The 71,244-nt window shown below is 45.3% G+C and overlaps 3 protein-coding genes across 3 annotated transcripts; all 3 read right to left on the reverse strand.

Moving 5' to 3' along the window:
* Window positions 1–11,339: 11,339 nt before the first annotated feature.
* LOC112236894 (lipocalin) lies at window positions 11,340–13,164 on the reverse strand. The gene is made up of 6 exons (XM_024405512.2): window positions 13,005–13,164; window positions 12,626–12,765; window positions 12,447–12,526; window positions 12,260–12,373; window positions 11,710–11,811; window positions 11,340–11,584 (listed from the first exon to the last, which is right to left on the reverse strand). The coding sequence occupies exons 1-6, from the start codon at window positions 13,092–13,094 to the stop codon at window positions 11,565–11,567; spliced, it is 546 nt and encodes a 181-aa protein (XP_024261280.1). The 5' UTR covers window positions 13,095–13,164; the 3' UTR covers window positions 11,340–11,564.
* An 801-nt stretch (window positions 13,165–13,965) lies between these two features.
* c8g (complement component 8, gamma polypeptide) lies at window positions 13,966–55,397 on the reverse strand. Its single transcript, XM_042298908.1, has 7 exons — window positions 54,961–55,397; window positions 54,613–54,758; window positions 17,746–17,816; window positions 16,450–16,557; window positions 16,085–16,189; window positions 15,945–15,980; window positions 13,966–14,053 (listed from the first exon to the last, which is right to left on the reverse strand). Exons 1-7 carry the CDS (start codon window positions 55,138–55,140, stop codon window positions 14,034–14,036), a joined length of 666 nt encoding a protein of 221 aa, XP_042154842.1. The 5' UTR covers window positions 55,141–55,397; the 3' UTR covers window positions 13,966–14,033.
* A 2,074-nt stretch (window positions 55,398–57,471) lies between these two features.
* Window positions 57,472–60,011, reverse strand: msrb2 (methionine sulfoxide reductase B2). The gene is made up of 5 exons (XM_024409478.2): window positions 59,678–60,011; window positions 59,120–59,217; window positions 58,761–58,837; window positions 58,405–58,552; window positions 57,472–58,280 (listed from the first exon to the last, which is right to left on the reverse strand). Exons 1-5 carry the CDS (start codon window positions 59,793–59,795, stop codon window positions 58,164–58,166), a joined length of 558 nt encoding a protein of 185 aa, XP_024265246.1. The 5' UTR covers window positions 59,796–60,011; the 3' UTR covers window positions 57,472–58,163.
* Window positions 60,012–71,244: the final 11,233 nt, after the last annotated feature.

The raw sequence follows: 71,244 nt of genomic DNA on the forward strand, positions 1-71,244 counted from the left end.
GCGACCAGAGAGACGACTGCGATGGGCCAGTCAGTCCGCCAGATGGGAGGAATGGAGAGAGAGCAACCTACTGTAGCGTAGAACTGTGACGCTCAGACAGAGAGAGAGGGGCGAGACAGCACAGCACCACGCACAGTGCAGGAGGACTGCACACAAATTATGTGTGGTCCCCCGCCCCATTCCCTCGTTTGACGTGTTCAAAACAACTGGGCAATCGGAATAAAATACGAGATCAAATCATGACGTCAGTGATCTTCAGGTCGGAAAGTCGGAGCTCCAGTATGAGACCCGAGTGCCCAAAATGGAATTCCGAGTTGGATGACCATTCAAATCGATTTTCCCCAATCGGAGCTCGTTTTTTCCGAGTTCCCAGTTGTTTTGAACGCACTGAAGTCGGGGATTTCCGAGTTACCAGTTGTTTTGAACGCGGCATCTCTCTCTCCACCCATCTTTCTCTTTGGTGGATACACATTTCTCCTTGTTTCTGAATAGAGGCAACAAAAAAACGTATATTCTGTCTAGATCTTACTACAAGGTCTAGGATCTTTTGGCGATTCCAACAGGTCAGTAATCTGAACATCGTAGAACGATGGAACATAATTTGCCCTGGCAGGCTTCGCGCTGCATAGGATTCCATTCCACTGTCTACAAGCCGTGGTTTCCACTAGTTATCACATCCACAATGTAAAAATGGCCTTATCATACAAATTCATGAAAACAAAAATGTATTTAAGGTTAGGGTCAGTGGCGATTTAAGCATGTAAGTCTTGGTGGGGGAAAACAAAAGTGTGATGCATACCAGCAAAGCCACAACACAACCCTAAACAATACATTAATTGCAGTATACCACTGCTACACCTGGCTATCAGCGGAGCCTTGTCTGGCAGCGAAACAGTTCATTCAGTCTCATTTACTGCCTTTAAAAAAACATAGCTGATATGGCTGACTTGCTTTAAGAAATGTGGTTTCTACTGACAATGGAGATGTACAAACTATGGTATAATGGGACAACATGCAGATAAGAGGCAATCCGTAATTTCGATTAAGACATTAATGAGCGAGCTAGGACGGACGTACTGTAGTCAATACAACCATTTGTTCAGCACTTTTGAAATGTACGGCGGCATAATTCAGAATATGGGCCGTTCTTACAGTGTTCTACCTGTACACCAAGTCAGAACCGTAGAATAAATAAATCGAACATATAAGCAGACAATGAACGCTCTCACAATATTCAATGATTCAAATCCTCAAAAACAGGTTATTGGCTACATGTGCACCACCAAGTCAGATCAGTAGGCGCAATTAAGAGGGGAAAATAGACCAAATTATTAGGGTGAGGCACATGGGCTTATTAACAGCTTACTACACAACATACACTTAGAATTACTTTCTAAGCTACAGTATACATATCTCCCAGACATATTACATCATTTATGCAGCAGCAGCATACAATACATTTTTGGACTCACCTTGTTGTGTTGTGCTCACTTGAACAGGAAGGTGGCGCAGTGGTCCTTCTTGGACAGATTTTGTCATCAAACTTTGTCATCAAAGTCTGGCATTCTCTGGATTTATGGTGCTTTCAAGACAACTGGAAACTCAAAAAATGGTTGAATCATGATGACGTCAGCAATCTTCAGGTCGTAGCTCTAGAAAGAGGCCAGAGTTCCCGATTTACAATTCCGAGTTGGATGAAAGTTCAAAAGGTATTTTTCCAGCCGTAGCTTGTTTTCCCCGAGTTCCCAATTGTCTTGAACTCACTAAAGTCAGATTTTGCAGTTCTGAGTTAAGTTGTTTTGAGCACGGCACAAATCCTGCTTCATTGACAGCATGTCCAATGTTGAATATTTATAATTTTAAACTAGGAAAAGAGACCCTTAATCTTAGACTTGGGACCACACAGCCACAAACACTCCACTGAATATCAGGCTAATTATCAAATAAAATAAAATAAAATTGTATTTGTGACATGCGCAGAATACAACAGGTGTAGACCTTACAGTGAAATGCTTATTTACAAGGCCTTAACCAACAATGCTTTAAGAAGTTAAGAAGAACAACATGTTAACTTAAAAATAGATAAGTAAACATTTTTTTTAAGTAACAAATAATTAAACAGCAGCAGTAAAATAACAATAGCAATAGTGAGACTATATACAAGGGGTACCAGAACAATGTGCGGGGGGCACCGGTTAGTTGAGGTGATTGCTTTGCAATGCTTGCAGTAAGCCACTGATTCCTTCCAAACCACTCATTGTTGAATTTGCGATTTCCAACTTGTTATGTAATATTTATGTCCAATGGCTGATGAGCACCGATATATTTTATTTATAATTTCTCTTCATTATTTCTCTTCATATGACAATGATTAAAAAGGATTTGCCAGTATATTGTCAACTTGACTCATAAAACTGCTAGCTAAGATTTTGATCTTGATCAGTCCAATCAAAGCTACTGTAGATATAACGTGATTTGACGTCATTTTATCTGTGGCCAATGACCTTGAGCCTTAATGGATGGGCACTTCTAATGTAACTCTATGGCAGCACCCAAGGGGCTAGAATTTTAGAGCTCTACCCTTAGACTTGGTGGTGACGTAGTGTCCCCATGAGTGACAGAACACTGCACCAATCACGGCGCAGTGTTCCATACTTTCTGCTGGCTTGCCCCACCACCACAGAAAACACTGAGCTAGGCTGAAACACCTGCATTTTGGAGCTGCCTTACTCAAAAAAACAAAGAAACAGACCATGTTTGTATGCAACTTTATTAACTCAATGATATATTTAAAAAATTACATTGTTTGCAAACTGATATGTGATATGTATTAATGCCAAAATAACATGCAAAACAGGCCAACAACAACAACAAAAAACGCTACAAATGTGGGCTCTGCCCCACCTGCCCTGAATGACAGGTCGCCACTGTCCTGGAGGCAGAACTGAATGATTTCAGCTATATTGGCCAAAATTTGTTATATTGTACAAATTTATGAAAAAATAAATGCTTTTTGGTTTTTATTTAAGGTTAGGCATTAGGATTAGTAGTGTGGTTAAAGTTTGGGTTAGGTTTAAAATCAGATTTTATGACTTTGTGGTACTAACCTGTTCCTATTGAGAGGAATGTAATTTAAATTAATCAGATTTCCTTACTGAGTTTAAGGGTAATCCAAAATGTATGTTACCTATTACAAGTTTGGACATGTAACTAGTAACTAACGGATTACATCTAGAAAGTAACCTACCCAACACAGCGTGCACAAATAGGGCTCTACCGGTGAAGAGCACTTGCCCCTTGCCCCTTGCAGTCTCCAAAGTGCCCTTTTCGGTGGTCATATAATTTCCCCCAAAATTTGTATAGATTTTTGGTCGTTATTCTAAATCCTTATCATATGTCTTTGAGAACAAAAAAAGTTGTGCGTCTTGATTTTTGACCAATGACCCAGTCATCAGCATTGGCACGCAAAAGCGGGCACGCATGACCAGAAAGAACTTGGCAAAAACATAGTAGGTCTACGTTTATCATCCATATTAAAAATACAGTTTAGCAATCTACTACTGACTCATATTTGCGAGAATAATAGGCTACCTGGCGATTTGATTGATACTTTTTAATATTTAAGATAAACCTAGTTTGGGTTGAATCAAAGTTGCTTCCATGTGATTTCAATTAAATTACGTTGAACCAACGTGGAATAGGCCCAGCGGCTGTTGAATTGGAGTGGGTGGCTTCTGGCTATATGTCTAAAAATCAGCAGTTGTAACATCGCACCGCCTTCGATATTATGGGATGAAGATGTAACATATTATGGCGAATTTATTATGGTATTTGTGAGGAAATACAGGTCTACCCGCCTGGCAACGAGGTGCTGCATTCCAAAATTATGTCGCGGTGGAGACAGAACATCCATCCGCCCCTGCTTGCTCTGGACTCCAGAGAAGAGACATGATATATCCCTAGATGGTATTGGCAGCTATCATGAATGACTTTCAGCTCGAAATGCAGGTGTAAAACGATGTTTATTTCTGTATCTTATTTTACGTTTTGAAAACGCAACATCGTTTATGGCAGTATGGCAGGCTACATTTGCGCAGCAATTGTGCGCACATGTTGACGTGTGTACTCGTGCATGTGCGTGCGATGGGGTCTCAAGTTTTGTACCACACCTTTTTTTGCAATAGCAAGTCAAAAAATTTGAAAGCCATTGGGATACATGATATTGGCAACAAATTGACTTGGGTCGTATTTCTTACAAACTTCTATTTTGACTGGAATTGTGTTGGTCATTGTTAATTGTGAATCGCTCTAAAAATGATATACACAAGTGTTTTGTATTTTGAAAATACAAGTTACAGCTCTTGAAAGTATCTTGTTACAAAATACATTAGGGTTAGACATCATGTTAGCAGTGTGGTTAAGGTTAGGTCTTAATTTAAAGTTAGGGTTTAGGCATGAGTGTCACAGTCGGGTCCTCTCCTTGTTCGGTTGGCGGTCGACGTCGCCAGTCTTCTAGCCATCATCGATCCACTTTTCATTTTTCATGTGTTTTGTCTTATTTTTCCTCACATCTGGTTTCAATTCCCTCAATCATTTGTTGTGTATTTAACCCTCTGTTCCCCCCATGTCTTTGTGTGGGATTGTTTATTGTAAGTGCTTGTGCACGACGGGTTTTTGTACCCAATTATTCTTGTTATTTTTCTGTCGTGGGTTTTCTATTAAACGGCTCCGGCTATTACCAAGTTCTGCTCTCCTTCGTCTGAATTCCCTGCCACCGATTACGCACCCCCTTTACAATGAGGTTAGCAGTGCGATAAAGGTTAGGGTTAGGTTTAAAATCACATTTTAAGAAGATAAATTGTAGAAATAGGCGGGGTGTATGTGGCTGTGTAAGTACTGATGATCACAAGCGTGCGCCAGGTGAAGGCAGACAAGCCAGAGGTGCGTTCCACTGCAACCAGCACCGCATAACAAATAATTATAGGCCCATAATAGCCACATGATCTGACGATTTGATTGCAGACCAGAGAACGATGACACAACCGAATCTATGACTGACAAGTTGAGATGAGGTGCAGGATAACCTAAGGAATTTATTTGGAATCCTTTGACCTATATTTTTGTTTTCTTTTACTTGGTAAAATGGCCACTGCAAGGGTCATCAAGAAGCCTGTTGTTGAAACTTGTGATAGGAGAGCGAGATCAACCTCCATTGTTTCGATACTATTCAACCCTGGTCCTGGAGAGCTACTGGGTGTGCATGTTTATAGGCTACTCCAGGCTCCAGCCCTACTCCGACACACTAGATTCCCTTTGATTAGCTGCCCCTACAGCAGGGTTGGAATTAAAGCCTGCACACCCAGGCACTCTCCATGAGGGTTGGCCACCCATGTCCTATTATATAACTCCGATACCTCAGTACTCCAGCCCTATATGAATAGTTATTTGCAGATGTAGGGCTACAGCTGGTGGCTGGGAATAGCTCAGTCTTCAGCTCCAAGCCATCTGAAGCCCGTTGTATAATCCTAGCTACCAACTGCAGGCACACAGGTGTTATGTCAAACTGTTCCCTCACCAGAAAATTCCAATTCGTACATGCTTATTAATACACACTTGTGTAAAATAGGACAAATAGAAGCACCCACCAAATTATATATTATTATTAGTACATGTTACAAATTGTCCTTTAGACAATTGTCATTGGAATTTCAGAGTAGTGTAGCCAAAAGCCTATAAAACATGATGATTTACTGGCATGTAGCCAAGGCAGCCTATAGTGGACGCTAAATCTGCACTATCATCTCAGATTGATGTGCATTCCCTATAATACACTCATGTCCCCCGTTGACCTGCTCGTACATAAAGCATAATCCATTCAGGCTGCAAAGGCATCATTTTACTCCTTAACTAACTTTTTGGGGTGAGCCGGCAGATTTAATTATTGAAAAAAATTAAACAAACATTTTCACCACCATTTTCAGATTATTTTTTTTACAAATTTGGATGTTGCACACAGCGTTCAGCCAAGGGTGTGCAATTTCCTAAATTATCTGAAAATCCCAAAATGGTGTTGGAAAATTGTGATTAATACTACGCATATTTCCATTTGTTTTCACCAGTGGCCAGCTCAACCTGGTCTCAGAGCATTTGGTATTATTCTGTACGTAAAGCAGCGTCACTTCATTTAGTGTGATATGTTGTTACGTTTTGTATGTATTAATTTGTGGATGTCCATCCTCCATTTCCTATGAAAAATGTACTGTTGGCCACCTAGCTAATGTTAGCCACAACAAATTGCAATTCTTATGATATGTTAGGAATTTGCTAAATGTAAAATATGTTCCGAATTTGTGTGGCCAAAATCAACTACTTCTGTTGGAAGTATTTGAAAGTATTTATTTTTCGTGGTATCCAATTGGTAGTTACAGTCTTGTCTCATTGCTGCAACTCCCGTACTGACTCGTGAGAGGCAAACGTTGAGAGCTGTGTGTCCTCCAAAACACAATCCAACCAAGCCCCTCTGCTTCTTGACACAATGCCCATTTCACCCGGAAGCCAGCCGCACCAATGTGTCGGAGGAAACACCATACACCTGGCGACTGTGTCAGCGTGCACTGCTCCCGGCCCACCACAGGAGTCGCTAGAGCGAGATGGGACAAGAACATCCCTGTCGGCCAAACCCTCCCCTAACCCGGACGATGCTGGGCCAATTGCCGTGGGTCTCCTGGTCGTGGCCGGCTGCAACAGAGCCTGGACTCGAACCAGGATCTCTAGTGGCACAGCTATCACTGCGATGCAGTGCCTTAGAGATCCTGGCTCGAGAGATGGCGCACTGAGCCACTCTGGAGGCCTGTATTTTCAAACAACTTCTATAAATAACCTACTATTTGAAAATATTTTCAAATACTTATTTCCAAATACCTTACCTTCAAATACTCCTAGGACATGGGTTCAAATGGATGGGAGTATTTGTATTTAAAAATAGTCTGTGGATTTGAGTATTTTCAAAGACATTGCCAATACTTTCCAGGTGTATTTCCAAAAACATTCCAATATTCAACTACTTTATTTCCCCAAAATATATATCTAAATAATTACTTAATTCATATATGTGAAAGTAATTGAATTAGTATTTGAACCCAAATCTGTGGGAGTAGTATGCTTCATCGCAACCATCATGCTCTTCCTCGGTGGAGCACTGTCTGGAGACAGTACTGTGTCTGTCTGTCAGTAGATGTATCTGCTATAGTTCTGTTTATAGCCACAAGGGTGCACCATGGTACAACTAATTGTTATAGCTTACATGAGACTGAGGTGGATTTCATAAAATAGTGTGTGTGTGTGTGTTTAGTATGTGTCTGAGTCTGGAGGAGGTGAGGCTTAAGCAAAAGCAGGAGCTGCAGACCAGATGGAGCTTGAGACGGGTGAGAGACACACACACACCATCATACCTGCTGTAGTGAGAGATGTTGCACACTATTTTCACACTATTTAACCAGGTAGGCCAGTTGAGAACAAGTTCTCATTTACAACTGCGACCTGGCCAAGATAAAGCAAAGCATTCCGACAAAAACAACAACACAGAGTTACACATAATCAAACATACAGCCAATAACACAAAATAAAATAAAAATAGAAAAATCTATGTACAGTGTGTGCAAATGTAGAAGAGTAGGGAGGAAGGCAATAAAATAGGTCCTAGAGGTGAAAATATTTACAATTTAGCATTAATACTGGAGTGATAGATGTGCAGATGATGATGTGCAAGTAGAGATACTGGTTGCAAAAGAGCAAGAGGGTAAGTAATAATATTGGGATGAGGTGTGTGTGCTATTTACAGATTGGCTGTGTACAGGTACAGTGATCGGTAAGCTGCTCAGACAGCTGATGCTTAAAGTTAGAGAGGGAGATATAAGACTCCAGCTTCAGTGATTTTTGCAATTTGTTCCAGTCATTGGCAGCAAAGAACTGGAAGGAAAGGCGGCCAAAGGAAGTGTTGGCTTTGGGGGTGACCAGTGAAATATACCTGCTGGAGCAGTGCTACGGGTGGGTGTTGCTATGGTGACCAGTGAGCTGAGATAAGGCGGGGCTTCACCTAGCAAATACTTATAGATGACCTGGAGCCAGTGGGCTTGGCGACGGATATGTATTGAGGGCCAGCCAACGAGAGCATACATGTCGCAGTGATGGGTAGTCCATATATCGTTTGTATATTGTTTCAGATGAAGAAGTATATGTTGGACACAACACCAGTTGTGCTGGGATGAGGACTGGGGCACAAAGAGCTGAAGCTATCATTCATGTGCAGACTTATATGGTGTTCATGTGGATGATGGTTATTGCCCACATTGGGATCACACATTGTCTACGATGTCTGTCACTCTGCGTTATTATTAACGTGACATGTCAATTTGGAGTCGTATTCTTTTATTCAAGACTGATGGTTTATCTGGAATCATTTATCCAAGGCAGTCCACTTTTTCTTCTAATAACATCAAAAACGGCAATTATGTTATATTTATATTTATTTTGAGGAGTAAAACGCATCCTATTCGAAAATGTCAATTAGTGAAAGACAATGATCATAGAGGTTTACAGGCTATTGATTTTGAGTCATTAGTAGGTATTTTAACATTTAATGGTTGACATTATGTCTGTCTAATCCTACCTCTATTTGGTATCATATCCCTAACAATCTGTTTCATAAACTTGGTGGACTTGAATTCCTAATGAAATTTGTTATTCAACACTGGGGAGTTTCTGTCATTTGATGAGTTCAATGGTAAATTTCAAGTTAATATTGACCAGAGAGAATATATGAAGGTTTGCAAAGCAATTCCACTTCCTTTACTTGGACTTATTTAAGAAAACTTTGTTATATTATGAGGTTGTTCTCACTTTTCCAAGTTGACCAATTAATTACTTTTGGATAAAAATTTCAACAATAAGTGGATAGGATTGACAGTTAATGAAGTCATATTTTGCTATGGAAGTGATCAACCCATACTATGGTCAAAAGCGACTCCCTTTTACCTTAATTGTCCAGTTATCCCAAAAGTTAAAGAAACACTTTTTAAAGAATTATTATTATTTTTACCCCTTTTCTCCCCAATTTCGTGGTATCCAATTGTTTTAGTAGCTACTATCTTGTCTCATCGCTACAACTCCCGTATGGGCTCGGGAGAAATGAAGGTTGAAAGTCATGCGTCCTCCGATACACAACCCAACCAAGCCGCACTGCTTCTTAACATAGCGCGCATCCAACCAGGAAGCCAGCCGCACCAATGTGTCGGAGGAAACACCGTGCACCTGGCAACCTTGGTTAGCACGCACTGCGCCCGGCCTGCCACAGGAGTCGCTGGTACGCGATGGGACAAGGACATCCCTACCGGTCAAGCCCTCCCTAACCCGGAAGACGCTAGGCCAATTGTGCATCGCCCCACGGACCTCCCGGTCGCGGCCGGTTACGACAGAGCCTGGGCGCGAACCCAGAGTCTCTGATGGCACAGCTGAAGAAACACATTTTTTTTCAAATATTTTCTTCCATCTACCCTGTTAATGATTTATTGCACAAAAGGTTCAATTTTGACAAAACTCCTTGTGTTTTTGCTCATTCAGAATCTATAGAGCATTTATTTATTTTTAATGTCGCCATTCTAGTAAACTATGGCTTGAAATTCAGTATTGGTCGTGTATAAAATCTCCTAAATGACCTATGTTTACCTTTGATGATGTTAAATGGCATTATGCTTATCCTTGTAATTCTGATCATAACTATTTATTAACATTACTATTCTCCAAATATTATATCCACAAATGTAAATGGGGTGGGAAAATTCCTTATTTTGTTTATTTTTTTCATTGAACAGTTACAATTTTATAAATCCCTCAAACTTGTGAAACTTAAAAAGTTGGAATTATTAGAAGTCATGTCTGGATGTCTGTTAATGTCTCATTGCCTTGTCCTGAATTTTTCATATTTTTGGGTGGGCGTTCGGGAGGGGTTCGCCTGCTGTTTTGTACATTTATTTTTTCATTGTATACACAGGAATGTCCCTGTATTGATGTGTAATATTGGTATTATTGTTGCAATAAAAAATACATTATTTCATATTTTTCTTTAACACATTTTTATTTACTCTGTGGAAGTTTTATTTAGAGGCCAGAAACAGAAATCTGCCAATTTTTCTTAACTTCTTAAAGCATTGTTGGTTAAGGGCTTGTAAGTAAGCATTTCACTGTAAGGTGAAACACCTGTTGTATTCTGCGCATGTGACAACTAAAATGTGATTTCATTGGTACTTAGGACAGTAGGAGGCTGTTCCTTCTCTTGCTGAAACAAAATGCATACATGCTGTGTACAGACCTGGTACTGACAAACCCGCTATAATCCATCCCCTTTTCATCAATAAAGCTGCATCATAAATATTTTTTCCAGTGCAAGTATTTATATCTAGCTAAGAAGTGTTGTGCTTGAAGGATTTTTTGGATAGGTTGGATAATGTGCACTAGCTCATTTGTTAGCTAGCTGACGTTAGCTTGCTAACTGAGCCAGGCCGTCACACACACTTATGAATCGAGTGGGGTGGTAAATGCAACACAATGCACAACACTAAAGTTGAAGACCATTTAATTCACTCTCCATTATTCTATACTGCCAGTGTGCTTGCTAGTTAATGTTAGCATCACCATTTGCCAGTAGGACAAATTACTCTCTGCAGCTTACATGCAGCTTCTTCATTAAAAAAATGAGTCGATTGTGATTTAATTATCATGTTGCTAGCTAGTTAACTAACACTAGCAACAACATTAGTGCATCTTGCTAGCTATCTACAGCAGGCACAAGACAAACAATCTACTACCACCTTATGGTCTGGAATATTTTGACTATTGGATTGGTGGTGGATATTTGCTATGGGAACAACAGAGTTAATCGCCAACACTGGGAAGAGGTGCTAAGTACCTTTCACCAGTCAGTATCCTTGGTGGTCCTTATTATTATTACTTTGAATGACAAAATTGAAGAGTACAACAGAAAGCTCAGCCATACAATCAACTTTTAGTTCTAGCCTCTGCTTTACCGAATGTCACACGGAACTGTACAGCTGCTGTCATTCTGAGATCCTGAATGGCTACAGAACAGCTATTGTTTAACTTTTAAAATACATTTTCTTTATCCTCATCATTCTAACCTTGTATATTTATGAAGTGCCATTTGTGATTAAAAACCTGGGACTCTCCTCTGGAATGGCTTCTAAAATGTACTTTAACATAATGTAGTGCAGGTAGGTTTATGTAATTGTAACCTACGTATTGTTTACATTAACTTTTAGACTTGAGTTGTTACACATTCTTTATTTCAGCACAAGAAAATCAAAACAACAGATATCAGCAGTAAAAAACATGTAGAAAAGGGATGAAGAGTGGTGCATCGGGGGGTGGGGTTTCTTGTTTCAGTCTTCTCCCAGGAGAAGAGTTTGGATGTGAAATGGAGAGACAAAGGAGAGGTGGAACCGTGGAGGAGGATTCGACGAGGGGAGGGGGGGGATCAGTGAAGAAACACTTTATGCCTCGGTACATTCACCTTCAATACAGAGGGAGAAAAGAGTGAGCAGATTATTTCTACTGAAGCACACGCGATTGTCGTAATATTGTGCATACAGTAAGTAGATGTGTGTGATCTTGCATGTATGCTGTGTAATGTCACACCATTCTTGGGCAGGATAGCGATGTTGTCGGAGATGATTCCTGTATCCAGAGAGAACTGCATGAACTTCTGCTGCAGTGCTGTGCTCACCTCTGGAGTGCGACCTGCAACCACAACAACACCAAGTTAACACCACCAGGTTAACACAACACCACCAGGTTAACACAACACCACCAGGTTAACACAACACCACCAGCTTAAGACAACACCACCAGGCTAATACAACACCACCAGGTTAACACAACACCACCAGCTTAAGACAACATCACCAGGCTAATACAACACCACCAGGTTAACACCATCAATCAATCATATTTATAAAGCCCTTTTTACATGAGCCAATGTCACAAAGTGCTATACAGAAACCCAGCATAAAACCCCAAACAGCAAGCAATGCAGCTGTAGAAGCACAACACCACCAAGTTAACACGACCAGTCTAAAAACGAAGACCAAAGAACTGATTAATTACACACACACACACACACACACACAAAACATGAACATCTTTAAAAGCGTCAATTCATTTCAGAAATGCAGACAGACAGACTTACTGTAGAGCTTGTTGAGCACCTCAGGTACTCCATCTTTGGTCTTGATGGTGTGGATCAGAGCAAAGTCATCATACTGGACAGCCACCACACGCATGTCATTTTCATTGTTCCAACCTGAGAGGGAGAAGGGGAGAGAAGTTAGGGAGGGGGACTTATGTCAACTGTGTGCGTGCATGCACATACTCACGCTGGCTGGTGAAGGTGAAGCGGCCTGGGATGTCAGTCTTCTTGGCTAGATGTGTCATCCTCCAGCAAGTACCATCAGCGCTGAGAGAGAAAGAGCAGAGTCAGTGTGAATTCTCTTGACAAACACACGCCCACGCACACACACACACACACACACAATGTGCTCTCACACACACTGACTTCAGGTTGGTGTAGGTGAGGTCTAGGTCTCCTCCGGCGGTGGGCAGCATCACGGAAGTGCCCATCTTCATGTCAGCCTTATGGCTCACAAACCAATGGGCGTTGGTGGCAAAGCCCACAATCCACCACCTACCAGCCATCTGGGGAGCGTGAGAACGATATAGTCAGAAACAGAATAAGAACGACATATCATTCATTCTCACAATTCAAATTGATTCCATAGTCATTGCAGATTACACTGTGTACTATGCTCTTCTCTGACCCCATTAAACCTCAGAATCTCTTGTACATCTTTTCTCTCAGCTTTTTGCCTGCACTTTCTCGATCTCATTTGTTCTCTCAGTATGTTTCTTTCTGTTGCCCTCTTTCTCTCTCTTACCTTCTCCAGGTTGAAGTCTTTCTGGGGCACGACGTCGATGCAGGCGACCAGTGCAGCGCACAGCAGAACTCCCATCATCCTCAGCATCATGGTTACAGATCGGTGTGTGCGACTGCTCAACTCTCCAGGGTGTGTGTGAGGAGAGAGCGAATGTCCTTATATCCTCCAGCTTGTACCACCCCACCCCTCCTCTACTCCTCCCCTTTCCTAACCCCTTGGCTCCAGTAGTTAGTCCCACCCCTCTCCATCCCACAAAGATATGTAAATGTCACTCTTACACAACTGCACATGGAGGGGGGGGGGGTCTACTCTGTAAGCAGAATGAGTTATCCCTCTCCTCCCCCCACAATGATAGGACTATTTATTCAGACAACTCTTATTCCTGATCACTACCATCTCCACCATGAAATGCATATTGTAAGCATGAAGACACATTAGTATGTACACACATGCACAAATATGCATGCACTGACACATTAACACAGTGTCCTCAGAGTGAGCAGGTAAAGCAGTAACCACCGAGGGCTGCATGCTTGCAAGATGTGAGTTGTAAAACTAGTAAGTAAATGTAACAGTTTGCAGGACAGAACATGGGTTCACAGAGGTCTAAAGTCATGTTGGGGTTTGGGGTGAATTCCTCCTAAAGTATACATACAGTTGAGGTCTGAAAGATACATAACTTTGAGGGATACATAATGGCCCTGAACTCTCTTTGTTCTGAAGGAGGCAGGCAGGCAGAGTCTTGTAGGCAGGGAGTTGGTTACATAATACACACACGTGTACACAGCCTCTCTCTGGGATGTTTAGGATGGGGGCTAGGGATTTGCAGACCCCCGTTTTGTAACTAAACCCCCTGGCCCTCCAGGCTACATCTGGGACTCATTAGCATGCGAGAGAACCCCCTAAGTAGGCCTATCCAGAGAGGAGATTCAGTAGTGAGTACAAAAAACACGCACACATAAGCAATTCAATCATTTTAATATGCCATGTATTGCTGAGCAGTCAGAATACAGGGTCTTGGAATCTTCCTCAACATATTGGCACGCAGTCTGGGAAGGAGAGATGAAACAAGCTCAGAAATAAACTATACGAAGTTAATTAAGTTAGAGAAGAATAAACATGCCCATTTATTTATGCAAATATGTTTCTATACTATAGATTTGCAGTCGCGTTTTCAAAACAGTTAGGTAAACTTGTTTACGCAATTTATCTAACTGACCGTTGTGCAAGTACATTTCCACATGCCCTGCAAAGGAGTAAACGTGATGTTTTTTTCAAAGTTAAAGGGGGTTGGATGCCATTCCACCAATCTGCATCTGTCCGAATCCCAAATCACCCCCTTCCCTTTGCCTCTCTCCATTTGCTCCGAGTCTACCAAAGATGAGGGAGTGAAAATCATAGAGTGTGTATGGGCTAATTAGGCTTCAGCCTTCAGAGCAAAGTGCTGTCCCGACATGCACTGTGATAGCCTGTTTGGAGTTTGCCAATTTAAAGGCCCAGTGCAGTCAAAAACGTGATTTCCTGTGTTTTATATATACAGTACCAGTCAAATTTTTGGACACACCTACTCATTCAAGGGTTTGTCTTTATTATTGCTATTTTCTACATTGTAGAATAATAGTGAAGACATCAAAACTATAAAATAACACATGTGGAATCATGTAGTAACAAAACAAGTGTTACATATAAAATATATTTTAATTTGTTTACCATGTTTTTGGTTACTACATGATTCCATAGTTTTGATGTCTTCACTATTATTATACAATGTAGAAAATAGCAATAATAAAGACAAACCCTTAAATGGGTAGGTGTGTCCAAACTTTTGACTGGTACTCTATATTTCCACACTATGTTGTAATAATACTGTGAAATTGTGATAATGCCCTTTTTGTACAAGAGCAGTTTGAAAAGCCTGAAATTTCAGCCAGTTTTGGTGGAATAGAGTTTTGGCGTGCATGGAGACATCACCATTATTTAATAGACCAAGAAAGAAAGTTCCGAACCTCTCTGCCAATAACAGTTAGTTTTCAGTTCTCCCCTGCCCACTCAGACCACTCCCAGACAGTCCTAGCAAAAGTCTTGCTTGAGAAATTGCACTTAGCTAAGAATATATTTTTGTTTATTTTTGTACCATTTTATTTGAAAACAATCACAGTAAGGTACTTAATTTTTACCAGTAAATAATTTGATATTGAGATAAAAACGGCTGTATTGGACCTTTAATACAAAATAATGGCGCTTCATGCCTAATTATATGCCACGTGTATTTGTTTATGTCTGGTTTCATGACTTGACGCATGTAGTAACGTGCAATAATTCCTAAATAAAATATTACTGGGGTTTATATCTTGTAAAACGACTGGGGGGGGGATTTGTTCATTTAATTTCATGCTTGTTTTATTATTTAAACATCATTACATTATTCAAGTCACAAGTATGTTCCGAAGTTGATTCGTTTATTGATTACTTTGTCACTCTCTGGATGTCACCCTCTGAGTTTTATCACCAACTTGAAGGGGTGGTTTAGGATTCTTGTTTTATTTACATTTTTTTTATTTAACTAGGCAAGTCAGTTAAGAATAAATTATTATTTACAATGACGGCCTACCCCGGCCAAACCCTAACCCGACAACACTGGGGCAATTGTGCGCAGCCCTATGGGAGTCCCAATCATGGCCGGTTGTGATACAGCCTGGAATCGAATCAGGGTCTGTAGCACTGAGATGGAGTGCCTTAGACTGCTGCGCCCCTCGGGAGCCCAAAAGAAAAATAAGTAACCTCAGCCAGCTGGTTCTTGTCCTTCTACAACAGTTGATTCTGAAGCGTCTACATTTATATTGATGTAGTCTATATTTGGCCAATTCCTTTATTTTGTCATTGTAGGTCCACGATGCCCCACATAAATGGTTTAACAAATGTTTGAAATGGTATACTCACTGATCACATGGTCCTTGTCCACAGACTCGCAGTGACCTGTACAGATTGGAAACAATTTCATTTTATGTATGTATGCAGGCTGTGGTAGAGATGTAGTTATGACAGGCTGTGTGTGTGAGTTATGATAGAGAAGTTCCTACTGTAGTTGGGGAAGGCAAACACATAGGCCAATCCCAGGCCCCTTTTCTCAGCCAGGTCCTCAAACTTATCCAAGATGGCTTCTGAAAGGGTGTCCTTGGATCTGCCTGTAGAGAAAACACAACAGCCTCCTTGAAACATTCTCAGTGACTTCAACATGAATGTTTCTGTAATGGTTTACTGAATGTGGTTTGGTGAACCATATCTCCCAGAAGTAATGCCTAGGCTTTAGCTCTGCTGGCTAACAGAGTCTTTGTCGTGCTCAGAAGACCTGGCTTCAAACCGATATATTGTCCCATAGTGTTGGCTTGCATGTTGTTAGTACAGGGTATCAATCAGGTTGGCAGCATGCAAGCCGCAGACTGACCGTAGAGCTTCATGGTGAGCTGTCCCTGTTTCTGGTAGTAAAACACAGCGTAGGAGCTATAGTCTGACTCTCCAATCACTATATCAGTGTTCAGCAACGGTCTACTACCTACATGGAAAACAATAATAGTTAACAATAATAACACAGTAATATCAATAACTTTGACACAAGATCAAATTTGCACCTCATTCTCAACTAATGTCATTTGAATATGAACATGAATTCTCCTCTGGTGTTCCTTTGAAACACACATAGTAAATATATCACAGTGATTATTCCCAGACTATAACGTGTGATTTTGATAAGAGAATTTCCAATCCCAATGATAATAACAATCAATCAATAGCTCTGACAAATTCCCGAGGTTTGTAAGACCTATTATTATACCAGGGTATAATAATAATTAGTCAAAGACTCAGTTTATACAAAAGGTTAGCACAGTTTATTCAGAGAACGTTCCAAAGTCAAGAACACGAAACAATTCATTTTATACTGACTTCTCACGCCCACACATTCACACAGCCATACACACACACACACACACACACACACACACACACACACACACACACACACACACACACACACACACACACACACACACACACACACACACACACACACACACACACACACACACACACACACAGCCATACACACACACACACACACACACACAGCCATACACACACACACACACAGCCATACACACACACACAGCACACACACACACACACACACACACACACACACACACACACACACACACACACACACACACACACACACACACACACACACACACACACACACACACACACACACACACACACACACACATCCTGCTACCCAACCGCCAGAGCTTTGTGACCTTGTTCTTGACACGTACACCCTGTTCTCTCCCAAGCTCAGACAGTCTGTGTTTAAAATACCATAAAGACATATTGTTCTACCCTAATTCTGAACTAGGACCACACATTTATTGATTATGATTTTATACATTCTAATCAATTCCATACAATTATATGTTTCAGGGCGGAATATTCTAATCATTCAATTAGAAGACAATTCTCACCTATCAGATTTGCATACTCTGAATGAAAAGCCAATCAGTTTAGAGCAGTGGAATGTTGGTGACACGGGGTTCCAGCTGCAATTTTAAAGAGACAGCAGTGCTCTCAGAGATATAGTTGGAGGAGACTGCCGGGTGGAGGAGGAGAAGGCAGAGTGAAGAAGGGTGTCTATAGCAGTTAACAGGGCTGTAAGGCATGTCTCTGTGTGTGACAGGACTCTTACCATTGAGTACAAGGCATCCTGGGGTGGGGGTGATGGTGTACGCCTGCAGGATCTCCCAACACTGGTGGTTACTGGGGGGGGGGACGGGACAAAAATTTAAAGTTAGACAGATCAGCGGAGTTATCTACTCGGGTAGCTTTAACATTGCATAAGACTGTGAGTGTGTGTGTGTGTGTGTGTGAGGGGGGTTTGCAACTTGCACAACCAACTATTTCCTCTGGTTCAGCCAGATTAATTATATAACAAGTCAAAACAGGCATAACATGTTCAGTTCCCCAGTATAGCAACAATGTCTATAGAGCCAAGACTGTCTTTTTCAGGTAAAAAGTGTTGGTATCTGGCCCTTAACAGAGAGAACAGAGTGGCAGAATATCTGACCACCGTGACACCCAAAACAAAGAAAATCCTTGACTATGTACAGACTCAGTGAGCATAGCCTTGTTATTGAGAGAGCTAGCCATAGGCAGACCTGGCTCTCAACAGAAGACCGGCTATGTGACCACTGTCCACAAAATGAGGTGCAAACTGAGCCGCTTCCTAACCTCCTGACAAATGTTTGACCACATTAGAGAAACACATTTTCCACAGATCACACAGACCCATAAAGAATTTGAAAACAAATCAAATATTGATAAACTCCCATAGCTGTTAGGCAAAATATCACAGACATGTGGTAGTGCTAACAGAGAGAAAGGAGTGTAACTCACAGACATGTGGTAGTGCTAACAGAGAGAGAGAGGAGTAACTCACAGGCGTGTGGTAGTGCTAACAGACAAAGGATGGTAACTGACAGATATGTGGTAGTGCTAACAGAGAGAAAGGAGTGTCACTCACAGACGTGTGGTAGTGCTAACAGAGAGAGGACTGTAACTCACAGGCGTGTGGTAGTGCTAACAGAGAGAGAGGAGTGTAACTCACAGACGTGTGGTAGTGCTGACAGAGAGAGAGGAGTGTAACTCACAGACGTGTGATAGTGCTAACAGAGAGAGAGGAGTGTAACTCACAGACGTGTGGTAGTGCTAACAGAGAGAGGAGTGTAACTCACAGAAGTGTGGCAGTGTTAACAGAGAGAGAGGAGTGTAACTCACAGACGTGTGGTAGTGCTAACAGAGAGAGGACTGTAACTCACAGGCGTGTGGTAGTGCTAACAGAGAGAGAGGAGTGTAACTCACAGACGTGTGGTAGTGCTAACAGCGAGGGAGTGTAACTCACAGACGTGTGGTAGTGCTAACAGAGAGAGGAGTGTAACTCGCAGACATGTGGTAGTGCTGACAGAGAGAGGAGTGTAACTCACAGACGTGTGGTAGTGCTAACAGTAAAGGAGTGTAACTCACAGACGTGTGGTAGTGCTAACAGAGAGAGGAGTGTAACTCACAGACGTGTGGTAGTGCTAACAGAGAAGGAGTGTAACTCACAGACGTGTGGTAGTGCTAACAGAGTGAGGAGTGTAACTCACAGACATGTGGTAGTGCTAACAGAGAGAGAGGAGTGTAACTCACAGACGTGTGGTAGTGCTAACAGAGAGAAAGGAGTAACTCACAGACGTGCGGTAGTGCTAACAGACAAAGGAGTGTAACTCACAGACGTGTGGTAGTGCTAACAGAGAGAGGAGTGTAACTCACAGGCGTGTGGTAGTGCTAACAGAGATAAAGGAGTGTAACTCACAGACGTGTGGTAGTGCTAACAGAGAGAGGAGTGTAACTCACAGGCGTGTGGTAGTGCTAACAGAGAGAGGAGTGTAACTCACAGACGTGTGGTAGTGCTAACAGAGTGAGAGGAGTGTAACTCACAGGCGTGTGGTAGTGCTAACAGAGAGAGGAGTGTAACTCACAGGCGTGCGGTAGTGCTAACAGACAAAGGAGTGTAACTCACAGTCGTTTGGTAGTACTAACAGAGAGAGAGTGGAGTGTAACTCACAGGCGTGTGGTAGTGCTAACAGAGAGAGGAGTGTAACTCACAGGCGTGTGGTAGTGCTAACAGAGAGAGGAGTGTAACTCACAGTCGTTTGGTAGTACTAACAGAGAGAGGAGTGTAACACACAGACGTGTGGTAGTGCTAACAGAGAGAGGAGTGTAACTCACAGACGTGTGGTAGTGCTAACAGAGAGAGGAGTGTAACTCACAGACATGTGGTAGTGCTAACAGAGAGGGAGTGTAACTCACAGACATGTGGTAGTGCTAACAGAGAGGTAGTGTAACTCACAGACGTGTGGTAGTGCTAACAGACATGGAGTGTAACTCACAGGCGTGTGGTAGTGCTAATAGAGAGGAAGTGTAACTCACAGACGTGTGGCAGTGCTAACAGAGAGGGAGTGTAACTCACAGACGTGTGGTAGTGCTAACAGAGAGAAAGGAGTGTAACTCACAGACGTGTGGTAGTGCTAACAGACAGAGAGGAGTGTAACTCACAGGTGTGTGGTAGTGCTAACAGAGAGAGGAGTGTAACTCACAGACGTGTGGTAGTGCTAACAGAGAGGGAGTGTAACTCACAGACATGTGGTAGTGCTAACAGAGAGGGAGTGTAACTCACAGGCGTGTGGTAGTGCTAATAGAGAGGGAGTGTAACTCACAGACGTGTGGTAGTGCTAACAGAGAGGGAGTGTAACTCACAGACGTGTGGTAGTGCTAACAGAGAGAGGAGTGTAACTCACAGACGTGTGGTAGTGCTAACAGAGAGGGAGTGTAACTCACAGACGTGTGGTAGTGCTAACAGAGAAGGAGTGTAACTCACAGACGTGTGGTAGTGCTAACAGAGAGAGGAGTGTAACTCACAGACGTGTGGTAGTGCTAACAGCGAGGGAGTGTAACTCACAGACGTGTGGTAGTGCTAACAGAGTGAGGAGTGTAACTCACAGACGTGTGGTAGTGCTAACAGAGTGAGAGGAGTGTAACTCACAGGCGTGTGGTAGTGCTAACAGAGAGAGGAGTGTAACTCACAGGCGTGTGGTAGTGCTGACAGAGAGAGAGGAGTGTAACTCACAGGCGTGTGGTAGTGCTAACAGAGAGAGGAGTGTAACTCACAGGCGTGTGGTAGTGCTAACAGAGATAAAGGAGTGTAACTCACAGACGTGTGGTAGTGCTGACAGAGAGAGGAGTCTAACTCACAGACGTGTGGTAGTGCTAACAGAGAGGGAGTGTAACTCACAGGCGTGTGGTAGTGCTAATAGAGAGGGAGTGTAACTCACAGACGTGTGGTAGTGCTAACAGAGAGAGGAGTCTAACTCACAGACGTGTGGTAGTGCTAACAGAGAGAGGAGTGTAACTCACAGACGTGTGGTAGTGCTAACAGAGTGAGAGGAGTGTAACTCACAGGCGTGTGGTAGTGCTAACAGAGAGAGGAGTGTAACTCACAGGCGTGTTGTAGTGCTAACAGAGAGAGAGGAGTGTAACTCACAGTCGTTTGGTAGTACTAACAGAGAGAGAGAGGAGTGTAACTCACAGGCGTGTGGTAGTGCTAACAGAGAGAGGAGTGTAACTCACAGGCGTGTGGTAGTGCTAACAGAGAGAGGAGTGTAACTCACAGTCGTTTGGTAGTACTAACAGAGAGAGGAGTGTAACACACAGACGTGTGGTAGTGCTAACAGAGAGAGAGGAGTGTAACTCACAGACGTGTGGTAGTGCTAACAGAGAGAGGAGTGTAACTCACAGACGTGTGGTAGTGCTAACAGAGAGGGAGTGTAACTCACAGGCATGTGGTAGTGCTAACAGAGAGGGAGTGTAACTCACAGACGTGTGGTAGTGCTAACAGAGATGGAGTGTAACTCACAGGCGTGTGGTAGTGCTAATAGAGAGGAAGTGTAACTCACAGACGTGTGGCAGTGCTAACAGAGAGGGAGTGTAACTCACAGACGTGTGGTAGTGCTAACAGAGAGAAAGGAGTGTAACTCACAGACATGTGGTAGTGCTAACAGAGAGAGAGGAGTGTAACTCACAGGTGTGTGGTAGTGCTAACAGAGAGAGGAGTGTAACTCACAGACGTGTGGTAGTGCTAACAGAGAGGGAGTGTAACTCACAGACATGTGGTAGTGCTAACAGAGAGGGAGTGTAACTCACAGGCGTGTGGTAGTGCTAATAGAGAGGGAGTGTAACTCACAGACGTGTGGTAGTGCTAACAGAGAGGGAGTGTAACTCACAGACGTGTGGTAGTGCTAACAGAGAGAGGAGTGTAACTCACAGACGTGTGGTAGTGCTAACAGAGAGGGAGTGTAACTCACAGATGTGTGGTAGTGCTGACAGAGAGAGAGGAGTGTAACTCATAGACGTGTGGTAGTGCTGACAGAGAGAGGAGTGTAACTCACAGACGTGTGGTAGTGCTAACAGTAAAGGAGTGTAACTCACAGACGTGTGGTAGTGCTAACAGAGAGAGGAGTGTAACTCACAGACGTGTGGTAGTGCTAACAGAGAAGGAGTGTAACTCACAGACGTGTGGTAGTGCTAACAGAGTGAGGAGTGTAACTCACAGACATGTGGTAGTGCTAACAGAGAGAGAGGAGTGTAACTCACAGACGTGTGGTAGTGCTAACAGAGAGAAAGGAGTAACTCACAGACGTGCGGTAGTGCTAACAGACAAAGGAGTGTAACTCACAGACGTGTGGTAGTGCTGACAGAGAGAGAGGAGTGTAACTCACAGGCGTGTGGTAGTGCTAACAGAGAGAGGAGTGTAACTCACAGGCGTGTGGTAGTGCTAACAGAGATAAAGGAGTGTAACTCACAGACGTGTGGTAGTGCTAACAGAGAGAGGAGTGTAACTCACAGGCGTGTGGTAGTGCTAACAGAGAGAGGAGTGTAACTCACAGACGTGTGGTAGTGCTAACAGCGAGGGAGTGTAACTCACAGACGTGTGGTAGTGCTAACAGAGAGGGAGTGTAACTCACAGGCGTGTGGTAGTGCTAATAGAGAGAGGAGTGTAACTCACAGACGTGTGGTAGTGCTAACAGAGAGAGGAGTGTAACTCACAGACGTGTGGTAGTGCTAACAGAGTGAGGAGTGTAACTCACAGACGTGTGGTAGTGCTAACAGAGAGAGAGGAGTGTAACTCACAGACGTGTGGTAGTGCTAACAGAGAGGGAGTGTAACTCACAGACATGTGGTAGTGCTAACAGAGAGGGAGTGTAACTCACAGACGTGTGGTAGTGCTAACAGAGATGGAGTGTAACTCACAGGCGTGTGGTAGTGCTAATAGAGAGGAAGTGTAACTCACAGACATGTGGTAGTGCTAACAGAGAGGGAGTGTAACTCACAGACGTGTGGTAGTGCTAACAGAGAGAAAGGAGTGTAACTCACAGACGTGTGGTAGTGCTAACAGAGAGAGAGGAGTGTAACTCACAGGTGTGTGGTAGTGCTAACAGAGAGAGGAGTGTAACTCACAGACGTGTGGTAGTGCTAATAGAGAGGGAGTGTAACTCACAGACGTGTGGTAGTGCTAACAGAGAGGGAGTGTAACTCACAGACGTGTGGTAGTGCTAACAGAGAGAGGAGTGTAACTCACAGACGTGTGGTAGTGCTAACAGAGTGAGTATAACTCACAGATGTGTGGTAGTGCTGACAGAGAGAGAGGAGTGTAACTCACAGACGTGTGGTAGTGCTGACAGAGAGAGAGAGAGGAGTGTAACTCAAAGACGTGTGGTAGTGCTAACAGAGAGAGGAGTGTAACTCACAGGCGTGTGGTAGTGCTAACAGAGAGAGGAGTGTAACTCACAGACGTGTGGTAGTGCTAACAGAGTGAGAGGAGTGTAACTCACAGGCTTGTTGTAGTGCTAACAGAGAGAGGAGTGTAACTCACAGTCGTTTGGTAGTACTAACAGAGAGAGTGGAGTGTAACTCACAGGCGTGTGGTAGTGCTAAAGGAGAGAGGAGTGTAACTCACAGGCGTGTGGTAGTGCTAACAGAGAGAGGAGTGTAATTCACAGTCGTTTGGTAGTACTAACAGAGAGAGGAGTGTAACACACAGACGTGTGGTAGTGCTAACAGAGAGAGAGGAGTGTAACTCACAGACGTGTGGTAGTGCTAACAGAGAGAAAGGAGTAACTCACAGACGTGTGGTAGTGCTAACAGACAAAGGAGTGTAACTCACAGACGTGTGGTAGTGCTGACAGAGGGAGAGGAGTGTAACTCACAGACGTGTGATAGTGCTAACAGAGAGAGGAATGTAACTCACAGACGTGTGGTAGTGCTAACAGAGAGGGAGTGTAACTCACAGAAATGTGGTAGTGCTAACAGAGAGGGAGTGTAACTCACAGGCGTGTGGTAGTGCTAATAGAGAGGGAGTGTAACTCACAGACGTGTGGTAGTGCTAACAGAGGGAGTGTAACTCACAGACGTGTGGTAGTGCTAACAGAGAGAGGAGTGTAACTCACAGACGTGTGGTAGTGCTAACAGAGAGGGAGTGTAACTCACAGATGTGTGGTAGTGCTGACAGAGAGAGAGGAGTGTAACTCATAGACGTGTGGTAGTGCTGACAGAGAGAGGAGTGTAACTCACAGACGTGTGGTAGTGCTAACAGTAAAGGAGTGTAACTCACAGACGTGTGGTAGTGCTAACAGAGAGAGGAGTGTAACTCACAGACGTGTGGTAGTGCTAACAGAGAAGGAGTGTAACTCACAGACGTGTGGTAGTGCTAACAGAGTGAGGAGTGTAACTCACAGACATGTGGTAGTGCTAACAGAGAGAGAGGAGTGTAACTCACAGACGTGTGGTAGTGCTAACAGAGAGAAAGGAGTAACTCACAGACGTGCGGTAGTGCTAACAGACAAAGGAGTGTAACTCACAGACGTGTGGTAGTGCTGACAGAGAGAGAGGAGTGTAACTCACAGGCGTGTGGTAGTGCTAACAGAGAGAGGAGTGTAACTCACAGACGTGCGGTAGTGCTAACAGAGATAAAGGAGTGTAACTCACAGGCGTGTGGTAGTGCTAACAGAGAGAGGAGTGTAACTCACAGACGTGTGGTAGTGCTAACAGAGAGGAGTGTAACTCACAGACGTGTGGTAGTGCTAACAGAGAGGGAGTGTAACTCACAGGCGTGTGGTAGTGCTAATAGAGAGGGAGTGTAACTCACAGACGTGTGGTAGTGCTAACAGAGAGAGGAGTGTAACTCACAGACGTGTGGTAGTGCTAACAGAGTGAGGAGTGTAACTCACAGACGTGTGGTAGTGCTAACAGAGAGAGGAGTGTAACTCACAGACGTGTGGTAGTGCTAACAGAGAGGGAGTGTAACTCACAGACATGTGGTAGTGCTAACAGAGAGGGAGTGTAACTCACAGACGTGTGGTAGTGCTAACAGAGATGGAGTGTAACTCACATGCGTGTGGTAGTGCTAATAGAGAGGAAGTGTAACTCACAGACATGTGGTAGTGCTAACAGAGAGGGAGTGTAACTCACAGACGTGTGGTAGTGCTAACAGAGAGAAAGGAGTGTAACTCACAGACGTGTGGTAGTGCTAACAGAGAGAGAGGAGTGTAACTCACAGGTGTGTGGTAGTGCTAACAGAGAGAGGAGTGTAACTCACAGACGTGTGGTAGTGCTAATAGAGAGGGAGTGTAACTCACAGACGTGTGGTAGTGCTAACAGAGAGGGAGTGTAACTCACAGACGTGTGGTAGTGCTAACAGAGAGAGGAGTGTAACTCACAGACGTGTGGTAGTGCTAACAGAGTGAGTATAACTCACAGATGTGTGGTAGTGCTGACAGAGAGAGAGGAGTGTAACTCATAGACATGTGGTAGTGCTGACAGAGAGAGAGAGAGGAGTGTAACTCAAAGACGTGTGGTAGTGCTAACAGAGAGAGGAGTGTAACTCACAGGCGTGTGGTAGTGCTAACAGAGAGAGGAGTGTAACTCACAGACGTGTGGTAGTGCTAACAGAGTGAGAGGAGTGTAACTCACAGGCTTGTTGTAGTGCTAACAGAGAGAGGAGTGTAACTCACAGTCGTTTGGTAGTACTAACAGAGAGAGTGGAGTGTAACTCACAGGCGTGTGGTAGTGCTAAAGGAGAGAGGAGTGTAACTCACAGGCGTGTGGTAGTGCTAACAGAGAGAGGAGTGTAATTCACAGTCGTTTGGTAGTACTAACAGAGAGAGGAGTGTAACACACAGACGTGTGGTAGTGCTAACAGAGAGAGAGGAGTGTAACTCACAGACGTGTGGTAGTGCTAACAGAGAGAAAGGAGTAACTCACAGACGTGTGGTAGTGCTAACAGACAAAGGAGTGTAACTCACAGACGTGTGGTAGTGCTGACAGAGGGAGAGGAGTGTAACTCACAGACGTGTGATAGTGCTAACAGAGAGAGGAATGTAACTCACAGATGTGTGGAAGTACTAACAGAGAGAGGAGTGTAACTCACAGGCGTGTGGTAGTGCTAACAGAGAGGGAGTGTAACTCACAGACGTGTGGTAGTGCTATCAGAGAGAGATGAGTGTAACTCACAGACGTGTGGTAGTGCTAACAGCGAGGGAGTGTAACTCACAGACGTGTGGTAGTGCTAACAGAGAGAGGAGTGTAACTCACAGACGTGTGGTAGTGCTGACAGAGAGAGGAGTGTAACTCACAGATGTGTGGTAGTGCTAACTAACAGAGAGAGAGGAGTGTAACTCACAGACGTGTGGTAGTACAAACAGAGAGAGAGGAGAGTAACTCACAGACGTGTGGTAGTGCTAACAGAGAGGGAGTGTAACTCACAGACGTGTAGTAGTGCTAACAGAGAGAGGAGTGTACCTCACAGACGTGTGGTAGTGCTGACAGAGAGAGAGGAGTGTAACTCACAGGCGTGTGGTAGTGCTAACAGAGAGAGGAGTGTAACTCACAGGCGTGTGGTAGTGCTAACAGAGATAAAGGAGTGTAACTCACAGACGTGTGGTAGTGCTGACAGAGAGAGGAGTCTAACTCACAGACGTGTGGTAGTGCTAACAGAGAGAGGAGTGTAACTCACAGGCGTGTGGTAGTGCTAACAGAGAGAGGAGTGTAACTCACAGACGTGTGGTAGTGCTAACAGAGAGAGGAGTGTAACTCACAGACGTGTGGTAGTGCTAACAGAGAAGGAGTGTAACTCACAGACAAGCGGTAGTGCTAACAGAGAGGGAGTGTAACTCACAGACGTGTGGTAGTGCTAACAGAGATGGAGTGTAACTCACAGGCGTGTGGTAGTGCTAATAGAGAGGAAGTGTAACTCACAGACGTGTGGTAGTGCTAACAGAGAGGGAGTGTAACTCACAGACTTGTGGTAGTGCTAACAGAGAGAAAGGAGTGTAACTCACAGACGTGTGGTAGTGCTAACAGAGAGAGAGGAGTGTAACTCACAGGCGTGTGTTAGTGCTAACAGAGAGAGGAGTGTAACTCACAGACGTGTGGTAGTGCTAACAGAGTGAGAGGAGTGTAACTCACAGGCGTGTGGTAGTGCTAACAGAGAGAGGAGTGTAACTCACAGGCGTGTTGTAGTGCTAACAGAGAGAGGAGTGTAACTCACAGTCGTTTGGTAGTACTAACAGAGAGAGAGTGGAGTGTAACTCACAGGCGTGTGGTAGTGCTAACAGAGAGAGGAGTGTAACTCACAGGCGTGTGGTAGTGCTAACAGAGAGAGGAGTGTAACTCACAGTCGTTTGGTAGTACTAACAGAGAGAGGAGTGTAACACACAGACGTGTGGTAGTGCTAACAGAGAGAGAGGAGTGTAACTCACAGACGTGTGGTAGTGCTAACAGAGAGAGGAGTTTAACTCACAGACGTGTGGTAGTGCTAACAGAGAGGGAGTGTAACTCACAGACATGTGGTAGTGCTAACAGAGAGGGAGTGTAACTCACAGACGTGTGGTAGTGCTAACAGAGATGGAGTGTAACTCACAGGCGTGTGGTAGTGCTAATAGAGAGGAAGTGTAACTCACAGACGTGTGGTAGTGCTAACAGAGAGGGAGTGTAACTCACAGACGTGTGGTAGTGCTAACAGAGAGAGAGGAGTGTAACTCACAGGTGTGTGGTAGTGCTAACAGAGAGAGGAGTGTAACTCACAGACGTGTGGTAGTGCTAACAGAGAGGGAGTGTAACTCACAGACATGTGGTAGTGCTAACAGAGAGGGAGTGTAACTCACAGACGTGTGGTAGTGCTAACAGAGAGGGAGTGTAACTCACAGGCGTGTGGTAGTGCTAATAGAGAGGGAGTGTAACTCACAGACGTGTGGTAGTGCTAACAGAGAGGGAGTGTAACTCACAGACGTGTGGTAGTGCTAACAGAGAGAGGAGTGTAACTCACAGACGTGTGGTAGTGCTAACAGAGTGAGGAGTGTAACTCACAGACGTGTGGTAGTGCTAACAGAGAGAGAGGAGTGTAACTCACAGACGTGTGGTACTGCTAACAGAGAGAAAGGAGTAACTCACAGACGTGTGGTAGTGCTAACAGACAAAGGAGTGTAACTCACAGACGTGTGGTTGTGCTGACAGAGGGAGAGGAGTGTAACTCACAGACGTGTGGTAGTGCTAACAGAGAGAGGCGTGTAACTCACAGACGTGTGGTATTGCTAACAGAGAGGGAGTGTAACTCACAGACATGTGGTAGTGCTAACAGAGAGGGAGTGTAACTCACAGACGTGTGGTAGTGCTAACAGAGATGGAGTGTAACTCACAGGCGTGTGGTAGTGCTAACAGAGTGAGGAGTGTAACTCACAGACGTGTGGTAGTGCTAACAGAGAGAGAGGAGTGTAACTCACAGACGTGTGGTAGTGCTAACAGAGAGAAAGGAGTGTAACTCACAGACGTGTGGTAGTGCTAACAGACAAAGGAGTGTAACTCACAGACGTGTGGTTGTGCTGACAGAGGGAGAGGAGTGTAACTCACAGACGTGTGGTAGTGCTAACAGAGAGAGGAGTGTAACTCACAGACGTGTGGTAGTGCTAACAGAGAGGGAGTGTAACTCACAGACATGTGGTAGTGCTAACAGAGAGGGAGTGTAACTCACAGACGTGTGGTAGTGCTAACAGAGATGGAGTGTAACTCACAGGCGTGTGGTAGTGCTAATAGAGAGGAAGTGTAACTCACAGACGTGTGGTAGTGCTAACAGAGAGAAAGGAGTGTAACTCACAGGCGTGTGGTAGTGCTAACAGAGATAAAGGAGTGTAACTCACAGACGTGTGGTAGTGCTGACAGAGAGAGGAGTCTAACTCACAGACGTGTGGTAGTGCTAACAGAGAGAGGAGTGTAACTCACAGGCGTGTGGTAGTGCTAACAGAGAGAGGAGTGTAACTCACAGACGTGTGGTAGTGCTAACAGAGAGGAGTGTAACTCACAGACGTGTGGTAGTGCTAACAGAGAAGGAGTGTAACTCACAGACAAGCGTGTAGTGCTAACAGAGAGGGAGTGTAACTCACAGACGTGTGGTAGTGCTAACAGAGATGGAGTGTAACTCACAGGCGTGTGGTAGTGCTAACAGAGAGGAAGTGTAACTCACAGACGTGTGGTAGTGCTAACAGAGAGGGAGTGTAACTCACAGACTTGTGGTAGTGCTAACAGAGAGAAAGGAGTGTAACTCACAGACGTGTGGTAGTGCTAACAGAGAGAGGAGTGTAACTCACAGGCGTGTGTTAGTGCTAACAGAGAGAGGAGTGTAACTCACAGACGTGTGGTAGTGCTAACAGAGTGAGAGGAGTGTAACTCACAGGCGTGTGGTAGTGCTAACAGAGAGAGGAGTGTAACTCACAGACGTGCGGTAGTGCTAACAGACAAAGGAGTGTAACTCACAGTCGTTTGGTAGTACTAACAGAGAGAGAGTGGAGTGTAACTCACAGGCGTGTGGTAGTGCTAACAGAGAGAGGAGTGTAACTCACAGGCGTGTGGTAGTGCTAACAGAGAGAGGAGTGTAACTCACAGTCGTTTGGTAGTACTAACAGAGAGAGGAGTGTAACACACAGACGTGTGGTAGTGCTAACAGAGAGAGAGGAGTGTAACTCACAGACGTGTGGTAGTGCTAACAGAGAGAGGAGTTTAACTCACAGACGTGTGGTAGTGCTAACAGAGAGGGAGTGTAACTCACAGACATGTGGTAGTGCTAACAGAGAGGGAGTGTAACTCACAGACGTGTGGTAGTGCTAACAGAGATGGAGTGTAACTCACAGGCGTGTGGTAGTGCTAATAGAGAGGAAGTGTAACTCACAGACGTGTGGTAGTGCTAACAGAGAGGGAGTGTAACTCACAGACGTGTGGTAGTGCTAACAGAGAGAGAGGAGTGTAACTCACAGGTGTGTGGTAGTGCTAACAGAGAGAGGAGTGTAACTCACAGACGTGTGGTAGTGCTAACAGAGAGGGAGTGTAACTCACAGACATGTGGTAGTGCTAACAGAGAGGGAGTGTAACTCACAGACGTGTGGTAGTGCTAACAGAGAGGGAGTGTAACTCACAGGCGTGTGGTAGTGCTAACAGAGAGGGAGTGTAACTCACAGACGTGTGGTAGTGCTAACAGAGAGGGAGTGTAACTCACAGACGTGTGGTAGTGCTAACAGAGAGAGGAGTGTAACTCACAGACGTGTGGTAGTGCTAACAGAGAGAGGAGTGTAACTCACAGACGTGTGGTAGTGCTAACAGAGAGAGAGGAGTGTAACTCACAGACGTGTGGTACTGCTAACAGAGAGAAAGGAGTGTAACTCACAGACGTGTGGTAGTGCTAACAGACAAAGGAGTGTAACTCACAGACGTGTGGTTGTGCTGACAGAGGGAGAGGAGTGTAACTCACAGACGTGTGGTAGTGCTAACAGAGAGAGGGGTGTAACTCACAGACGTGTGGTAGTGCTAACAGAGAGGGAGTGTAACTCACAGACATGTGGTAGTGCTAACAGAGAGGGAGTGTAACTCACAGACGTGTGGTAGTGCTAACAGAGATGGAGTGTAACTCACAGGCGTGTGGTAGTGCTAACAGAGAGGAAGTGTAACTCACAGACGTGTGGTAGTGCTAACAGAGAGAAAGGAGTGTAACTCACAGACGTGTGGTAGTGCTAACAGAGAGAGAGGAGTGTAACTCACAGGTGTGTGGTAGTGCTAACAGAGAGAGGAGTGTAACTCACAGACGTGTGGTAGTGCTAACAGAGAGGGAGTGTAACTCACAGACATGTGGTAGTGCTAACAGAGAGGGAGTGTAACTCACAGACTTGTGGTAGTGCTAACAGAGAGGGAGTGTAACTCACAGGCGTGTGGTAGTGCTAATAGAGAGGGAGTGTAACTCACAGACGTGTGGTAGTGCTAACAGAGAGAGGAGTGTAACTCACAGACGTGTGGTAGTGCTAACAGAGTGAGGAGTGTAACTCACAGACGTGTGGTAGTGCTAACAGAGAGAGGAGTGCTAACAGAGAGAGAGGAGTGTAACTCACAGACGTGTGGTAGTGCTAACAGAGAGGGAGTGTAACTCACAGACATGTGGTAGTGCTAACAGAGAGGAGTGTAACTCACAGACGTGTGGTAGTGCTAACAGAGATGGAGTGTAACTCACAGGCGTGTGGTAGTGCTAACAGAGAGGAGGAGTGTAACTCACAGACGTGTGGTAGTGCTAACAGAGAGGAGTGTAACTCACAGACGTGTGGTAGTGCTAACACAGAGAGAGGAGTGTAACTCACAGGCGTGTGGTAGTGCTAACAGAGAGAGGAGTGTAACTCACAGACGTGTGGTAGTGCTAACAGAGTGAGAGGAGTGTAACTCACAGGCGTGTGGTAGTGCTAACAGAGAGAGGAGTGTAACTCACAGGCGTGTGGTAGTGCTAACAGAGAGAGGAGTGTAACTCACAGTCGTTGGTAGTACTAACAGAGAGAGGAGTGTAACTCACAGACGTGTGGTAGTGCTAACAGAGAGAGAGGAGTGTAACTCACAGACGTGTGGTAGTGCTAACAGAGAGAGGAGTGTAACTCACAGACGTGTGGTAGTGCTAACAGAGAGGGAGTGTAACTCACAGACGTGTGGTAGTGCTAACAGAGAGGGAGTGTAACTCACAGACGTGTGGTAGTGCTAACAGAGATGGAGTGTAACTCACAGGCGTGTGGTAGTGCTAACTAGAGAGGAAGTGTAACTCACAGACGTGTGGTAGTGCTAACAGAGAGGGAGTGTAACTCACAGACGTGTGGTAGTGCTAACAGAGAGAGAGGAGTGTAACTCACAGGTGTGTGGTAGTGCTAACAGAGAGAGGAGTGTAACTCACAGACGTGTGGTAGTGCTAACAGAGAGGGAGTGTAACTCACAGACATGTGGTAGTGCTAACAGAGAGGGAGTGTAACTCACAGACGTGTGGTAGTGCTAACAGAGAGGGAGTGTAACTCACAGGCGTGTGGTAGTGCTAACAGAGAGGGAGTGTAACTCACAGACGTGTGGTAGTGCTAACAGAGAGGGAGTGTAACTCACAGACGTGTGGTAGTGCTAACAGAGAGAGGAGTGTAACTCACAGACGTGTGGTAGTGCTAACAGAGTGAGGAGTGTAACTCACAGACGTGTGGTAGTGCTAACAGAGAGAGAGGAGTGTAACTCACAGACGTGTGGTACTGCTAACAGAGAGAAAGGAGTAACTCACAGACGTGTGGTAGTGCTAACAGACAAAGGAGTGTAACTCACAGACGTGTGGTAGTGCTGACAGAGGGAGAGGAGTGTAACTCACAGACGTGTGGTAGTGCTAACAGAGAGAGGCGTGTAACTCACAGACGTGTGGTATTGCTAACAGAGAGGGAGTGTAACTCACAGACGTGTGGTAGTGCTAACAGAGAGGGAGTGTAACTCACAGACGTGTGGTAGTGCTAACAGAGATGGAGTGTAACTCACAGGCGTGTGGTAGTGCTACAGAGAGAGGAAGTGTAACTCACAGACGTGTGGTAGTGCTAACAGAGAGAAAGGAGTGTAACTCACAGACGTGTGGTAGTGCTAACAGAGAGAGAGGAGTGTAACTCACAGGTGTGTGGTAGTGCTAACAGAGAGAGGAGTGTAACTCACAGACGTGTGGTAGTGCTAACAGAGAGGGAGTGTAACTCACAGACGTGTGGTAGTGCTAACAGAGAGGGAGTGTAACTCACAGACGTGTGGTAGTGCTAACAGAGAGGGAGTGTAACTCACAGGCGTGTGGTAGTGCTAATAGAGAGGGAGTGTAACTCACAGACGTGTGGTAGTGCTAACAGAGAGAGGAGTGTAACTCACAGACGTGTGGTAGTGCTAACAGAGTGAGGAGTGTAACTCACAGACGTGTGGTAGTGCTAACAGAGAGAGAGGAGTGTAACTCACAGACGTGTGGTAGTGCTAACAGAGAGGGAGTGTAACTCACAGACATGTGGTAGTGCTAACAGAGAGAAAGGAGTGTAACTCACAGACGTGTGGTAGTGCTAACAGAGAGGGAGTGTAACTCACAGACGTGTGGTAGTGCTAACAGAGAGAGAGGAGTGTAACTCACAGACGTGTGGTAGTGCTAACAGAGAGGGAGTGTAACTCACAGACGTGTGGTAGTGCTAACAGAGAGAGGAGTGTAACTCACAGGCGTGTGGTAGTGCTAACAGAGAGAGGAGTGTAACTCACAGACGTGTGGTAGTGCTAACAGAGTGAGAGGAGTGTAACTCACAGGCGTGTGGTAGTGCTAACAGAGAGAGGAGTGTAACTCACAGGCGTGTTGTAGTGCTAACAGAGAGAGGAGTGTAACTCACAGTCGTGTTTGGTAGTACTAACAGAGAGAGAGTGGAGTGTAACTCACAGGCGTGTGGTAGTGCTAACAGAGAGAGGAGTGTAACTCACAGGCGTGTGGTAGTGCTAACAGAGAGAGGAGTGTAACTCACAGTCGTTTGGTAGTACTAACAGAGAGAGGAGTGTAACACACAGACGTGTGGTAGTGCTAACAGAGAGAGAGGAGTGTAACTCACAGACGTGTGGTAGTGCTAACAGAGAGAGGAGTGTAACTCACAGACGTGTGGTAGTGCTAACAGAGAGGGAGTGTAACTCACAGACATGTGTGGTAGTGCTAACAGAGAGGGAGTGTAACTCACAGACGTGTGGTAGTGCTAACAGAGATGGAGTGTAACTCACAGGCGTGTGGTAGTGCTAACAGAGAGGAAGTGTAACTCACAGACGTGTGGTAGTGCTAACAGAGAGGGAGTGTAACTCACAGACGTGTGGTAGTGCTAACAGAGAGAGAGGAGTGTAACTCACAGGTGTGTGGTAGTGCTAACAGAGAGAGGAGTGTAACTCACAGACGTGTGGTAGTGCTAACAGAGAGGGAGTGTAACTCACAGACATGTGGTAGTGCTAACAGAGAGGGAGTGTAACTCACAGACGTGTGGTAGTGCTAACAGAGAGGGAGTGTAACTCACAGGCGTGTGGTAGTGCTAATAGAGAGGGAGTGTAACTCACAGACGTGTGGTAGTGCTAACAGAGAGGGAGTGTAACTCACAGACGTGTGGTAGTGCTAACAGAGAGAGGAGTGTAACTCACAGACGTGTGGTAGTGCTAACAGAGTGAGGAGTGTAACTCACAGACGTGTGGTAGTGCTAACAGAGAGAGGAGTGTAACTCACAGACGTGTGGTACTGCTAACAGAGAGAAAGGAGTGTAACTCACAGACGTGTGGTAGTGCTAACAGACAAAGGAGTGTAACTCACAGACGTGTGGTTGTGCTGACAGAGGGAGAGGAGTGTAACTCACAGACGTGTGGTAGTGCTAACAGAGAGAGGAGTGTAACTCACAGACGTGTGGTAGTGCTAACAGAGAGGGAGTGTAACTCACAGACATGTGGTAGTGCTAACAGAGAGGGAGTGTAACTCACAGACGTGTGGTAGTGCTAACAGAGATGGAGTGTAACTCACAGGCGTGTGGTAGTGCTAACAGAGAGGAAGTGTAACTCACAGACGTGTGGTAGTGCTAACAGAGAGAAAGGAGTGTAACTCACAGACGTGTGGTAGTGCTAACAGAGAGAGAGGAGTGTAACTCACAGGTGTGTGGTAGTGCTAACAGAGAGAGGAGTGTAACTCACAGACGTGTGGTAGTGCTAACAGAGAGGGAGTGTAACTCACAGACATGTGGTAGTGCTAACAGAGAGGGAGTGTAACTCACAGTGTAACTTGTGGTAGTGCTAACAGAGAGGGAGTGTAACTCACAGGCGTGTGGTAGTGCTAATAGAGAGGGAGTGTAACTCACAGACGTGTGGTAGTGCTAACAGAGAGAGGAGTGTAACTCACAGACGTGTGGTAGTGCTAACAGAGTGAGGAGTGTAACTCACAGACGTGTGGTAGTGCTAACAGAGAGAGGAGTGTAACTCACAGACGTGTGGTAGTGCTAACAGAGAGGGAGTGTAACTCACAGACATGTGGTAGTGCTAACAGAGAGGGAGTGTAACTCACAGACGTGTGGTAGTGCTAACAGAGATGGAGTGTAACTCACAGGCGTGTGGTAGTGCTAATAGAGAGGAAGTGTAACTCACAGACGTGTGGTAGTGCTAACAGAGAGGGAGTGTAACTCACAGACGTGTGGTAGTGCTAACAGAGAGAAAGGAGTGTAACTCACAGACGTGTGGTAGTGCTAACAGAGAGAGAGGAGTGTAACTCACAGGTGTGTGGTAGTGCTAACAGAGAGAGGAGTGTAACTCACAGACGTGTGGTAGTGCTAACAGAGGGGGAGTGTAACTCACAGACATGTGGTAGTGCTAACAGAGAGGGAGTGTAACTCACAGACGTGTGGTAGTGCTAACAGAGAGGGAGTGTAACTCACAGACGTGTGGTAGTGCTAACAGAGAGAGGAGTGTAACTCACAGACGTGTGGTAGTGCTAACAGAGTGAGTGTAACTCACAGATGTGTGGTAGTGCTGACAGAGAGAGAGGAGTGTAACTCATAGACGTGTGGTAGTGCTGACAGAGAGAGAGGAGTGTAACTCAAAGGTGTGTGGTAGTGCTAACAGAGAGAGGAGTGTAACTCACAGGCGTGTGGTAGTGCTAACAGAGAGAGGAGTGTAACTCACAGACGTGTGGTAGTGCTAACAGAGTGAGAGGAGTGTAACTCACAGGCGTGTGGTAGTGCTAACAGAGAGAGGAGTGTAACTCACAGGCGTGTTGTAGTGCTAACAGAGAGAGAGGAGTGTAACTCAAAGGTGTGTGGTAGTGCTAACAGAGAGAGGAGTGTAACACACAGACGTGTGGTAGTGCTAACAGAGAGAGAGGAGTGTAACTCACAGACGTGTGGTAGTGCTAACAGAGAGAGGAGTGTAACTCACAGACGTGTGGTAGTGCTAACAGAGAGGGAGTGTAACTCACAGACATGTGGTAGTGCTAACAGTGAGGGAGTGTAACTCACAGACGTGTGGTAGTGCTAACAGAGATGGAGTGTAACTCACAGGCGTGTGGTAGTGCTAACAGAGAGGAAGTGTAACTCACAGACGTGTGGTAGTGCTAACAGAGAGGGAGTGTAACTCACAGACGTGTGGTAGTGCTAACAGAGAGAAAGGAGTGTAACTCACAGACGTGTGGTAGTGCTAACAGAGAGAGAGGAGTGTAACTCAAAGGTGTGTGGTAGTGCTAACAGAGAGAGGAGTGTAACTCACAGACGTGTGGTAGTGCTAACAGAGAGGGAGTGTAACTCACAGACATGTGGTAGTGCTAACAGAGAGGGAGTGTAACTCACAGACGTGTGGTAGTACTAACAGAGAGGGAGTGTAACTCACAGGTGTGTGGTAGTGCTAATAGAGAGGGAGTGTAACTCACAGGTGTGTGGTAGTGCTAATAGAGAGGGAGTGTAACTCACAGACGTGTGGTAGTGCTAACAGAGAGGGAGTGTAACTCACAGACGTGTGGTAGTGCTAACAGAGAGAGGAGTGTAACTCACAGACGTGTGGTAGTGCTAACAGAGAGGGAGTGTAACTCACAGATGTGTGGTAGTGCTGACAGAGAGAGAGGAGTGTAACTCATAGACGTGTGGTAGTGCTAACAGAGAGGGAGTGTAACTCACAGTTGTGTGGTAGTGCTAACAGAGAGAGGAGTGTAACTCACAGACGTGTGGTAGTGCTAACAGAGAGAAAGGAGTAACTCACAGACGTGTGGTAGTGCTAACAGACAAAGGAGTGTAACTCACAGACGTGTGGTAGTGCTGACAGAGGGAGAGGAGTGTAACTCACAGATGTGTGGTAGTGCTAACAGAGAGAGAGGATTGTAACTCACAGACGTGTGATAGTGCTAACAGACAGAGGAGTGTAACTCACAGATGTGTGGTAGTGCTAACAGAGAGAGAGGAGTGTAACTCACAGACGTGTGGTAGTGCTGACAGAGAGAGTAGTGTAACTCACAGACGTGTGGTAGTGCTAACTAACATAGAGAGAGGAGTGTAACTCACAGGTGTGTGGTAGTGCTAACAGAGAGAGGAGTGTAACTCACAGACGTGTGGTAGTGCTAACAGAGAGGGAGTGTAACTCACAGACGTGTGGTAGTGCTAACAGAGAGAGGAGTGTAACTCACAGACGTGTGGTAGTGCTAACAGAGAGAGGAGTGTAACTCACAGACGTGTGGTAGTGCTAACAGAGAGGGAGTGTAACTCACAGACATGTGGTAGTGCTAACAGAGAGGGAGTGTAACTCACAGACGTGTGGTAGTGCTAACAGAGATGGAGTGTAACTCACAGGCGTGTGGTAGTGCTAATAGAGAGGAAGTGTAACTCACAGACGTGTGGTAGTGCTAACAGAGAGGGAGTGTAACTCACAGACGTGTGGTAGTGCTAACAGAGAGAAAGGAGTGTAACTCACAGACGTGTGGTAGTGCTAACAGAGAGAGAGGAGTGTAACTCACAGGTGTGTGGTAGTGCTAACAGAGAGAGGAGTGTAACTCACAGACGTGTGGTAGTGCTAACAGAGGGGAGTGTAACTCACAGACATGTGGTAGTGCTAACAGAGAGGGAGTGTAACTCACAGACGTGTGGTAGTGCTAACAGAGAGGGAGTGTAACTCACAGACGTGTGGTAGTGCTAACAGAGAGAGGAGTGTAACTCACAGACGTGTGGTAGTGCTAACAGAGTGAGTGTAACTCACAGATGTGTGGTAGTGCTGACAGAGAGAGAGGAGTGTAACTCACAGACGTGTGGTAGTGCTGACAGAGAGAGGAGTGTAACTCAAAGGTGTGTGGTAGTGCTAACAGAGAGAGGAGTGTAACTCACAGGCGTGTGGTAGTGCTAACAGAGAGAGGAGTGTAACTCACAGGCGTGTTGTAGTGCTAACAGAGAGAGGAGTGTAACTCACAGTCGTTTGGTAGTACTAACAGAGAGAGGAGTGTAACTCACAGGCGTGTGGTAGTGCTAACAGAGAGAGGAGTGTAACTCACAGGCGTGTGGTAGTGCTAACAGAGAGAGGAGTGTAACTCACAGTCGTTTGGTAGTACTAACAGAGAGAGGAGTGTAACTCACAGACGTGTGGTAGTGCTAACAGAGAGAGAGGAGTGTAACTCACAGACGTGTGGTAGTGCTAACAGAGAGAGGAGTGTAACTCACAGACGTGTGGTAGTGCTAACAGAGAGAGGAGTGTAACTCACAGACGTGTGGTAGTGCTAACAGAGAGAGGAGTGTAACTCACAGACGTGTGGTAGTGCTAACAGAGAGAGGAGTGTAACTCACAGACGTGTGGTAGTGCTAACAGAGAGAGGAGTGTAACTCACAGACAGATGTGGTAGTGCTAACAGAGAGGGAGTGTAACTCACAGACGTGTGGTAGTGCTAACAGAGATGGAGTGTAACTCACAGGCGTGTGGTAGTGCTAATAGAGAGGAAGTGTAACTCACAGACGTGTGGTAGTGCTAACAGAGAGGGAGTGTAACTCACAGACGTGTGGTAGTGCTAACAGAGAGAAAGGAGTGTAACTCACAGACGTGTGGTAGTGCTAACAGAGAGAAAGGAGTGTAACTCACAGACGTGTGGTAGTGCTAACAGAAAGAAAGGAGTGTAACTCACAGACGTGTTGTAGTGCTAACAGAGAGAGGAGTGTAACTCACAGGCGTGTGGTAGTGCTAACAGAGAGAGGAGTGTAACTCACAGACGTGTGGTAGTGCTAACAGCGAGGGAGTGTAACTCACAAACGTGTGGTAGTGCTAACAGAGAGAGGAGTGTAACTCACAGACGTGTGGTAGTGCTGACAGAGAGAGGAGTGTAACTCACAGACGTGTGGTAGTGCTAACAGTAAAGGAGTGTAACTCACAGACGTGTGGTAGTGCTAACAGAGTGAGGAGTGTAACTCACAGACGTGTGGTAGTGCTAACAGAGGGAGAGGAGTGTAACTCACAGACGTGTGATAGTGCTAACAGAGAGAGGAGTGTGACTCACAGATGTGTGGAAGTACTAACAGAGAGAGGAGTGTAACTCACAGGCGTGTGGTAGTGCTAACAGAGAGGGAGTGTAACTCACAGATGTGTGGTAGTGCTAACAGAGAGAGAGGAGTGTAACTCACAGACGTGTGGTAGTGCTAACAGCGAGGGAGTGTAACTCACAGATGTGTGGTAGTGCTAACAGAGAGAGGAGTGTAACTCACAGACGTGTGGTAGTGCTGACAGAGAGAGGAGTGTAACTCACAGACGTGTGGTAGTGCTAACTAACAGAGAGAGAGGAGTGTAACTCACAGACGTGTGGTAGTACTAACAGAGAGAGAGGAGAGTAACTCACAGACGTGTGGTAGTGCTAACAGAGAGGGAGTGTAACTCACAGACGTGTAGTAGTGCTAACAGAGAGAGGAGTGTACCTCACAGACGTGTGGTAGTGCTGACAGAGAGAGAGGAGTGTAACTCACAGGCGTGTGGTAGTGCTAACAGAGAGAGGAGTGTAACTCACAGGCGTGTGGTAGTGCTAACAGAGATAAAGGAGTGTAACTCACAGACGTGTGGTAGTGCTGACAGAGAGAGGAGTCTAACTCACAGACGTGTGGTAGTGCTAACAGAGAGAGGAGTGTAACTCACAGGCGTGTGGTAGTGCTAACAGAGAGAGGAGTGTAACTCACAGACGTGTGGTAGTGCTAACAGAGTGAGAGGAGTGTAACTCACAGGCGTGTGGTAGTGCTAACAGAGAGAGGAGTGTAACTCACAGGCGTGTTGTAGTGCTAACAGAGAGAGGAGTGTAACTCACAGTCGTTTGGTAGTACTAACAGAGAGAGAGGAGTGTAACTCACAGGCGTGTGGTAGTGCTAACAGAGAGAGGAGTGTAACTCACAGGCGTGTGGTAGTGCTAACAGAGAGAGGAGTGTAACTCACAGTCGTTTGGTAGTACTAACAGAGAGAGGAGTGTAACACACAGACGTGTGGTAGTGCTAACAGAGAGAGAGGAGTGTAACTCACAGACGTGTGGTAGTGCTAACAGAGAGAGGAGTGTAACTCACAGACGTGTGGTAGTGCTAACAGAGAGAGGAGTGTAACTCACAGACGTGTGGTAGTGCTAACAGAGAGAGGAGTGTAACTCACAGACGTGTGGTAGTGCTAACAGAGAGAGGAGTGTAACTCACAGACGTGTGGTAGTGCTAACAGAGAGAGGAGTGTAACTCACAGACATGTGGTAGTGCTAACAGAGAGGGAGTGTAACTCACAGACGTGTGGTAGTGCTAACAGAGATGGAGTGTAACTCACAGGCGTGTGGTAGTGCTAATAGAGAGGAAGTGTAACTCACAGACGTGTGGTAGTGCTAACAGAGAGGGAGTGTAACTCACAGACGTGTGGTAGTGCTAACAGAGAGAAAGGAGTGTAACTCACAGACGTGTGGTAGTGCTAACAGAGAGAAAGGAGTGTAACTCACAGACGTGTGGTAGTGCTAACAGAAAGAAAGGAGTGTAACTCACAGACGTGTTGTAGTGCTAACAGAGAGAGGAGTGTAACTCACAGGCGTGTGGTAGTGCTAACAGAGAGAGGAGTGTAACTCACAGACGTGTGGTAGTGCTAACAGCGAGGGAGTGTAACTCACAAACGTGTGGTAGTGCTAACAGAGAGAGGAGTGTAACTCACAGACGTGTGGTAGTGCTGACAGAGAGAGGAGTGTAACTCACAGACGTGTGGTAGTGCTAACAGTAAAGGAGTGTAACTCACAGACGTGTGGTAGTGCTAACAGAGTGAGGAGTGTAACTCACAGACGTGTGGTAGTGCTAACAGAGGGAGAGGAGTGTAACTCACAGACGTGTGATAGTGCTAACAGAGAGAGGAGTGTGACTCACAGATGTGTGGAAGTACTAACAGAGAGAGGAGTGTAACTCACAGGCGTGTGGTAGTGCTAACAGAGAGGGAGTGTAACTCACAGATGTGTGGTAGTGCTAACAGAGAGAGGAGTGTAACTCACAGACGTGGTAGTGCTAACAGCGAGGGAGTGTAACTCACAGATGTGTGGTAGTGCTAACAGAGAGAGGAGTGTAACTCACAGACGTGTGGTAGTGCTGACAGAGAGAGGAGTGTAACTCACAGACGTGTGGTAGTGCTAACAGAGAGAGAGGAGTGTAACTCACAGACGTGTGGTAGTGCTAACAGAGAGAGAGGAGTGTAACTCACAGACGTGTGGTAGTGCTAACAGAGAGGGAGTGTAACTCACAGACGTGTGGTAGTGCTAACAGAGTGAGAGGAGTGTAACTCACAGGCGTGTGGTAGTGCTAACAGAGAGAGGAGTGTAACTCACAGGCGTGTTGTAGTGCTAACAGAGAGAGGAGTGTAACTCACAGTCATTTGGTAGTACTAACAGAGAGAGAGGAGTGTAACTCACAGGCGTGTGGTAGTGCTAACAGAGAGAGGAGTGTAACTCACAGGCGTGTGGTAGTGCTAACAGAGAGAGGAGTGTAACTCACAGTCGTTTGGTAGTACTAACAGAGAGAGGAGTGTAACACACAGACGTGTGGTAGTGCTAACAGAGAGAGAGGAGTGTAACTCACAGACGTGTGGTAGTGCTAACAGAGAGAGGAGTGTAACTCACAGACGTGTGGTAGTGCTAACAGAGAGAGGAGTGTAACTCACAGACGTGTGGTAGTGCTAACAGAGAGAGGAGTGTAACTCACAGACGTGTGGTAGTGCTAACAGAGAGAGGAGTGTAACTCACAGACGTGTGGTAGTGCTAACAGAGAGAGGAGTGTAACTCACAGACATGTGGTAGTGCTAACAGAGAGGGAGTGTAACTCACAGACGTGTGGTAGTGCTAACAGAGATGGAGTGTAACTCACAGGCGTGTGGTAGTGCTAATAGAGAGGAAGTGTAACTCACAGACGTGTGGTAGTGCTAACAGAGAGGGAGTGTAACTCACAGACGTGTGGTAGTGCTAACAGAGAGAAAGGAGTGTAACTCACAGACGTGTGGTGTGCTAACAGAGAGAAAGGAGTGTAACTCACAGACGTGTGGTAGTGCTAACAGAAAGAAAGGAGTGTAACTCACAGACGTGTTGTAGTGCTAACAGAGAGAGGAGTGTAACTCACAGGCGTGTGGTAGTGCTAACAGAGAGAGGAGTGTAACTCACAGACGTGTGGTAGTGCTAACAGCGAGGGAGTGTAACTCACAAACGTGTGGTAGTGCTAACAGAGAGAGGAGTGTAACTCACAGACGTGTGGTAGTGCTGACAGAGAGAGGAGTGTAACTCACAGACGTGTGGTAGTGCTAACAGTAAAGGAGTGTAACTCACAGACGTGTGGTAGTGCTAACAGAGTGAGGAGTGTAACTCACAGACGTGTGGTAGTGCTAACAGAGGGAGAGGAGTGTAACTCACAGACGTGTGATAGTGCTAACAGAGAGAGGAGTGTGACTCACAGATGTGTGGAAGTACTAACAGAGAGAGGAGTGTAACTCACAGGCGTGTGGTAGTGCTAACAGAGAGGGAGTGTAACTCACAGATGTGTGGTAGTGCTAACAGAGAGAGAGGAGTGTAACTCACAGACGTGTGGTAGTGCTAACAGCGAGGGAGTGTAACTCACAGATGTGTGGTAGTGCTAACAGAGAGAGGAGTGTAACTCACAGACGTGTGGTAGTGCTGACAGAGAGAGGAGTGTAACTCACAGACGTGTGGTAGTGCTAACTAACAGAGAGAGAGGAGTGTAACTCACAGACGTGTGGTAGTACTAACAGAGAGAGAGGAGAGTAACTCACAGACGTGTGGTAGTGCTAACAGAGAGGGAGTGTAACTCACAGACGTGTAGTAGTGCTAACAGAGAGAGGAGTGTACCTCACAGACGTGTGGTAGTGCTGACAGAGAGAGAGGAGTGTAACTCACAGGCGTGTGGTAGTGCTAACAGAGAGAGGAGTGTAACTCACAGGCGTGTGGTAGTGCTAACAGAGATAAAGGAGTGTAACTCACAGACGTGTGGTAGTGCTGACAGAGAGAGGAGTCTAACTCACAGACGTGTGGTAGTGCTAACAGAGAGAGGAGTGTAACTCACAGGCGTGTGGTAGTGCTAACAGAGAGAGGAGTGTAACTCACAGACGTGTGGTAGTGCTAACAGAGTGAGAGGAGTGTAACTCACAGGCGTGTGGTAGTGCTAACAGAGAGAGGAGTGTAACTCACAGGCGTGTTGTAGTGCTAACAGAGAGAGGAGTGTAACTCACAGTCGTTTGGTAGTACTAACAGAGAGAGAGAGGAGTGTAACTCACAGGCGTGTGGTAGTGCTAACAGAGAGAGGAGTGTAACTCACAGGCGTGTGGTAGTGCTAACAGAGAGAGGAGTGTAACTCACAGTCGTTTGGTAGTACTAACAGGAGTAACTCACAGGCGTGTGGAGTGCTAACAGAGAGAGGAGTGTAACTCACAGACGTGTGGTAGTGCTAACAGAGTGAGAGGAGTGTAACTCACAGGCGTGTGGTAGTGCTAACAGAGAGAGGAGTGTAACTCACAGACGTGTGGTAGTGCTAACAGAGAGAGGAGTCTAACTCACAGACGTGTGGTAGTGCTAACAGAGAGAGGAGTGTAACTCACAGGCGTGTGGTAGTGCTAACAGAGAGAGGAGTGTAACTCACAGACGTGTGGTAGTGCTAACAGAGAGAGGAGTGTAACTCACAGACGTGTGGTAGTGCTAACAGAGAGAGGAGTGTAACTCACAGACGTGTGGTAGTGCTAACAGAGTGAGGAGTGTAACTCACAGACGTGTGGTAGTGCTAACAGAGAGAGAGGAGTGTAACTCACAGACGTGTGGTAGTGCTAACAGAGATGGAGTGTAACTCACAGGCGTGTGGTAGTGCTAATAGAGAGGAAGTGTAACTCACAGACGTGTGGTAGTGCTAACAGAGAGGGAGTGTAACTCACAGACGTGTGGTAGTGCTAACAGAGAGAAAGGAGTGTAACTCACAGACGTGTGGTAGTGCTAACAGAGAGAAAGGAGTGTAACTCACAGACGTGTGGTAGTGCTAACAGAAAGAAAGGAGTGTAACTCACAGACGTGTTGTAGTGCTAACAGAGAGAGGAGTGTAACTCACAGGCGTGTGGTAGTGCTAACAGAGAGAGGAGTGTAACTCACAGACGTGTGGTAGTGCTAACAGCGAGGGAGTGTAACTCACAAACGTGTGGTAGTGCTAACAGAGAGAGGAGTGTAACTCACAGACGTGTGGTAGTGCTGACAGAGAGAGGAGTGTAACTCACAGACGTGTGGTAGTGCTAACAGTAAAGGAGTGTAACTCACAGACGTGTGGTAGTGCTAACAGAGTGAGGAGTGTAACTCACAGACGTGTGGTAGTGCTAACAGAGGGAGAGGAGTGTAACTCACAGACGTGTGATAGTGCTAACAGAGAGAGGAGTGTGACTCACAGATGTGTGGAAGTACTAACAGAGAGAGGAGTGTAACTCACAGGCGTGTGGTAGTGCTAACTTAGAGGGAGTGTAACTCACAGATGTGTGGTAGTGCTATCAGAGAGAGAGGAGTGTAACTCACAGACGTGTGGTAGTGCTAACAGCGAGGGAGTGTAACTCACAGATGTGTGGTAGTGCTAACAGAGAGAGGAGTGTAACTCACAGACGTGTGGTAGTGCTGACAGAGAGAGGAGTGTAACTCACAGACGTGTGGTAGTGCTAACTAACAGAGAGAGAGGAGTGTAACTCACAGACGTGTGGTAGTACTAACAGAGAGAGAGGAGAGTAACTCACAGACGTGTGGTAGTGCTAACAGAGAGGGAGTGTAACTCACAGACGTGTAGTAGTGCTAACAGAGAGAGGAGTGTACCTCACAGACGTGTGGTAGTGCTGACAGAGAGAGAGGAGTGTAACTCACAGGCGTGTGGTAGTGCTAACAGAGAGAGGAGTGTAACTCACAGGCGTGTGGTAGTGCTAACAGAGATAAAGGAGTGTAACTCACAGACGTGTGGTAGTGCTGACAGAGAGAGGAGTCTAACTCACAGACGTGTGGTAGTGCTAACAGAGAGAGGAGTGTAACTCACAGGCGTGTGGTAGTGCTAACAGAGAGAGGAGTGTAACTCACAGACGTGTGGTAGTGCTAACAGAGTGAGAGGAGTGTAACTCACAGGCGTGTGGTAGTGCTAACAGAGAGAGGAGTGTAACTCACAGGCGTGTTGTAGTGCTAACAGAGAGAGGAGTGTAACTCACAGTCGTTTGGTAGTACTAACAGAGAGAGAGAGGAGTGTAACTCACAGGCGTGTGGTAGTGCTAACAGAGAGAGGAGTGTAACTCACAGGCGTGTGGTAGTGCTAACAGAGAGAGGAGTGTAACTCACAGTCGTTTGGTAGTACTAACAGAGAGAGGAGTGTAACACACAGACGTGTGGTAGTGCTAACAGAGAGAGAGGAGTGTAACTCACAGACGTGTGGTAGTGCTAACAGAGAGAGGAGTGTAACTCACAGACGTGTGGTAGTGCTAACAGAGAGAGGAGTGTAACTCACAGACGTGTGGTAGTGCTAACAGAGAGAGGAGTGTAACTCACAGACGTGTGGTAGTGCTAACAGAGAGAGGAGTGTAACTCACAGACGTGTGGTAGTGCTAACAGAGAGAGGAGTGTAACTCACAGACATGTGGTAGTGCTAACAGAGAGGGAGTGTAACTCACAGACGTGTGGTAGTGCTAACAGAGATGGAGTGTAACTCACAGGCGTGTGGTAGTGCTAATAGAGAGGAAGTGTAACTCACAGACGTGTGGTAGTGCTAACAGAGAGGGAGTGTAACTCACAGACGTGTGGTAGTGCTAACAGAGAGAAAGGAGTGTAACTCACAGACGTGTGGTAGTGCTAACAGAGAGAAAGGAGTGTAACTCACAGACGTGTGGTAGTGCTAACAGAAAGAAAGGAGTGTAACTCACAGACGTGTTGTAGTGCTAACAGAGAGAGGAGTGTAACTCACAGGCGTGTGGTAGTGCTAACAGAGAGAGGAGTGTAACTCACAGACGTGTGGTAGTGCTAACAGCGAGGGAGTGTAACTCACAAACGTGTGGTAGTGCTAACAGAGAGAGGAGTGTAACTCACAGACGTGTGGTAGTGCTGACAGAGAGAGGAGTGTAACTCACAGACGTGTGGTAGTGCTAACAGTAAAGGAGTGTAACTCACAGACGTGTGGTAGTGCTAACAGAGTGAGGAGTGTAACTCACAGACGTGTGGTAGTGCTAACAGAGGGAGAGGAGTGTAACTCACAGACGTGTGATAGTGCTAACAGAGAGAGGAGTGTGACTCACAGATGTGTGGAAGTACTAACAGAGAGAGGAGTGTAACTCACAGGCGTGTGGTAGTGCTAACAGAGAGGGAGTGTAACTCACAGATGTGTGGTAGTGCTAACAGAGAGAGAGGAGTGTAACTCACAGACGTGTGGTAGTGCTAACAGCGAGGGAGTGTAACTCACAGATGTGTGGTAGCGCTAACAGAGAGAGGAGTGTAACTCACAGACGTGTGGTAGTGCTGACAGAGAGAGGAGTGTAACTCACAGACGTGTGGTAGTGCTAACTAACAGAGAGAGAGGAGTGTAACTCACAGACGTGTGGTAGTACTAACAGAGAGAGAGGAGAGTAACTCACAGACGTGTGGTAGTGCTAACAGAGAGGGAGTGTAACTCACAGACGTGTAGTAGTGCTAACAGAGAGAGGAGTGTACCTCACAGACGTGTGGTAGTGCTGACAGAGAGAGAGGAGTGTAACTCACAGGCGTGTGGTAGTGCTAACAGAGAGAGGAGTGTAACTCACAGGCGTGTGGTAGTGCTAACAGAGATAAAGGAGTGTAACTCACAGACGTGTGGTAGTGCTGACAGAGAGAGGAGTCTAACTCACAGACGTGTGGTAGTGCTAACAGAGAGAGGAGTGTAACTCACAGGCGTGTGGTAGTGCTAACAGAGAGAGGAGTGTAACTCACAGACGTGTGGTAGTGCTAACAGAGTGAGAGGAGTGTAACTCACAGACGTGTGGTAGTGCTAACTAACAGAGAGAGAGGAGTGTAACTCACAGACGTGTGGTAGTACTAACAGAGAGAGAGGAGAGTAACTCACAGACGTGTGGTAGTGCTAACAGAGAGGGAGTGTAACTCACAGACGTGTAGTAGTGCTAACAGAGAGAGGAGTGTACAGAGAGAGGAGTTCACAGACGTGTGGTAGTGCTGACAGAGAGAGAGGAGTGTAACTCACAGGCGTGTGGTAGTGCTAACAGAGAGAGGAGTGTAACTCACAGGCGTGTGGTAGTGCTAACAGAGATAAAGGAGTGTAACTCACAGACGTGTGGTAGTGCTGACAGAGAGAGGAGTAACTCACAGACGTGTGGTAGTGCTAACAGAGAGAGGAGTGTAACTCACAGGCGTGTGGTAGTGCTAACAGAGAGAGGAGTGTAACTCACAGACGTGTGGTAGTGCTAACAGAGAGAGGAGTGTAACTCACAGGCGTGTGGTAGTGCTAACAGAGAGAGGAGTGTAACTCACAGGCGTGTTGTAGTGCTAACAGAGAGAGGAGTGTAACTCACAGTCGTTTGGTAGAACTAACAGAGAGAGGAGTGTAACTCACAGGCGTGTGGTAGTGCTAACAGAGAGAGGAGTGTAACTCACAGGCGTGTGGTAGTGCTAACAGAGAGAGGAGTGTAACTCACAGTCGTTTGGTAGTACTAACAGAGAGAGAGTGTAACTCACAGGCTTGTGGTAGTGCTAACAGAGAGAGGAGTGTAACTCACAGACGTGTGGTAGTGCTAACAGAGAGAGGAGTGTAACTCACAGGCGTGTGGTAGTGCTAACAGAGAGAGGAGTGTAACTCACAGGCGTGTTGTAGTGCTAACAGAGAGAGAGTGTAACTCACAGTCGTTTGGTAGTACTAACAGAGAGAGAGAGGAGTGTAACTCACAGGCGTGTGGTAGTGCTAACAGAGAGAGGAGTGTAACTCACAGACGTGTGGTAGTGCTAACAGAGAGGGAGTGTAACTCACAGACGTGTAGTAGTGCTAACAGAGAGAGGAGTGTAACTCACAGACGTGTGGTAGTGCTGACAGAGAGAGAGGAGTGTAACTCACAGGCGTGTGGTAGTGCTAACAGAGAGAGGAGTGTAACTCACAGGCGTGTGGTAGTGCTAACAGAGATAAAGGAGTGTAACTCACAGACGTGTGGTAGTGCTGACAGAGAGAGGAGTCTAACTCACAGACGTGTGGTAGTGCTAACAGAGAGAGGAGTGTAACTCACAGGCGTGTGGTAGTGCTAACAGAGAGAGGAGTGTAACTCACAGACGTGTGGTAGTGCTAACAGAGTGAGAGGAGTGTAACTCACAGGCGTGTGGTAGTGCTAACAGAGAGAGGAGTGTAACTCACAGGCGTGTTGTAGTGCTAACAGAGAGAGGAGTGTAACTCACAGTCGTTTGGTAGAACTAACAGAGAGAGAGAGGAGTGTAACTCACAGGCGTGTGGTAGTGCTAACAGAGAGAGGAGTGTAACTCACAGGCGTGTGGTAGTGCTAACAGAGAGAGGAGTGTAACTCACAGTCGTTTGGTAGTACTAACAGAGAGAGGAGTGTAACTCACAGGCGTGTGGTAGTGCTAACAGAGAGAGGAGTGTAACTCACAGACGTGTGGTAGTGCTAACAGAGTGAGAGGAGTGTAACTCACAGGCGTGTGGTAGTGCTAACAGAGAGAGGAGTGTAACTCACAGGCGTGTTGTAGTGCTAACAGAGAGAGGAGTGTAACTCACAGTCGTTTGGTAGTACTAACAGAGAGAGAGGAGTGTAACTCACAGGCGTGTGGTAGTGCTAACAGAGAGAGGAGTGTAACTCACAGACGTGTGGTAGTGCTAACAGAGAGAGGAGTGTAACTCACAGACGTGTGGTAGTGCTAACAGAGAGAGGAGTGTAACTCACAGACGTGTGGTAGTGCTAACAGAGAGAGGAGTGTAACTCACAGACGTGTGGTAGTGCTAACAGAGAGAGGAGTGTAACTCACAGACATGTGGTAGTGCTAACAGAGAGGGAGTGTAACTCACAGACGTGTGGTAGTGCTAACAGAGATGGAGTGTAACTCACAGGCGTGTGGTAGTGCTAATAGAGAGGAAGTGTAACTCACAGACGTGTGGTAGTGCTAACAGAGAGGGAGTGTAACTCACAGACGTGTGGTAGTGCTAACAGAGAGAAAGGAGTGTAACTCACAGACGTGTGGTAGTGCTAACAGAGAGAAAGGAGTGTAACTCACAGACGTGTGGTAGTGCTAACAGAAAGAAAGGAGTGTAACTCACAGACGTGTTGTAGTGCTAACAGAGAGAGGAGTGTAACTCACAGGCGTGTGGTAGTGCTAACAGAGAGAGGAGTGTAACTCACAGACGTGTGGTAGTGCTAACAGAGAGGGAGTGTAACTCACAAACGTGTGGTAGTGCTAACAGAGAGAGGAGTGTAACTCACAGACGTGTGGTAGTGCTGACAGAGAGAGGAGTGTAACTCACAGACGTGTGGTAGTGCTAACAGTAAAGGAGTGTAACTCACAGACGTGTGGTAGTGCTAACAGAGTGAGGAGTGTAACTCACAGACGTGTGGTAGTGCTAACAGAGGGAGAGGAGTGTAACTCACAGACGTGTGATAGTGCTAACAGAGAGAGGAGTGTGACTCACAGATGTGTGGAAGTACTAACAGAGAGAGGAGTGTAACTCACAGGCGTGTGGTAGTGCTAACAGAGAGGGAGTGTAACTCACAGATGTGTGGTAGTGCTAACAGAGAGAGGAGTGTAACTCACAGACGTGTGGTAGTGCTAACAGCGAGGGAGTGTAACTCACAGATGTGTGGTAGTGCTAACAGAGAGAGGAGTGTAACTCACAGACGTGTGGTAGTGCTAACAGAGAGAGGAGTGTAACTCACAGACGTGTGGTAGTGCTAACAGAGAGAGGAGTGTAACTCACAGACGTGTGGTAGTGCTAACAGAGAGAGGAGTGTAACTCACAGACGTGTGGTAGTGCTAACAGAGAGAGGAGTGTAACTCACAGACATGTGGTAGTGCTAACAGAGAGGGAGTGTAACTCACAGACGTGTGGTAGTGCTAACAGAGATGGAGTGTAACTCACAGGCGTGTGGTAGTGCTAATAGAGAGGAAGTGTAACTCACAGACGTGTGGTAGTGCTAACAGAGAGGGAGTGTAACTCACAGACGTGTGGTAGTGCTAACAGAGAGAAAGGAGTGTAACTCACAGACGTGTGGTAGTGCTAACAGAGAGAAAGGAGTGTAACTCACAGACGTGTGGTAGTGCTAACAGAAAGAAAGGAGTGTAACTCACAGACGTGTTGTAGTGCTAACAGAGAGAGGAGTGTAACTCACAGGCGTGTGGTAGTGCTAACAGAGAGAGGAGTGTAACTCACAGACGTGTGGTAGTGCTAACAGCGAGGGAGTGTAACTCACAGGCGTGTGGTAGTGCTAACAGAGAGAGGAGTGTAACTCACAGACGTGTGGTAGTGCTGACAGAGAGAGGAGTGTAACTCACAGACGTGTGGTAGTGCTAACAGTAAAGGAGTGTAACTCACAGACGTGTGGTAGTGCTAACAGAGTGAGGAGTGTAACTCACAGACGTGTGGTAGTGCTAACAGAGGGAGAGGAGTGTAACTCACAGACGTGTGATAGTGCTAACAGAGAGAGGAGTGTGACTCACAGATGTGTGGAAGTACTAACAGAGAGAGGAGTGTAACTCACAGGCGTGTGGTAGTGCTAACAGAGAGGGAGTGTAACTCACAGATGTGTGGTAGTGCTAACAGAGAGAGAGGAGTGTAACTCACAGACGTGTGGTAGTGCTAACAGCGAGGGAGTGTAACTCACAGATGTGTGGTAGCGCTAACAGAGAGAGGAGTGTAACTCACAGACGTGTGGTAGTGCTGACAGAGAGAGGAGTGTAACTCACAGACGTGTGGTAGTGCTAACTAACAGAGAGAGAGGAGTGTAACTCACAGACGTGTGGTAGTACTAACAGAGAGAGAGGAGAGTAACTCACAGACGTGTGGTAGTGCTAACAGAGAGGGAGTGTAACTCACAGACGTGTAGTAGTGCTAACAGAGAGAGGAGTGTACCTCACAGACGTGTGGTAGTGCTGACAGAGAGAGAGGAGTGTAACTCACAGGCGTGTGGTAGTGCTAACAGAGAGAGGAGTGTAACTCACAGGCGTGTGGTAGTGCTAACAGAGATAAAGGAGTGTAACTCACAGACGTGTGGTAGTGCTGACAGAGAGAGGAGTCTAACTCACAGACGTGTGGTAGTGCTAACAGAGAGAGGAGTGTAACTCACAGGCGTGTGGTAGTGCTAACAGAGAGAGGAGTGTAACTCACAGACGTGTGGTAGTGCTAACAGAGTGAGAGGAGTGTAACTCACAGGCGTGTGGTAGTGCTAACAGAGAGAGGAGTGTAACTCACAGGCGTGTTGTAGTGCTAACAGAGAGAGGAGTGTAACTCACAGTCGTTTGGTAGTACTAACAGAGAGAGAGAGGAGTGTAACTCACAGGCGTGTGGTAGTGCTAACAGAGAGAGGAGTGTAACTCACAGGCGTGTGGTAGTGCTAACAGAGAGAGGAGTGTAACTCACAGTCGTTTGGTAGTACTAACAGAGAGAGGAGTGTAACACACAGACGTGTGGTAGTGCTAACAGAGAGAGAGGAGTGTAACTCACAGACGTGTGGTAGTGCTAACAGAGAGAGGAGTGTAACTCACAGACGTGTGGTAGTGCTAACAGAGAGAGGAGTGTAACTCACAGACGTGTGGTAGTGCTAACAGAGAGAGGAGTGTAACTCACAGACGTGTGGTAGTGCTAACAGAGAGAGGAGTGTAACTCACAGACGTGTGGTAGTGCTAACAGAGAGAGGAGTGTAACTCACAGACATGTGGTAGTGCTAACAGAGAGGGAGTGTAACTCACAGACGTGTGGTAGTGCTAACAGAGATGGAGTGTAACTCACAGGCGTGTGGTAGTGCTAATAGAGAGGAAGTGTAACTCACAGACGTGTGGTAGTGCTAACAGAGAGGGAGTGTAACTCACAGACGTGTGGTAGTGCTAACAGAGAGAAAGGAGTGTAACTCACAGACGTGTGGTAGTGCTAACAGAGAGAAAGGAGTGTAACTCACAGACGTGTGGTAGTGCTAACAGAAAGAAAGGAGTGTAACTCACAGACGTGTTGTAGTGCTAACAGAGAGAGGAGTGTAACTCACAGGCGTGTGGTAGTGCTAACAGAGAGAGGAGTGTAACTCACAGACGTGTGGTAGTGCTAACAGCGAGGGAGTGTAACTCACAAACGTGTGGTAGTGCTAACAGAGAGAGGAGTGTAACTCACAGACGTGTGGTAGTGCTGACAGAGAGAGGAGTGTAACTCACAGACGTGTGGTAGTGCTAACAGTAAAGGAGTGTAACTCACAGACGTGTGGTAGTGCTAACAGAGTGAGGAGTGTAACTCACAGACGTGTGGTAGTGCTAACAGAGGGAGAGGAGTGTAACTCACAGACGTGTGATAGTGCTAACAGAGAGAGGAGTGTGACTCACAGATGTGTGGAAGTACTAACAGAGAGAGGAGTGTAACTCACAGGCGTGTGGTAGTGCTAACAGAGAGGGAGTGTAACTCACAGATGTGTGGTAGTGCTAACAGAGAGAGAGGAGTGTAACTCACAGACGTGTGGTAGTGCTAACAGCGAGGGAGTGTAACTCACAGATGTGTGGTAGTGCTAACAGAGAGAGGAGTGTAACTCACAGACGTGTGGTAGTGCTGACAGAGAGAGGAGTGTAACTCACAGACGTGTGGTAGTGCTAACTAACAGAGAGAGAGGAGTGTAACTCACAGACGTGTGGTAGTACTAACAGAGAGAGAGGAGAGTAACTCACAGACGTGTGGTAGTGCTAACAGAGAGGGAGTGTAACTCACAGACGTGTAGTAGTGCTAACAGAGAGAGGAGTGTACCTCACAGACGTGTGGTAGTGCTGACAGAGAGAGAGGAGTGTAACTCACAGGCGTGTGGTAGTGCTAACAGAGAGAGGAGTGTAACTCACAGGCGTGTGGTAGTGCTAACAGAGATAAAGGAGTGTAACTCACAGACGTGTGGTAGTGCTGACAGAGAGAGGAGTCTAACTCACAGACGTGTGGTAGTGCTAACAGAGAGAGAGGAGTGTAACTCACAGGCGTGTGGTAGTGCTAACAGAGAGAGGAGTGTAACTCACAGACGTGTGGTAGTGCTAACAGAGTGAGAGGAGTGTAACTCACAGGCGTGTGGTAGTGCTAACAGAGAGAGGAGTGTAACTCACAGGCGTGTTGTAGTGCTAACAGAGAGAGGAGTGTAACTCACAGTCGTTTGGTAGTACTAACAGAGAGAGAGGAGTGTAACTCACAGGCGTGTGGTAGTGCTAACAGAGAGAGGAGTGTAACTCACAGGCGTGTGGTAGTGCTAACAGAGAGAGGAGTGTAACTCACAGTCGTTTGGTAGTACTAACAGAGAGAGGAGTGTAACACACAGACGTGTGGTAGTGCTAACAGAGAGAGAGGAGTGTAACTCACAGACGTGTGGTAGTGCTAACAGAGAGAGGAGTGTAACTCACAGACGTGTGGTAGTGCTAACAGAGAGAGGAGTGTAACTCACAGACGTGTGGTAGTGCTAACAGAGAGAGGAGTGTAACTCACAGACGTGTGGTAGTGCTAACAGAGAGAGGAGTGTAACTCACAGACGTGTGGTAGTGCTAACAGAGAGAGGAGTGTAACTCACAGACATGTGGTAGTGCTAACAGAGAGGGAGTGTAACTCACAGACGTGTGGTAGTGCTAACAGAGATGGAGTGTAACTCACAGGCGTGTGGTAGTGCTAATAGAGAGGAAGTGTAACTCAGAGACGTGTGGTAGTGCTAACAGAGAGGGAGTGTAACTCACAGACGTGTGGTAGTGCTAACAGAGAGAAAGGAGTGTAACTCACAGACGTGTGGTAGTGCTAACAGAGAGAAAGGAGTGTAACTCACAGACGTGTGGTAGTGCTAACAGAAAGAAAGGAGTGTAACTCACAGACGTGTTGTAGTGCTAACAGAGAGAGGAGTGTAACTCACAGGCGTGTGGTAGTGCTAACAGAGAGAGGAGTGTAACTCACAGTCGTTTGGTAGTACTAACAGAGAGAGGAGTGTAACACACAGACGTGTGGTAGTGCTAACAGAGAGAGAGGAGTGTAACTCACAGACGTGTGGTAGTGCTAACAGAGAGAGGAGTGTAACTCACAGACGTGTCGTAGTGCTAACAGAGAGGGAGTGTAACTCACAGACATGTGGTAGTGCTAACAGAGAGGGAGTGTAACTCACAGACGTGTGGTAGTGCTAACAGAGATGGAGTGTAACTCACAGGCGTGTGGTAGTGCTAATAGAGAGGAAGTGTAACTCACAGACGTGTGGTAGTGCTAACAGAGAGGGAGTGTAACTCACAGACGTGTGGTAGTGCTAACAGAGAGAAAGGAGTGTAACTCACAGACGTGTGGTAGTGCTAACAGAGAGAAAGGAGTGTAACTCACAGACGTGTGGTAGTGCTAACAGAGAGAAAGGAGTGTAACTCACAGACGTGTGGTAGTGCTAACAGAGAGGGAGTGTAACTCACAGGCGTGTGGTAGTGCTAACAGAGAGAGTGGTGTCTTGGGAGGATGGGGGCGTCAGGGTCATCATAGTAGCCTCCACCTTCAGACCGTTCTTCATCAGGAAGTTACACTTAGACGCTGCGTTGATCAGGTACCACGGCCCTCCCATCTACAACACACACACGATACAGCAGGGTTTCAACATTGACAACGTCAAGGCACGTCCGCCACTGGCTGTGTTTGTGCTGTAGTTGTGAGATCATGTTTGCACACACACACACACACACACACACACACACACACACACACACACACACACACACACACACACACACACACACACACACACACAAACACACTCTTGTACCTACCTGTTGTATGTCAATGTTCTGAGCTGGTGGGGTGTCGTCAATGGGGTTCACCTTTGGCTTCTTGGGAGGTCTCCTCTGGGGTCGTGGTCGGCTCTTTGCTCCCCCAATCGCCTCCGCCGACCCCCATAGACACACACACACCACCATTAGCATGGTAACACACTGCCACACCCCAGTCATTCTAGCACTGTCCCCAAAACACTCCCAACACCGTTCTCTGCTTTTTCCTTCTGCTGTGTCTGTCCCACAAGTTTCTTATCACAATGCTAGTGTAATCTGATTAATTTTGCCTTGATCCCTGCTAAATGATTATGTCTAGTGTAATACCAGAACTGATGTCCATCGACAAGGAAAAAAATGACCCACTCCTCCCTCGATTTATCTTTCCCTCTGTCTTGTGTCCGACCTTCACTTTCTCTGTGCTTCCTCTTTCTGGACAAATGTTGACACCCACACGCACACACACAGAGGGGGTGATGACCTCTTGCTGTGTTTATCATTAACAGCCCTTTACTGGCAGTGGGCTGGACATACCAGTCAGTGCAGTGTGTGCTTCTGACAGAGAGGGGGCGATGTTGATATCATTGTTGTAACTGCATTGCATTCATGTATTAAGACCCCTCGACTTATTCTAAAATGGATGACAAAAAAATATCCTCATCAATCTACACCCCATAATGACGAAGCAAAAACAAGTTTGTAGAAATTTGTGCAAATATATATTAAAAAAACAACTGTTGTATCACATTTACTTAAGTATTCAGACCCTTTACTCAGTACTTTGTTGAAGTACCTTTGGCTCTCGAGTCTTCTTGGGCATGATGTTACCAGCTTGGCACACCTGTATTTGGGGCGTTTCTCCCATTCTTCTCTGCAGATCCTCTCAAGCTCTGTCAGGTTGGATGGGGAGTGTCACTGCACAGCTATTTTCAGGTCTCTCCAGAGATGTTTGATCGGGTTCAAGTCCAGGCTCTGGCTGGGCTACTCAAGGACATTCAGAGACTTGTCCCTAAGCCACTCCTGCATTGTCTTGGCGGTGTGCTTAGGGCCTTTGTCCTCGTGGAAGGTGAACCATCTAGTGATAATTTCATTACTGAGAGAGACTTGGACAATTATTCAAACAATCATCAATTAATTATTGCAATAATGAAACTGTCGACCGCAAACTCTAAGTTGTGAAGCTGCGAGCTTCCCTAACAATGAAGCTAGAGTGGACACCATAAATACTCAGCATTAGCAGGCCAGTCTTACTCTTAGTTAAATATATAATTGTTTACTTTTAATATCAAACACATCAGGTAAATATGTAATTGTCCCCTGACAACCTTTGCCCTAGTCTGAGGTCCTGAGCACTCTGGAGCAAGTTTTCATCAAGGACCGCTCTGAACTTTGCTCCGTTCATCTTTCCCTCGATCCTGACTAGTCTCCCAGCCACCCTGCCGCTGAAAACATCCCCACAGCATGATGCTGCCACCACCATGCTTCACCGTAGGGATGGTGCCAGGTTTCCTCCAGATGTGACGTTTGGCATTCAGGCCAAAGAGTTCAATTATGGTTTCATCAGACCAGAGAATCTTGTTTCTTATGGTCTGAGTCCTTTAGGTGTATTTTGGCAAACTCCAAGCGGGCTGTCATGTGCATTTACTGAGGAGTAGCTTCCGTCTGGCCAGTCTACCATAAAGTCCTGATTGGTGGAGTGCTGCAGAGATGGTTGTTCTTCTGGAAGTTTCTCCCATCTCCACAGAGGAACTCTGGAGCTCTGTCTGAGTGACAATCGAATTCTTGGTCACCTCTCTGACTAAGGCCCTTCTCCCTGATTGCTCAGTTTGCCCATGCATCCAGCTCTTGGAAGCAAACTCTTGGTGGTTTTGGTGGTTAAAACTCTTTCCATTTAAGAATGATGGAGGCCACTGTGTTCTTGGGGACCTTCAATGCTGCAGAAGTGTTTTGGTACCCTTCCCCAGATCTGTGCCTCGATACAATCCTGTATCGGAGCTCTGCAGACAATTCCTTCGAACTCATGGTTTGGTTTTTGCTCTGACATGCACTGTCAACTTTCGGATCTTATATAGACAGGTTTGTGCCTTTCCAAATCATGTCCGATCAATTGAATTTATCACAGGTGGACTCCAATCAAGTTGTAGAAACATCAAGGATGATCAATGGAAACAGGATTCACCTGACCTCAATTTAGTCTCACAGCAAAGGGTCTGAATACTTATGTAAATAAGGTATTTATGTTTGTTTTTTTATATACATTTGCAAAAGAATCTAAAAACTTTTTTTTGCTTTGTCATTATGGGGTATTGTGTGTAGATTGATGAGGAAATGTTTTAATTGATACATTTTAGAATAAGGCTGTAACGTAACAAAATGTGGAAAAAGGGAAGGGGTCAGAATACTTTCCGAATGCACTTTATACTGTATTTTACAACTGATTTCTCTTTTTAAACCAACACAAACACACTCGACTATTTTGTCAACTGAACACAATATAACACTTTCCAAGCACACAAGAAAAAATACAAATTTTATTGACAGAATATGCTCCTGGTTGAAGGGTTCATATGGCAGTAGGTTCTACCACAGACACAGACTAACTGTACACAACAGCAGACACTAATGGCTCGATTCAATGAGCGGTCAAAAATACTCCTTACCTATTTTTTTTCTAAAAAGCTATTTTTCTTTCTTTTTGACCATTTTAACGGAAAACTATTACAGTAAGGTACTTCATTTTTACCCAGAAATGATTTGATAGAGATTTTTTTTTTAAACACTGCATTAGGCCTTTAACTCTCAGAGCGACCCAGTGACTATGATTGAAGACCCTTTAATATAATGGACAGACATAAAAATGTGACCATATGAAAACATATGGTCCCCCTTTACCCCCTTACCCCTATAACATACTGTGTCGTAGTTGGGGCTAGAGTTAGGCTGGGAACAGATGTAAATACAGTCTGGTAAATATTACAGGTTCATCTCTGATCAGTTACAGAAAGATACAGACATAGAAAACAGTATTCCTGATGCCGAGGTCAGGAAATCAGGAAAATTCCATCTATGGTCATTGTTAGGGATCCAGGTGTCAGTTCTGTCGTGTTTTACTGGACCTTGGGTTTGTGTTCTCTGGGTTTGAAGGCTTGCTCTGGTCAGGCCTAGGTGGTTTTAGATGGTTCTAAGCGGTCCTAGGAGCTCCACTAGTCTTCGGGTGTGAGATCTCTCGGTCTGAAGTTAAGAGACTGGCTGTTGATGCAGAACCTCTGTCCTGTGGGGTCTGGTCCATCTTCAAACACATGACCCAGATGGGCATCACACTGTAGCGCACACACACACACACACACACACACACACACTAGGGTAAAAATAATACAGTAGAGGAGACAGAACTCACACCACACCAACACATCTCTCTGCATTATTACCCAGAATGCAACTCACATGTTTACAGAGGACCTCTGTCTCGGCACTACCCATGGTGTTGTCAGGGCGACGGATGATGGATGCATGGCTCTCGTCGCACTCCCACGTCCCATGAGCCTCTTTGAACGCTGGCCAGCCTGTCCCAGAGTCATATTTTGCCTCTGAACTACAGAGAGAGACAGAGAAAGAGAGAGACAGAGAAAGAAACAGAAACACAGAGAGAGAGAGACAGACACAGAGAGAGAGGTCTAGTAAGAGGTTTAGTCTAAACGCTCATATTCGGGTTAAATTAAGATGTTAGGGGTTAGAGTGAATTCGGGTTAGAGTGAAGTCAGGTGAGGTGTTAGGGAGGTGTAGGGGGGTTAGATGGTTACCTGAAGAGGGGAGTATCGCAGCACACACAGTGGTACATCCCCACCTCACTATGGTTCAGATAGAGACCGCTGAAGGGCTGAGGACACAAATACACACACCTGGCTAACACACAGTAAACACACTATATGTTGTCTTTCTTGTCATCATTGAAGCTTTCAGATCAGTGCAAATGAAGGATTCAGCCCACATGTCATTCTTTAACCAACTGCTCTTATCTTTCACTCTGAGGAAGGTTAGAAACAAAGAACAAAGTCCATTCAAAACTACACACTGAACCCACTGACATTTATAAAGGACTGTCAGTCAGTGGTCACTGAGGCTGAGGACAGGCAAAGTGTGTGTGCAGTGTGTGACTCACCATCTCTGTCCCCTTCTCCCTCGTGACCACATACTGTTCAGGGGTAAGTTTTTTCTGCCAGTCTGTGGTCTCATCGTAACGAGTCAGAGATCCTGAGCCTGTAACACACACACTGATAAGCAAAATGTGTTGAACGTTTTGTTGCATTTTCTTTAGTTGTCATTGAAATAAAATATCCATTGCTTTGTGCTTTTCATTTCGCCACTTCTGCCTAATTAGATTTGAGCACAATGGATTTCTGCTCTTTGGAGCAAATGTGACCCCCAGGAAAAATGTGTCAGCAAGCATGTGACAGATGGCTGTCTGGCAACTTCCACTGGTCTTTTCTGCATCAACCTATTACATAACATGACAAAAATACTTGGTAATTTCTTTAAAATTATAGATACACTATGACCTAGTTTTATTAAAATGGTATCTAATAAACTTGTGTTGAAATTCAACTTCATTTGAATAAACTTAATTTTAACTGACAGACAATAAAGTATCCTATGCAGATGCAAGCTATGTAATTCCATTCTATAAAGCCTTATTCGATTCTACCAGAATAGTTCAAACCTGAACTAGTGGAGACAGGACGGATGAAAGCAGGAACCCTGGTCTTGGGCAATAAGGCGGACTTGGCAGCTACTCTCTGAGAGATGATGAGCGAAAGTCGGACGATAGAACGATACATGTTTCTCCTGCAGAATTTGGCTGTGCGCTACAGTCCTCCGTGCAGAAAGTGGTCTGTATCGAAGTCAAGTGCAGCCGTTTGCGTTTGCGCTGCTCTGACCTAATCTGCGTTGATCGAGGACTTTCAACGCTCCAGCGAGTTCCTGCCGGTCCCTGCCTGCCGGTTTCCTTCCCTGGCCTGCGCTGCTGTCCAGTATTCGGTAGGCTTCTGGGAAGACCCGGTCACAAACTAGATATATTATATAGGTCAGAGTTGATAAGGAAGATAACAGTGACAGAGGACAATTGCTTCTTTTGTTGTTGGGCTGGATGGTTAAATTTGAAGAATCTCAAATTTAAAACATATTTTTATTTATTTAAATATTTTTGGCTTACTACATGATTCCATGTGTGTTATTTCATAGTTTTGATGTCTTCACTATTATTTTACAATGTAGAAAATAGTAAAAATAAAGAAAAACCCTTGAATGAGTAGATGTGTCCAAACTTTTGACAGGTACTTTTTTATTTTTTATTTTATTTTTTATTTCACCTTTATTTAACCAGGTAGGCTAGTTGAGAACAAGTTCTCATTTGCAACTGCGACCTGGCCAAGATCAAGCATAGCAGTGTGAACAGACAACACAGAGTTACACATGGAGTAAACAATTAACAAGTCAATAACACAGTAGAAAAAAAGAGAGTCTATATACATTGTGTGCAAAAGGCATGAGGAGGTAGGCGAATAATTACAATTTTGCAGATTAACACTGGGGTGATAAATGATCAGATGGTCATGTACAGGTAGAGATATTGGTGTGCAAAAAAGCAGAAAAGTAAATAAATATAAACAGTATGGGGATGAGGTAGGTAAAATTGGGTGGGCTATTTACCGATAGACTATGTACAGCTGCAGCGATCGGTTAGCTGCTCAGATAGCAGATGTTTGAAGTTGGTGAGGGAGATAAAAGTCTCCAACTTCAGCAATTTTTGCAATTCGTTCCAGTCCAGTTTATTTATTTATTTTATCCGTTATTTTACCAGGTAAGTGAGAACACGTTCTCATTTGCAGCAACGACCTGGGGAATAGTTACAGTTACAGGGGATAGGAGGGGGATGAATGAGCCAATTGTAAACTGCAGACACACACACACACACACAGAGAGTAATACCAGAGACTTTACTTTGAGGTGGGGGGAGAAGCATTTCAAAAGAGTAATTCACATTTGACCCTTAAGACTACATGACGTTAGAAGCAAATTAATATTTTTTAAACACTTTTGAACTCAGCTGGAGTTGAAATAACAGATAAGCAGACAGCCCCAGCCTGCATAAAATGACTGACTGGTTGATCTGGAACAGTCGCGGGCCCAACCTTACACCATGGAACCATGCCAAAGGTGAATACACAATCACAGTGTCTGTCTTGGGAACAGATATTTCAACATCGTCTGTGGTTTGTTGACAAGACATTACCCAACTTTACTAAGGTCAGACGCTGAGAATTATAAATCAATCGAGTCATGTGATGTTGGATAATACTTGAATGACAACAGTGTCTTCTGGGTAAAACAACTTAGCACAAAGATAGAATGGGATAGCTGCAGTCTAGTTTAGACAGTTGATAAAAGCTTAGTTCAGACTGGTAAGGTATAGTCTGGTATTGTATAACCTGGGGTCGTGTGGTGCGTTGGTCCTGAGCAGCCTCCCAGGGTAGTGTATGATGTCTATGGTCTATAACAAGGACGGGCAACTTTGATGGGGGTGGGGGATACACAAAAAAAACGGAACTCAGCATGAGGGGCCGGAGTGGCTCGTGGGTCTGCGTACCCACATCCATATACCCCGCCGAGATAGCAGTCTTATGGCTTGGGGGTAGAAGCTAAATAGCAATAAAACGGCTAAATAGCTAATTAAATGGTTACCCTGTCCATCTGCACTGACCCTATGAAAACTCACAAGACTATACAGTATGTAACACACGCTTACTCACAACACACACACGCGCATACCAACACATCGAGGGGCCTCCCGAGAGGCGCAGTGGTCTAAGGCACTGCAGCGCAGTGCTAGCTGTGCCACTAGAGATTCTGGGGTCGAGTCCAGGCTCTGTGGGCATTGTGTCAAGAAGCAGTACGGCTTGTTTGGGTTTTGTTTCGATATAGCATCATTCTTGTGTATTTTATTCCCTGTGTTACTATTTTTAATTTAGATTACTTTTTACACTCTAAACAATCATTCCATGATAAAGTACGTACATGTGACATATTCGGCACATGTGACAAATACAATTTGATGTTGTGTCTTTCTGAGGCTCCATTGCTCCTCCACTGGGCCTCTCTCTCAGCCAGAGCAGGCCTGTTTAACATGCAGCAGCATCAGTCCTACATCCACTCCCCTCTCCCCTCTCCCCCAATACTCTAACAAATAACAGAAGCACAGCGCCTACTGACCACTCTCTCACTACAGACTACCAGAACTCTACACACACCACATGAAAACAACAAGGTCTAGGTTACAGTAAAACTAGAAATATTTTAATATTAAATATGAGACAAATGAATATGGAGACACACAATCTTTGGGTGAGAGGGTACTGATTAGGGTTCAATATTTTCCCGCTATTTTACAAATGTTCCATCCAGAGAATAAATCATTTTTCTCCCGGGTAACCCGGTATTTCCTGCCAAAACAGGAAGTGTCATTCAAAAGCATTATCATTTTTTGATTAAAGTTTTGATCAGCATGATGAGCCATATATTAAAATACATTTTATGAGCCCTACATTAACCACATTTAAATGAGCCCATATCTCATTCCAAAATAATGGGCATTAATATAGAGTTGGTGCCCCCTTTGCTGCTATAACAGCCCCCACTCTTCCACTAGATGTTGGAACAATGTTAAGGGAACTTGCTTCCATTCGGCCGCAAGAGCATAAGTGAAGTCGGGCACTTATGTTGGGCGATTAGTCCTGGCTTGCAGTCGGCGTTCCAATTCACCCCAAAGGTGTTCAAAGGGGTGGAGGTCAGTGCTTTGTGCAGTCCAGTTAAGTTCTTCCATACCAATCTCGACAAACCATTTCTGTATGGACCTCGCTTCACTGGTCCTAAGGGGTCTAGCCCGAACCATGAAAAACTGCCCCAGACCATTATTCCTCCTCCACCAAACTTTACAGTTGGTACTATGCATTCGGGCAGGTAGCGTTCTCCTGGCAACCGCCAAACCCGGATTTGTCAATCGGACTGCCAGAGGGTGAAGCGTGATTCATCACTCCAGAGAATGCGTTTCCACTGCTCCAGAGTCCAATGGCGGCGAGCTTTACGCCACTCCAGCCGACACTTGGCATTGCACATGTCAGCCTTAGACTTGTGTGCGGCTGCTCGACTATGGAAATCCATTTCATGAAGCTCCTGACGAATAGTTCTTGTGCTGAAGTTGCTTCCAGAGGCTGTTTAGAACTTGAGTGCTGCAACCGAGGACAGACGATTTTTACACACTTCACGCTTCAGCACTTTTGTGAGCTTATGTGGCCTACCACTTCGTGGCTGAGCCATTGTTGTTCCTAGACGTTTTCACTTCACAATAACAGCACTTACAGTTGACCGGGGCAGCTCCAGAAGGGTAAAAATTTGAGGAACTGACTTGTTGGAGTGGTGGCATCCTATGAAGATGCCACGTTGAAAGTCACCGAGCTCTTCAGTAAGGCCATTCTACTACCAATTTATGTCTATGGATATTGCATGGCTGTGTGCTCAATTTTATACTCCGGTCAGTAACTGGTGAGGCTGAAAAAGCCAAAATCCCTCATTTGAAGGGGTGTCCACATACTTTTGTCCATTTAGTGAATATGATACGGGCTACTGCACATTACCCACAACAGAAAAATATAAAAGGCCATAGATGTAGCTAGCTATACACTCTCTTGGGTAAATAAATAAGGCTAATCGTTATGAGTGTGAAGTGTATTACTGTATTATACTGTATTATATGGACAGGAATTAAAAACATCGTTCAAACCATGATAAAGCAGAAGAGAACATGCGATTCTGGTGCACCACATGCTGTCTACAAAGTTACAAGTATAGACTAGCTAATTGGATTTACATTTTGAAATATAATAGGGCCTATTTGTGTAATTAGTAGGGTATAATATATATTTCATAATATTCCCCTAATGTTATTAGCCTACCTCCTTTTTCTCGATTGTTGCTTCATTTTTTCCTTGCTTTCAACAGTTCAATTAAATACATTTTGTCCTTCTAAGGACATCCTTGAAAAATATAGGACTGTAAATTAGATGCAGAAGGCTTTCACATCTCTTCACGAAGATTGAATGGTTATGGGTCTGAATAAAAACTACTATAGCCTACCACCATCATGTGTTCACCCGTCTTTCAAACTACCCGTGAGTTCTTTTGGCTTCTGTATTTAACGTTCAGCAAAAAAGAGCTTGCATCCCTCTTCAAATAGTCTATTGGTATATAAAATTCTAAAAATAGGATGTCCAACACGCTATTCTAGCCTAATTTTTCCTGCATGGGACTCCAAGCATGGGAGCGTTTTTTAAGGAGAGGCCAAGGTGCTTGCGTATTGCGCAACAGAGGCTATAAGTTAGAAGCTTATTATGCATACAATTATCATTAATTAGTTAAATATAAGGCTAATACTGCATTGAATGTATTACCTGGTACCTAGTACATCTACATATAGGGCTATATATCAATCATAACAGGTGGCGAACGGTCAGAGCCCCACCTGTTTTCAGCACCACATTTTCTGCAGAAAAATGCATTTAAATAAATATACACTACTGTTCAAAAGTTTGGGGTCACTGAGAAATGTCCTTGTTTTTGAAATAAAAGCACATTTTTGGTCCATTAAAATAACATCAAATTGGTCAGAAATAGAGTGTAGACATTGTTAATGTTGTAAATGACTATTGTAGCTGGAAACAGGCAGATTTTTTAATGGAATATCTACATAGGTGTACAGAGGCTCAATATCAGCAACCATCACTCCTGTGTTCCAATGGCACGTTGTGTTAGCTAATCCAAGGTTATCATTTGAAAAGGCTAATTGATCATTAGAAAACCATTTTGCAAGTATGTTAACACAGCTGAAAACTGTTGTCCTGATTAAAGATGCAATAAAACTGGCCTTCTTTGGACTAGTTGAGTATCTGGAGCATCAGCATTTGTGGGTTCGATTACAGGCACAAAATGGCCAGAAATAAAGAACATTCTTCTGAAACTCGTCAGTCTATTCTTGTTCTGAGAAATGAAGCCGATTCCATGCGAGAAATTGCCAAGAAACTGAAGATCTCGTACTACGCTGTGTACTACTCCCTTCACAGAACAGCGCAAACGGTCTCTAACCAGAATAGAAAGAGAAATGGGAGGCCCCGGTGCACAACTGAGTAAGAGGACAAGTATATTAGAGTGTCTAGTTTGAAAAACAGACGCCTCACAAGTCCTCAACTGGCAGCTTCATTAAATAGTACCCGCAAAACACCAGCCCCAACGTCAACAGTGAAGAGGCGACTCCAGGATGCTGGTCTTCTAGGCAGAGTTGCAAAGAAAAAGCCATATCTCAGACTGGCCAATAAAATAAAATACTAAGATGGGCAAAAGAACAGACACTGGACAGAGGAACTCTGCCTAGAAGGCCAGCATCCTGGAGTCGCCTCTTCACTGTTGACGTTGAGACTGGTGTTTTGCAGGTACTATTTAATGAAGCTGCCAGTTTAGGACTTGTGACCCCAAACTTTTGGGGGGGCTTGCCTGTTTCGCATGTTATTTTGGAATGAATATGTTACATATCAGTTTATAAACAATGGAGAAAAAAAAAAAATAATATAATATATATATATATATAATAATAATAATATATATATATATATTATTATTATATATATACACACACACACACACACACACACACACAGTGGGGCAAAAAAGTATTTAGTCAACCACCAATTGTGCAAGTTCTCCCACTTAAAAAGATGAGAGAGGCCTGCAATTTTCATCATAGGTACACTTCAACTATGATAGACAAAATGAGAAAAAAAATCCAGAAAATCACATTGTAGGATTTTTAATGAATTTATTTACAAATTATGGTGGAAAATAAGTATTTGGTCACCTACAAACAAGCAAGATTTCTGGCTCTCACAGACCTGTAACTTCTTCTTTAAGAGGCTCCTCTGTCATCCACTCATTACCTGTATTAATGGCACCTGTTTGAACTTGTTTTCAGAATAAAAGACACCTGTCCACAACCTCAAACAGTCACACTCCAAACTCCACTATGGCCAAGACCAAAGAGCTGTCAAAGGACACCAGAAACAAAATTATAGACCTGCACCAGGCTGGGAAGACTGAATCTGCAATAGGTAAGCAGCTTGGTTTGAAGAAATCAACTGTGGGAGCAATTAATAGGAAATGGAAGACATACAAGACCACTGATAATCTCCCTCGATCTGGGGCTCCACGCAAGATCTCACCCCGTGGGGTCAAAAGGATCACAAGAACGGTGAGCAAAAATCCCAGAACCACACGGGGGGACCTAGTGAATGACCTGCAGAGAGCTGGGACCAAAGTAACAAAGCCTACCCTCAGTAACACACTACGCCGCCAGGGACTCAAATCCTGCAGTGCCAGTCGTGTCCCCCTGCTTCAGCCAGTACATGTTCAGGCCCATCTGAAGTTTGCTAGAGAGCATTTGGATGATCCAGAAGAAGATTGGGAGAATGTCATTTGGTCAGATGAAACCAAAATAGAACTTTTTGGTAAAAACTCAACTCGTCGTGTTTGGAGGACAAAGAATGCTGAGTTGCATCCAAAGAACACCATACCTACTGTGAAGCATGGGTGGTGAATACATCATGCTTTGGGGCTGTTCTTCTGCAAAGGGACCAGGACAACTGATCTGTGTAAAGGAAAGAATGAATGGGGCCATGTATCGTGAGATTTTGAGTGAAAACCTCCTTCCATCAGCAAGGGCATTGAAGATGAAACGTGGCTGGGTCTTTCAGCATGACAATGATCCCAAACACACCGCCCGGGCAACGAAGGAGTGGCTTCGTAAGAAGCATTTCAAGGTCCTGGAGTGGCCTAGCCAGTCTCCAGATCTCAACCCCATAGAAAATCTTTGGAGGGAGTTGAAAGTCCGTGTTGCCCAGCAACAGCCCCAAAACATCATTGCTCTAGAGGAGATCTGCATGGAGGAATGGGCCAAAATACCAGCAACAGTGTGTGAAAACCTTGTGAAGACTTACAGAAAACGTTTGACCTCGGTCATTGCCAACAAAGGGTATATTACAAAGTATTGAGATAAACTTTTGTTATTGACCAAATGCTTCTTTTCCACCATAATTTGCAAATAAATTCATTAAAAAATCCTACAATGTGATTTTCTGGATTTTTTTTTCTCTTTGTGTCTGTCATAGTTGAAGTGTACCTATGATGAAAAGTACAGGCCTCTCTCATCTTTAAGGGGGAGGACTTGCACAATTGGTGGCTGACTAAATAACTTTTTGCCCCACTGTATATATACACTGTATATCATTGAGTTAATAAAGCCGCATACAAACATGGTCTCTTTTTTATTTTCTTGAGTAAGGCAGCTCCAAAATGCAAGTGTTTCAGCCTAGCTCAGTGCTTTCTGTGGTGGTGGGGCAAGCCAGCAGATAATACCTGTCACGGATCGCTAGTAGTGGTGTGTGTGGAGTCAGGCGCAGAGAGCAGTGCTTCCAATGAATACATTTTATTCAGCTGGGTCCAGACAATAACCAGGCAAAAATGACCAATAAACCGATAAGTCCCCCAAACAGGGAAAATAACGGAGAGCAAACAATAATACACCACTGACATAAAGGATAAACCCGCACAAAAGCAGGCGAGACCTGGGAGTTTAAATAGCCCCTAGTTAACAACAAACAAGATACAGGTGAAAACAATCAAGACAAAACCAACAGAAAAGAAAAAGGAATTGGTGGCAGCTAGTAGACCGGTGACGACGACTGCCGAGCACTGCCCGAACAGGGAGAGGAGCTACCTTCAGTGGAAGTCGTGACAATACGGAGCGTTGCGCCGTGATTGGCTCAGTATTCTACCAGTCATGGGGACACTACGTCACCACCAAGTATAAGGGTAGAGCTAGAAAATTCTTGCCCGTTGGGTGCTGCCATAGAATTACATTAGAAGTGCCCATCCAAGAAGGCTCAAGGTCATTGGCCACAGATAAAATTACATCAAATCACGTTATACTGTATGTAGAGTAGCTTTGATTGGCCTGATCATGTCAACATCACACTTTCAAAATCTTAGCTAGCAGTCATCATCATGAATCAAGTCGACAATCTACTGGCAAATCCTTTTCATCCTTGGCATATGAAGAGAAATAATGAAGAGAAATTATAAATAAAACGTATCGGTTGGATATTGCAAATTCAACAATGGAAGGAATCAGTGACAGTGGCTAACTGCAAGCATTGCAAAGCAATCACTAGCCTGCTATTCAGTGGAGTGGCTGTGTGGTCCCAAATCTGGGATTAAGGGGCTCTTTTCCAAGTTTAAAATTATAAACATTCAACATTGGCCATGCTGTCAATTAAGCATAATTTGTGCCGCAAACAAAACTCGGAACTGCGAAAACTTGACTTCTGTGAGTTCAAGACAACTGGGATGTCGGGAATTAACGAGCTCCGACTGGGAAAATACCTTTTGAACGGTCATCCAACTCGGAATTGTAAATCCGACCTCTTTCTAGAGCTACAACCTGAAGATCAATGACGTCAGCATGATTCAACCTTGTTTTTTTCCCAGTTGTTTTGAAAGTACCATAAATCCAGAGAATGCCACTTTGATGACAAAATTTGCCCACGAAGGTCCACTGCGGCACCTTCCTGTTCAAGTGAGCACAGCACAACAAGGTGAGTCCAAAAATGTATTGTATGCTGCTGCTGCATAAATGATGTAATATGCCAGGGAGATATGTATACTGTAGCTTAGAAAGTAATACTAAGTGTATGTTGTGTAGTAAGCTGTTAGTAGCCCATTTGCCTCACCCTAATAATTTGGTCTATTTACCCATCTTAATTTTGCCTACTGTTCTGACTTGGTGGTGCACATGTAGCCTATAACCTGATTTAGAGAAATGTAATCATTGAATATTGTAAGAGCTTTCATTGTCTGCATACAGTATATGCTAGATTTATTTAGCATATACTGCATATACTGATATGGCTGACTTGCTTAAACATTTGTTTAAGCAAGTCAGCCATATCAGCTATGTTTTTTTAAAGGCAGTAAATGAGGCAGAATGAACTGTTTTGCTGCCAGACAAGGCTCCACTGATAGCCAGGTGTAGCAGTGGTAAGGTGTTGGGACAGCTTTATGTAGGCCCTAATAGTTTGTGGGCACCGTTTGTCAAGGTTATACTGCAATTAATGTAGTATTTAGTGTGGTGTAGTGGCTTTGCTGGCATGCATTCCACTTTTTTGTTTTGCCCGACCAAGATTTACATGCTAAAATCACCACTGAACAGGATGAAATATTTTGGATGCAATTTGAAAGGAGTTGATGGAGAAAGAGAGAAAGACTGCAAGGGGGCTCGCATGTGCACTGATTTAAAGAAACGACATTCGAATGATAGGCTGTTTTAAAAGTCTGCAGCTGCAATTTAAAAAAGTATTATCTTTACAGGAGAGCGACAGGAGAGGAGAAGGGCACAGTGGAAGAAAGATCAGATGGCTTTCAGAGTCAGGGCTCATAGACCAGACACACTGAGGGGAGTGCAAACAATGCTAAGGCAAATAAGAGGAGGTCCAGAGTTTGAAGAGTTTTGGAACACAGCCCTGGGCAGTGAGGGGTCCAGAAAAAAATAAAAGAGGTACTCTACAAGCTACGCAGATATATCAACCCTAAACTAAGGATTCAAACACCCGGTTAAGTCAAATATTGTACATGTCATTGGGTTGGTGTGAGCGATGATATACTCACACATTGGAGGGTTTGGGGTTAATAGCAATGACAGGCCATCGCTGGTTGACTGGCTGTTTCGACAGATCCTCTAGAGTAAATATCCTCTGGCCAGAACGAGCCTGACAGACAGACACGCACAGACAGACAGAGCGAGAGAGATATAGAGCGACAGAGAGAGCGACAGAGAGAGTCAGAGAGAGCGAGAGAATATGGAGGAGGTAGTGCTGAGATGTTACTTACACACACACACAGTCCTCCCTTACTGTCTGGGGTCGTAGAAGCTGTCCATAGGGATGTCCTTGGAGGCCAGTGTGTTGGTCAGGCTGTATTCGAGAGACAGGTTGGAATCCACGCACGCACACACACACGCACGCACACACACACACACACACGCATGGACAAACACACCAAACATACAGAACACACACAAACAAAATAAACATTTGTGTCCTACACAACACAATACACACAGATAAACTCACAACAACTCACAACAGGACAGACACGAAATGCAACTACTACAGAGCTAAAAAAAATATATTACAGAGCTATACTGCCATCTGCTGGTCCCTTAGTAAATCTCTCAAAACAAAAGCATTTCAGTTTGCAATCTGTCTTGAAATGTCAGAAGGGTTGGTTAAATGCAGAAGACACATTTCCGTTGCAATCATTCCGTTGTACAACTGACTAGGTATCCATCTGTGGTATTGTATGGAAGCCAAAGTCGTTTAATAATGGAAAACACTTAACCCACACACGCACAGACACACACTCTCTTGTATAACTTACCTTGTGGGGACACACAATTCAGTCCTATTCAAAATCCTATTTTCCCTAACCCCTAAACTTTACCCTGACCCTAACCCCAAAACCTAACCTTAAACCTAATGCTAAAACCAACCCTAGATCCTAACACTAATTCTAACCCTAACCTTAAACCCCTAGAAAAAGCATTTGACCTTGTGGGGACTAACAAAATGCCCCCAGTTGGTTCAATTTGTGTTAGTTTACTATTCTTGTGGGTACTCCTGGTCCCCACATGTATAGTTAAACTCGTCCACACTCACCCCAGCTTGCACATTTCCACGGTATTGTTGGTGCACACGCTGATAGCCCAACATGCATTGCGGCGTATCTCCTGTGATTGGACCGTAGCAGTTTGACCAATGGGACAAGGCCTTCCGCATTTCTCAGCAAATCAGTAAGAGATGGAATGAGAGGAGGGAGTTTGTACTTTTGGGAATATTTCATTGGTTCCATCATACCAGGAAACATCAAATTCTTGAGTTATTTGACCCAGATTTGAAACCCACACTACGGACAAAGACACACTCAGGTCTGCCTGTTCCTCAGCATCGCAGGCAAGCGGCGAGGGCCTGCATGGCTCTGACAAGGGTGTGTGTGTCCACAGACTGCAGTGGCTCCAGGAGGGCGGCCATGACCCCGTGGGACATGATGCTGCCACGCAGGAATTCCCGTTCAGGC

The sequence above is a fragment of the Oncorhynchus tshawytscha genome, linkage group LG16 (assembly GCF_018296145.1).
Source record: "Oncorhynchus tshawytscha isolate Ot180627B linkage group LG16, Otsh_v2.0, whole genome shotgun sequence".
Lineage (NCBI taxonomy): Eukaryota > Metazoa > Chordata > Actinopteri > Salmoniformes > Salmonidae > Oncorhynchus > Oncorhynchus tshawytscha.

Excerpts from the sequence above, each read along its gene's own strand:
- msrb2 (XM_024409478.2), bottom strand. The coding sequence starts at position 59,795 with ATGTATCGTTCTATCGTCCGACTTTCGCTCATCATCTCTCAGAGAGTA. Across the intron at positions 59,218-59,677 it reads TCCTGTCTCCACTAGTTCAG|GCTCAGGATCTCTGACTCGT; the intron begins GTTTGAACTATT and ends TGTGTGTTACAG. Across the intron at positions 58,838-59,119 it reads GGGAGAAGGGGACAGAGATG|CCCTTCAGCGGTCTCTATCT; the intron begins GTGAGTCACACA and ends TTGTGTCCTCAG.
- c8g (XM_042298908.1), bottom strand. The coding sequence starts at position 55,140 with ATGACTGGGGTGTGGCAGTGTGTTACCATGCTAATGGTGGTGTGTGTG. Across the intron at positions 17,817-54,612 it reads GTTAGCACTACCACACGCCT|TAACCACCAGTGTTGGGAGA; the intron begins GTGAGTTACACT and ends CCCCCCCCCCAG. Across the intron at positions 14,054-15,944 it reads GGACAAGGACCATGTGATCA|ACTGCGTGCCAATATGTTGA; the intron begins GTGAGTATACCA and ends TCTCCTTCCCAG.
- LOC112236894 (XM_024405512.2), bottom strand. The coding sequence starts at position 13,094 with ATGATGCTGAGGATGATGGGAGTTCTGCTGTGCGCTGCACTGGTCGCC. Across the intron at positions 12,766-13,004 it reads AAGACTTCAACCTGGAGAAG|ATGGCTGGTAGGTGGTGGAT; the intron begins GTAAGAGAGAGA and ends CACGCTCCCCAG. Across the intron at positions 12,374-12,446 it reads CTTCACCTTCACCAGCCAGC|GTTGGAACAATGAAAATGAC; the intron begins GTGAGTATGTGC and ends TCTCCCTCTCAG.